This window comes from Cricetulus griseus, chromosome 4 (genome assembly GCF_003668045.3).
Source record: "Cricetulus griseus strain 17A/GY chromosome 4, alternate assembly CriGri-PICRH-1.0, whole genome shotgun sequence".
Taxonomy (NCBI): Eukaryota; Metazoa; Chordata; class Mammalia; order Rodentia; family Cricetidae; genus Cricetulus; species Cricetulus griseus.
The window spans coordinates 205,634,400-205,706,488 of NC_048597.1; the positions used below are offsets into that span (position 1 = coordinate 205,634,400).

Sequence of the window (72,089 nt, forward strand, 5' to 3'; positions counted from 1 at the left end):
AAGTTCACTCACAGCCATCAAGCTGGGTTTATTTGGTCCAGATATGCAGAGTTGGCTCAATATGCCTATCAATTAGTGTTATCCCCTTCCTGTTAAAAGTCCTAAATAAAGCTACTCAGAATAGAAAAAATATCTCAGCATCATCAAGGCTACACAACAAACCTGTATTTTATTAATATAATTCCAAAGGTGGTCTTATTCAATTGCACTAGAAGTCTTAGGTCACATAAACAGAGCAAATAAAAGGAAAACAGGAAAGGAAGAGGTCCAAGTGCAAGCACCTCTACTCGAGGATGGTATGATTCTACACAAGAGACTAAGACAACACCAGAAAACTCCCACGTAAAACCCAGCAGCCTTCCTACACACACACACACACACTTGAGGAGGCAATAAAGAAAACAGTTCCATTCACAACAGTACCTTGGAAAAAAAAAATCTAACCAAGGAGAGGAAAAATCTGCCTAATGAAAATGCTTTGAGTTTTACAAATGTGACACTAAGGCTGAGAAAGCATAAATCCAAATTCCTTTCCCTGCCTGCCATAGCTCTTGACATTTGGTAAGACATATACACCTGCACGCCCACCCTTAACATGAGACATGAACTAAATCATTTTGTCAGTCTACCTTCAGTGTGAAGAACACCACTAGCAGCACAAACTGTTCAACTACACCAGCCACAAGCCACAGAAAAGGACCAATTTGACTTGGCCTCCAAGCCTGTGTTGTGTTTGCTGCTGATTGGAACGCAGGGAAAATATGACAATTGTAATGTGGGTAGACACTGGGAGCACAATTCACTTAAAACAAGTATTATTTAGTGTGCATGTGTGTTGGAGCAAGAGTGCCATGGTGTGCATGGGGAAGTCAGAGGTAAACTTGCAGGGATTTTTTTTTTGGGGGGGAGGGGCTTCCCATCCATCATGTGAATCTCAAGGACCTAACTTGGGAGGTCAGGGTTGGCAGCAAGTACCTTCACCTGCTTAGCCATCTTGTTTGCCCATTAGCATCTATCTACTTTATCCACATCACCAAATATGTATGGATTCACCTGGTTACCTACAAGCCCTTTGGTTTGAAAACTACCAACTTTCCTGAAATCTACAATTAGAACAAAAAAAGTTAATGTAAAAATGTTATAACCTAGACAGAGTGCATCAATTTAATATCTAATCAGACTCTAATTGTTCAATGTTCTGTAAGTTGGTTTTGATATATGAAAAGCACTAGACTCAAATATCAACAGACTTGTCAGACCACACAAAAGGTTATTTTTTACCAAGCCATGAAAGAGTTACATTACCTGACCTTTTGAGACCCATAGATACTATCAGGTCTAACGGGTAGAGAGTTTGCTATATGAATAAATGAACCTAATGCCTAACTCAGAAGAGCAATGTAGTTTGTTCTACATACAGATAATGCTGGGCATTGGTGGCGCACGCCTTTAATCCCAGCACTTGGGAGACAGAGGCAGGCGGATCTATGTGAGTTCAAGACCAGCCTGGTCTACAAGAGCTAGTTCCAGGACAGCCTCCAAAGTCACAGAGAAACCCTGTCTCAAAAAAAACAAAAAAAAAAAACAAACAAAAAAAATTCAGATATATACTTTTAAAACCACATTTTCAAAAGCATTTTATTTTTTATTTTTAATTCAAGTACAAGTCAGCTAGTTAACATAAATACAGAATAAATGCACATAATCTGCAGCCATGTACAAAAATGCAATAGCAACACTCATGAATGGGCAAAAACTCATTAGCTCTTTTAAAGCTGACTAAACTATGAGTGATTGGTATAATTTAGTTCACATCCACTGGGGTACATTCAGAAAGTTTGACATAACTGAGCAGAACTAGACTTTTTAGCTTCTAAAATAGGTGGCATTAAAAACCAAGGTATGTGAGGAGGCAGAAAGCACTTTATTTTACATGGTAAAATTCTGTCCTGTTGAAATCAATCAGACATAGCTATCTTCTTCGGAATGTTAAAAGTCATGATCAATGAGGAGAAATGAGCTATGAATCAGCACTACAGGGGTCCCTATAACACTAGCAGTTTGGACAGAAGAGCATGTAAACAGAGAAGTATGAAGAAAGTCCTTAGAGAAAGGGGGAGATTGATTCCTCCACTTAAGTTCTTCAATCACTATTTTGTGGTGATTTTTTTTTAAAAGCCACTTTAGTAAATGAACATTTATTCTTTTGAACACCCCAAACTGTGCTCATCCTAACAGAGCAGACACATCCAGGTTTAACAGACAAAAAGCTGGGCTACATGACCTAACAATGCTGTCATAGCTTCAGAATTACAAGCCAGCTTGAGCCTCCTCTACTGAGTCAGGCTGGTTCTACACAGTTGCATAATGAGAGTTGGGACAGGGTGAGCATGAGGGGACTGGGGTAGGGTGGGAAGGTGTCTGTCTGTAATGCCAGCACTTAGAGGGCAGAGGCAAGAGAATCGGAGTTCATGGTCATCTTGAGCAACAAGAGAGCCTAACTATAACACAAAACAAAACAAAACACAAAGACAGAAATTTGGTAGTAGATATTCCCTGGAAATTTAAAGCACTGTATGGTATCCCATTACAGCTCGGCAATTAACCAACTGGAATATCTCAATTTCAAGCCTTTGAGACACAGCGGCAGAGTCCCTGCTGTGTGAGGTTTGCTTCCAGTAGCTATTGCTTCAGGCTGACTGAACAAGTTCAATTTTCTGAGAAGACCACAACAAAAGTATACAACAAGGTCCATAGAGCTTTCTAAGACATTTAAAAAGATTATCTGATTGAAAAGTTTTTAAAAACCCAATGCTCCAAGTATGCACAGCTTATTAAACATTACAATTAAGATAATCTTCAAAGAAATACTTTAGAGACAAATTATATATAACACATATATGGTTTTCTTTTTTGGAGTTATCTGTCATAAAGTAAACTATGGCAGACAGTACTCGGGAAAAACAAAACAGACCTCATTGCACCTTTCCAACCCTTCTTTCAAAGTCAATATTAAGACTTTAAAACCCCCCTTCCTGCAGAACACATACAGATACTACAAAAGCTGAGTGCAATGCACTAGAGGTTAATGTTAAGTTTTACTTGCAAAATACAAAATAATACATGTTCATCCTTGAAGGACACTTATTATTGATTTGCTACAACTACACAAGCTGTTCTTTAAATGCTGGTTTTGTCATTCTTCATGAGATCTGTGTAACACAGGAGAACATGTCCTACATTCAACACAACTAAGAGTTATGGATCTTCCCAGAGCAAGTGGCACTGTATTAGGCAGTATCAATGGCACCTGAAGAGGCAAACACTATAGCCTGAGACCTTCTCTACAGATTTAAGTTAAACCTTTAGGTGAGGATTTATTTTTGGTATGTTTCATGCAATAAATGTCAAAGCTGCAATTCCAAAGGTAACAATCTGAACTTGCCTTTGGTCTCCAAATAGATTGGAATAACATTAATTCCAATTGAGCACCTCAAGAACATCCAGTTACTGATTACAAGGAAGGTGAGAAATTTAAGAGGGCATTAAGCTTCACTGGTGACAGCAGAGAAAGCTTCCAATGGCATGCGGCTTTTCCATAATATTGTGACATTACACAGTACACAGCACACTTAAAATACTGTAAAATCTACAAAACATCTAAAAATCCAGAAAAATATTATGAACACTGCTTCTGCCTAACACAAACAATGTTAAAAAAAAAAAAAAAAAAAACATGAATTCTCTCCTAATTCTTACCCCCTTAAAAGGCCACAAAGTGCATTCACATAGTCATTCTGAAGAGAAAGCCCATTGCACAAAATTTAAGGTTAAGGTACACTGATGAGTACCACAGTGGAGTTTAATTGTAGAAGTTTAATATACCAGTATAACAACATCCATTGGAAAACCTATAGTATTACAGCAAACACCTTTATAATGGCCATATATAATACAACTAAGTATTAAAAGGTGTCGCTGACTCAATAGCAAAATTTAAAAACTATATCCTGTTAACACACTGAACTAAAGCCTGACTTTATGATAAAGCATTCAGGTTCTAGGACAGAATAAAATCTGCCCAATTCAGCACAGTCATTGACAGACTCTTTCCCAACTAAGATTTGCTGGATCACACAGCTGAGGACCTCTTTTTGGAACGTTTTTGCTGTCCTAAATATTAATATCACTTCAAGAAACCTATAAAGGGCAAGAGTGAAAAATTACCATTTTCTCTACCAACCAAGAATAATCTATACTGACTTGGAAGTAATTTAAAGGTTAAAATTCTTAATGTGAAAGTAAATAAAACAGATTCAAATCTCGCTAACTTTTATACTTTTAAAGTAAATAACACGTGGGTATGAGAATGTGATAATCATAGATCTATCCATGCATTATGTAATTGGAGAATGCATGGCGATATGCTCTTAGTCACTGAGTCAGTATCCACTAGCTTATTTTATAGTCCCAACACTAACCATGTGCATTTAATATTAATTTAAAGTCCACATTATAATAAATGTTAGCTGTAACCAAAACATTTTCATGCTGAAAATACATATAGTATTTAGGTACTATTTCATTGGTTGTCAAAATACAATGACTACTGATGCCAAATAACATTGTACCAGGCAGGGGCCTCGCAGGGAAATGGTATTAAGGATCTACCTACCATTATTTTACAGTATTACAGAAGATGTCAAATTAGACATTTATAATGGTCACTACTATCTTTGGATAAGTACTTAGACATAACTTGTTTTAAGATGGAAAGAATGCTCATGGAATTAACACTATATTCTGAATGTCATAAATCAATAAAAAACAAAAACAAAAAAACCATACATAGCTAGTGAACAATGGTAGAGAAAATGGCAATTTTAAGAAAGCAATACTTTTCAAAGTATTCTCTTAGAGGTGGCCCAAGGTTTCTTCACTGAAATATTAATGTAGTGTGGTACTTGACTTCCTACAACCAAACTTCCACTCAGGCATAGAGCAGTTATATGTTTCCCAACTACAGTCTTCTGTCCACCATGCTGGCCTCAAGGTTCCATGGTCCACCGTGATCTTTTTGGTCTTCCTGCTCTGTAGCATGGCAGGCCATGCTGCTATCCATTGAGTAGGTACACCACCACTTCATAGGTGGCCATCATAATGGCTGTGTTTGGAATCTGTCTCACCAGATGAGTTGTTAGACCACGGTAAAGAGACCCATAACTTTCTTCTCGAACAATCAAAGACAGTGTTTGAAAAAAAGATCTGTATTTTGTTCCTTCTTCACGTAGTCTTGTTCTTACAACTTCTGTTTAGGAAAAAAGAAAAATCACTTTATTTAAACATCACTCTTATCTTTTCCCTCTCCTCACACTGAACACACACCTGATCTGTTACTCTACAAATGCAGGACAGTGGTTCAATGTACAGCTTACAGAACCAGTCAGACTACACAAACACCAAACTAATATAGCCTAGATTATATAAACTAAAGTATCTGCTGAAGAAACAGATGAAAAGGTATACAAACAACATGATGAATAAATAACATTCATAAATATAGTAAAGATGAACACAGGGAATTTTCTTGGTGGGCATGCTTAATGTGCCAACATAAAACTGCTTGATCCTTGTTATTTGGAGACTTAAGATTCACTTCTGACGTACCCTTGGGCAAGTTACTTAATTTTTACATTTCTAATTTCTGATTTGAAAATGATGGTGGCAGGTGGATCTCTGTGAGTTCCAGGCCAGCCTGGTCTCCAGATAGAGTGCCAGAATAGGCTCCAAAGCTACACAGAGAAACCCTGTCTTGAAAAACAAAAACAAAAAAGGAATATATGAAATAAAGATGCCAGGCGTTGGTGGCACACGCCTTTAATCCCAACAGTCGGAAGACAGAGGCAGGCGGATCTCTATGAATTTAAGTCCACCCTTGTGTACATAGTGAGTTCCAGGACAGCCTCCAAAGCCACAGAGAAACCCTGTCTCGAAAAACCAAAAAAAATAGTGTTTTGTTATACGGCATTCAAGTTAAATTTTGCTACTCTCTTACCATGCGGATATGCTATGGTTGTGGCACAGGTTTTTGAGGTGGCAGCAGCTAGCATCATTCTCACAAAATCTGATGCTTCTTTCACAGACTCTTCATCACTCTCCATCATAGAAGCAGTCTTACATCCCAGTAGCTTTTGCTTTATACTTTCATAAATAACAAAATGGATAACAGTCTCAGATATGCCGGCATAGGAGGCAGACATGCCTCTATAAAATCCTCTCAGTCCATCTGTCTGATATACTCTACGAATACATTCAAAAGCACCCATTCGCTTTTCCCCACGATTCCTGAAAGGAAAAAAGGGAAAATGTTACTGACATTAAGTACTAGAAGATTATTTTTTATCAAAGTTAACTGTATATATGGATGTACGCCACTCTAAACAATGGTCTGCTGTCAACTCATTAAGAATTTCAAAGTATGCATTTATTATATTTCTCATATAATTATCTTACTACATGCTACACAGACTCTTCAGCTTCCCATGCTCCTCAACGGGAGTCAGGTGGGAGAACTCCCTCCATGCTCAAGTGTTGGCTCAAGGAAGACTCAAAGTATCAAAACCTAAACCCTTAGACTATGATCATTCCAATTCTAATTATGCTCAATTTTCTTTGCATTTAGTAACATAAAAACAATGAGGGCGGGGCATGGTGGTATACACCTTTAATTCCAACACTGAGAGGCAGAGGCTGGTGGATCTTTGTGAGTTCCAGGTCAGCCTCCTTTACATACTGACTTCCAGGCCACCCAAAGCTATATAATACAGAAACTCCGTCTCAAAAAAAAAAAAAAAAAAAAAAAACTAAACAAAACAAAAAACCAAATAGCCATAAACAAAAACAACTGAGGAAGGTATGAATTATGACACTGCATCATAAAGCAAAGAGTATGACTGAGCTTCTTTCAATTGAATCAAGGTCTACCTGAAAAATTACCAGATAATTGTAAGCCAGATACCCTATATATTGTACTCACTCATAAGTGGATATCAGACATAAAGCAAAAGATACCCAGCCTACAACCCACAACCCCACAGAAGCTAGAACCCTCTTCCAGAAACAGCTGGAAGCAGATGCAGAAATCTGGCATTACTGATACAAATTTATATTAGAAAATTGGCTAAATCTATGTTAGCTTATTTTATTTTCAAGAATAAATATACATTAAGCCATGGTGACTCACCTATGAGCATAACACTTGGGAGGCTGAGGCAAGAAGACTGTCACACATTTGAGGGCAGCCTCCGCCCCTCCTGGCTAAGCTAAAACCCTGTCTCCAAACCAAACCAAACCAAACCAAACCAAACCAAACCAAACCAAACCGATAAAGACATACCTTGCATCAAGCTGTAATCGGGTCTTTATAAGCCAAATGGGGTTTGTTGCAGTGATTGCAGTAAAACCTAAACAAACATATTTAAAATGAATGTCAGGAGAAAGGAACCACACTCTTCACACTAAGGGTCTTTACACTGTATGAATCTATAGTAATGACAATGTCTAAAAATGTTTAAACTATTAACTCAAGTAAGTGTTACACTTTGAATACCAGTTCATCTACAACAATTCTCAAGTCTGGCCTCCCTAGAAGAATCTCTCAGGAGCAGAGTCTTATCTCACTTCAAGGGTTGTCCTAACTTACATGAAACAGGGTGCTCTCTACTCTGTAAACCAAGTTAACGGAACAGAAATTTTGTGATTCAAGAGCTAAAAAGCATGCATTCTAAAACAGCTGTCTGGAGGTGAGTCACATCACCTGTCACACTACATTCAAATGGAACCCTAAATAAATAGCACTACTTACTAATATTTAGGTCTGTGGACCAGAAAAGATGTGTAAAGTCAGTATTAGCAGAGGTAAGGTTTCTGTTAGGGTTAATAGGTGGATCTACCTGTTATCCAATTAAACAAAAACTCTAAAGTCCAAAGCTACAAATTGGAATTTCCCTTTACAAATAGTGAAGAAAGTCACTAGGGTGGAAGGCAGTTCTCCTTTATTAAGGTTCAAGTATCATATAGTGACTACTACTGCAAAGCAGCAGTCTCCATGGTGGCTCAGTTTCAGTAAACTAGGGTATCTGGAGCAGTGTTTCTGGGACCATGCATTATCTTTACTTGGTGTCGTCCTACTTTTAGAAAAAACGACATAGAAAATGCAATTTATGAAGATGTTTCATCTATACAAAACAGGGCATTTATTTTGCTTTTACATTTAAGATCAATAATACAAACTTTACAGAATTACATTTACTCAACTAGCCTTTAAATTCACTAAAGACTCACACAGAGGAAATAAGGAACTTAGTTATTTTAATACCTTCTATTAAATACTATCAAGTCAAGTGGTTTGTTTTTTTAAAAGATATACTATACTTTATCACATTTAACATGGTCAAAAATGCTGTGATGTGTTTAATACAACTTTAAAAAAGATATTAGAATCAGTCATAAACTTTCCTTGGCTTTTTACCCAATTGTTTACAAAGCCAAATCTGGTTTCATAGTGCTCTTTCCCTTCTGTGATATCTTTTACTCAAATGTTACTTGTTCTCTTCCCTGTCTTAGCACTGTAGAAATAGCCACATGTCACATAAAGGGGTGTCCCAATTAAACCTATTTAGCAAGATAAATGAAGTCTGGTTTATTAACTTTTTAATAATTATGTGACTAGCACATAGTTTCTGCTTTCCTTAAGCACTTTTAATACTACATACATAAAAAGGAATGAGATCAATAACAATGGCAGCATTAGCTGGTTATAATATAATTTAAAATGTGGAGTAGATTTCAAGAAACACCTTTAAAGGAGGGGTTCTTCTCATGATTATATTCTTGGTGAAAGGAGAAAGATGACTGTCAGACTTGTTTAAATGTTTGTCTTACGAGCTAAGTCTGAGAATGAACTTACACTGTTATTTTCTTCCTTTGAACCCCGTTTTTCTAAATGAGAAAGTTAAAATTATACATTATCAGACATCAACACAGGTCAAAACACCAACTAAATGACTCCTTTTTGCTGGGGACTGAAATCAGGGTCTCACAGCTGCTAGACAAGTGATCTAACTACAAAGTCACATTCGTAACCCTGTTTCTTATTAAACAAGAATTTTATCTCCTAAATATTTATGGTAGCTAGGTATCTCACAGCAAGATTAAAAGAGTTTCTAAGTAAAATAATGTGGAAGCAGCATAAACCCACAATAAATTATTTACAAAAATAACTTGCCTTCTTATGAAACTTAATTTAGGAGGTATAAGGTAGAATTCCTTAAGCTAAAAATAAAGCTATCCAATTAAAAATTCATTCAACTTTTCTGAAGATTACCATCAATTTTAAGTTTAAAATAAAACTTTTAGTTCAAGTTTCTGCCCTTACTCTTTCCAAGTCACAAAAATCTTTCACTTTTAAGATAGAAACAACACATATAAAAATATTTTAAAATTTTACTCAGAATTCAGAAATTTGCAGACTCAAATGGTAACTTTCAAACTTCTCTGTAAACAAATAATGTCAGAAAGCAAACAACAGCTATTTCTCACTTAACTAAAATTTATTTCCAGATACAATATGTACCAGGCCGACATTAAGATTTAGGTAAGTGAGAGAATGTTATCTTGTACTTGGTATTGCTGGAAGCTATGCTTACTGTGGATGTTCTGCCTTAACTCTTCTACGAATTGGCACCAGTTTTCAGTACTGACAACCAGCCAGTCAGAAAACTACTACTGGTTTGGATAAACAATCTAGGCATCAGCTATAGGTTTTTAGCTGATGGTCCTAAAAAAAAAAAAAAAAAAAAAAAAATTGCTAACTGGTTCTTGAGTTTTACAGTACTACTTTCTCTTAAACCAAAATTAGTTTAAGTAGCGAATAGACATTATCAGACTAATTAAATCTGAAAAAATATAATCTACTAACCCAAGAAATGAAACAAATGGAATAAAACAAAATTTTACTATTAACGAAATTATGTGGTAAGGCAGTTTGTGGTTAGCCACAACTAAACATGTCTTCTTCCTACATTTACGACAAGCACACACAGATACTGGGTATGGCTGATCAAGGAGTTTAGCAATTACTTATCACTTTTTGGCATTTTAGTTTTGTTACCTTTATATAAAAGACTAATACATTCAGAACACCCAATAAAACATGAAAACCAACTGAAGAGTATAATGAAGAATCCATTTATAGACTAAGAAATCTGTATTGTTCCAGAATCAGCTAAGGCAAATTGCCAATACAGGCATTTAGTTAGTAATGTCAGTGTTTTATAAATGCAAATTTAAGTTATGCATCAAGTAAACTCCACTTGATAATGTCAATTAAAAACAAACAAATCCCACCTATAAAAACTCGCTAAAATTTTAAGTGAGTGGTATCTGTATATTTTAGTACTTATTTCAATTTAATTCTCAAAGTACAAAGCATATATACCCTAAGAGAAAAGTATCAAAAGTATTTTAAAATTTAAAACTATACTAAAACAGCTAAGACCTCATTCACTATAGCCTGCACTTCTTAGAAAGTAGAGACACCAGTCTTTTAAAAAAAAAAAAAAGACGGGCAGTAAGCAAGTAATTCAAGTATCAATAGACTGGATTGGAAAGCACTGTAGAATTTAAGCATTAGCTAAGCAAAGACAAGACAACTATTACTCTGTAATAGTTGTAGGACAGCATATTAGCAACTACAGCTCTCTCTAACATTTTAATGTATACTGTTGTCATTCTGTGGAGGTCAAGGCTATTATGGCCAAGCTGAAGACCCCAGGCTTGCATGGTAACTGAAAGTACCCTATGCTTCCTTCTAGAAGGATAACAAAGGGACCAGAGTTAAATCTTTATGAAATACTCAACAATGCATACATATCCATGTCCCACCTTCTACTCATTCCACAGCTATTATAAAATCCCAGGGTGTGTTTCTTATACTAGAGGCTGCAAGAGATGCTCAGATCAGTACTCACGAGGTTTAAGTTAGTCCATATTTCTACAGGAAGTGACCTGCGGATGGGGAGCATGAGATGACACGATCTCACTCTTTTCTCGGGAGAAATGTACAGTAAATGCCTAAAATAGACACAGGCTTTTCTGTATCATAACAACAAGCAGTGACCTCATCAGATACACGTGTACAAACTGAATCCCACTGGAAGGATTTAAGAAATATTTACTGTGAGATCTTTTTCTTTTTTAATTTTTAAGTTAGAAAAGTATCAGAATGGGCCTTGTGTTTTATTATAAAAGTGCATAGAGTACTGACAATCCCACCATCTTCAGCAGATTCAGAGTCCAAATACTTACCTAAAAAGACAATCAATTTTGTCTTAGAGAAAAAATGCTAACCTTGTCAAGGGTTGATCTAATAATACAAGTTTAGAAGGGATTCTACATTCCATTACCTACCACTGTTACCTACCATGAAAAGAGCTGCAAATACTTTCATCTGTTCTTTAATAAAAAGATTATCTAGTGATTTAAAAACCAAACAAACAAACAAACCAAAGAGCCCCAATAGAATATTAAAGTCTGGAACTTTGTATAACTAATAAAGAACACAGTGCTAACAATAGTACCTGTCACCTTTTGACTCTAGCAGTAATATTGCACATCCATACTTATGGAATATTTTGGATTATTTTGTATTAATTCTTGTGTTCTACAAAACAGAAAACAGGAAAAATGTTCACAAATAAGCATACAAAGCAGCTGTCCAACCATGCACTTGGCTGAATACTGTAAGGAAAACTTTATAGTTAAGGAGGAAAAAAACCACCTAACCTCACATTTAAATAATGAATTTAAAATCATAGAAAAAATACCTTGAAAAAATGTGTTCTTGAAAGCAAATCAAAAAATTGTATTCTGTAAGTATATACTACTCACTAGATATACGGACAACTCTAAATGTTGTATTTATTGGCAAATAGAAATTTCACACTAACCATGGATACACAGAAAAATAAAAACAGAAATTCATTTCCTTTTATGTCACAAGTAAAAAATAAGTGTCAGGTAACCTTTTAAAAATTAGTTATTACTGTAAAGAAAGAAGAAACTTAATAGATTTTTGGCATACCAACAGGCGCCATGGTACCTCAGAAGTCTATTCAAGATTACCTCAACAAAACAGACACAATAGCAACAGTATATAGTGTCATGTGTAAGGGGAAAAGGGATAGGTAAAACACAAAAACCAATCAGGATTACTTGGATTAAATACCTTTGTAACCAGAAAATGTTTCAGTAAACAAAAACATACAGTACATTTTAGGTGTAGCCACTTAAAAGTTTAATGTCTGAATTACATGTTTTAGTAGATTTGGATAGCATGCGGAATGAAACTGAAGAGAAGCTGTGTGTGCTGACTGGTGTGGTAAAATCCCCAGGCAAAATATGGCTAACTGCTTCTTCTAATACATTTTTGCTACTAAGGTGACAAGGTTAGCATTTTTTTAAATTCAATTAAAATCTTATTCACAAGACTTATCTTTGAGTACTTTGTACCTCTAAATCATTCTTTGATGTTAAAAAATATGACCCTGAAGAAAACCCAGAGCAATCTGGTGCAGATTATTTTTAATAATAAAGGGGTCAAAAAGCTACCTTAATCAATCTGTACTGGACCATTCTGTTTCACCAGCCATGTAGCTACACACAAAAACCTGCAAAGCTAGATGTTAATGCTAACAAACAGTACAGGGAAATGCTGAAGGCATAATTTTCAGGACAATGCAACTGCAAACAAATGAAAAAATATTTTCAAATTACACAGTAAGTGCACAGTGTAATAATGTCTGAATAATATGCATGCATGCTTATCAATTTACCAAAACTGAAGAAATTCAAGTTGGGAAATAGCATTAATGAAGATGTTACACATTTGAAAAAAGTCTTACTGACTTACTTTGCAAAAATAACAATAAATTTTGGTGAGCTGTCCTAATAAAATAAGATGTTCTGGTAAGAATCTAGATACTTTGAACCTCCAAATGTGAAATATTGAATCCATAATAAACACTGTCAACTTTAAAATGACTGCTTATCTAATTAATTTCTTTCTTTCTTGATTTCCATTTTTTAAAGTAACATTAACATTTCCTTTCAATTTCCTGGGCAAAGAAGCCCCCCCCCCAAAAAAAAAACCTACAAATGCTGATAACCTGGAAATATATTACTAACCTAATGTAATAGTTACTGGGTTTATAACTACTTAGCCCAACTTTCACCTATACCCAGTCAAATCTGTGAGAGGAAAATATCCACAAATAATACAATTAAAAAATTCTAGTTTCTAACTAGGTAAATACTGTTACATTAAGAACTAATTCTCAAAACCCAATCTATCCAGATCAATCCAGTTATTCCAAAGATCAGGTCACAAAAACTCCCAGGAACCAAGATTTCCAGACTGGCAAATCATACACAGTCCCCTTCCAACTTCAAAATAGCAGTCAGTGAGTCATCAACTGAAAACATACAAAATCTTGAAAACAATTTGTAAGCTATATGCTAGGTTTATTATACAGCAAAGGTTATCAATCTCTCACAAATCAGTATTTCAAACTTATACTTGGTTAAATATATGGTTTAAATTAAACTAGACAGAAAATGACTAGCAGTTTAAGGCACTTATTAAGCACATACTGGGAAGTCAATTTATTATTGATCAATAGCTGATAAAATGTTATAGTTTTCTTTAAAGTTACAGAACAATATGGAAATAAATAGATTAAGTAATAATTCTCAGAAAATTGGAAGAATTTTCTACTAAGAAAGGCTTTGTCTAACATGCCTGGCAGCAAATGATTCTAGAACCAGAATGGCAAACCAATCTCTACCACTTACCCTTAGAAGGTAGTGCAAAGCCCCATGAGGGTTGTTCTGATTGGGAATCATAATACTCCTGACATTAAGTTCCTGGAAACATTTCTACACAAGCATGTACACATAAGCCAGAGTATAAAGTTCAGGTCTAGTATGTAGTCTAGATTATTCTTACGCATACACAAATTATAGTCACTGAGTCGTAACAAATATCACAAAAGCTGTAGCATCTGAGCACAGACACATGAATACTTTACCAAGTACAAGTGCACATTTCAGACAGAAGCTGAAACATGCAGCAGGAAAGCACTAATGGAAACTGAGGTGAGCAAGTGGCAGCTTTGATTCCAGTAGGATTATGGCTGGACTCTTAAAGCATGAATGCATTAAATATTAGGTAGTACACAGCAAAATAAATATATCATCTATAGTCTGCCACTTAAACTCTTAATTATAAAGATGTAACTGATAACAGATTTTACGTATACCAAATGTTTTATTCGGATGAACAAAAAATCATTCTTTGTAGATTCTAATTATTAAAAAGCACATCTTAATTTGATAGTCATCATAAAATACTAACATCTCCAGATTTCAGAAGTTTTACTATTAAATATTCATACCTGCCATTGCAGCTGAAATCATGTGTACTTGGGTAGAATCAGGATCAAAAATACCATTCAATTTTTCTTTGCAGTTTGAATAAGCAGCAAAGTATATTGCTCTAAAAATAAAAAAAATTATTGAAGCATAAATCGTCATAATTTTAGAATAGAGAAATCTAATAAAGTCTCAGTCATATTCAATGTAATATCAGATTTACCCATTTTCTCCACAAAGCATGTTTTATACTTTAGAAAAGCCAAACTCCAGTGTATAGTTCCTGGCAACCATTCTCACAGCTCCCAAGCTGGGCTCAATAAATGACAACGATCATACTAACATCCTGGTAACTGGAGGCACTATGCACCAGTGAGGCTGTATGTTTGCACTTCTGAGTCAGTGTACTTAGATGAATATAATTTTAGAGGTAGAGGTAATCTAATCAGTCTGATGCTGGACAGTTTTGGATTCTGTGGCATATTCTACACTCTAAACATACACAAAATAGGTTTATATGTTCTACTTTTTAGTACTGGAGATCCCACCCAAGCCTTTATCCCATTGATACCTTTTTCCCACGGTAGTAAGACAAAGTAATTTTAACAAATGTGATCAGGCTCATCAGGCCAGGTTATATTTTTGCAATGTGAGTAAATACTCCCATTAAATTTGAAGTTTGTTTACTCTTTTGAAGTACTAAATTATTGGCTTGCTGAATCAAACAATGCATTATTTCTCAACAATGCTGATTTACAGACCAGTAACAAAGCAGACCAATAATTGATAATGGAGACAGTTTTATTACTCTGTCTTTTCCTCCTGATTGCACTGAGTATTCTGCCTGCATGTAAGTAAGTGTACTGGGTGCATGCAGAGCCCATGGAGACCAGAAGAGGGTGTCAGATCCTCTGACCTGGAGTTATGATTGTGAGCCTCCATGAGGGTACTGTGAACTGAATTCAGGTCCTCTCCAAGGGCAGCAAATGCTCTTTTTTTTCAGGGGTGTGGGTGGGGGTGGGGTAGGGGAAGGGGAAGGTTCAAGGCAGGGTTTCTCTGTGGTTTTGGAGGCTGTCTTGGAACTAGCTCTTGTAGACCAGGCTGGTCTCGAACTCACAGAGATCTGACTGACTATCTCCCAAGTGTTGGGATTAAAGGTGTGTGCCACCATGCCCAGCCTGCAGCATCAAATTACCAATCTCTATTTTTCAATGCATTTGCTCCCTTTATCCAGAAATCCTACTTAGGAAGTCATTCTAAAATAACGTATATATTTGTGGCACTGTTATGTATGACTGTAATCCCAGCATCCAAGATGCACAAGCAGGATTTTGAGTTTGAGGCCAGGCTGGCAATACAGTACTACTCTGTCTCAAAGAAACAAAAACAAATAAAAACTTCTTTAATTACAAAAGGTAAATTATTTGTGAATGTTTGAAAAACCAGTTAAAATAGAAACTGGATAGAGGGCCCAGATGGTTAAGAGCACTTGCTGTTTTTCTAGGTCCTGCATTTGGTTCCCAGCACCCACACCACTAGGAGTACAACTCCAGATCCAGGGAATCTAATTCCTCTTTTGGCCTCCACAGGCATCTGTATACATAGACACACATCTACATAAAAGATAAAAATATCAGCCATGGAGCTTCCAGAAGCTATATTATTTCCTATGATTCATTTATGTAAATAATATATGCACATGTCCTTAAGCATACAGCCCAGGAAAACTACTGGGATGAAGTACATGGAACTGTTTATATAATGATGGCTGAGTAAAAGAGTGACTGTGTGTGTGTGCGCGCGAGTGAGTGAGTGAGTGAGTGAGTGAGTGAGTGAGTGCGTGCGTGCGTGCGTGCGTGCGTGCGTGCGTGTAAAGTACAACCAGTGGGGCAATTTATTTGAGGTGTAAAGTGAAATTTTATGATCTTTTTTCCCCTTCATTTTTATGGCACTTAAGCGATGGCTCAGTGGTTAAGAGCATATGCCACTCTTGTAGAGGACCTCAGTTGGGTTCCCTGCACTCATGCTAGGAGGCACACAATTGCCTCTAACTTCAGCTCCAGATCTGATGCCCTCTTCTGGACTCCAAGGGTACCTGCACTCATATGTACACACACACACACTTTTCATTTATCATTGCTGTGTGTATGCTCCTGTGTGCACGTGGAGGTCAGAGAACAACTTTAGGAATTCTTTTCTTTCACTGTTGGTTCCGAGTGTTGAACAAGTCATCAGGCCTGCATCCTTTCTTTATGCACTGAGCCATCTCTCTGCTACCACCCACTCCCTATGTAGCTAAGCCCTGGTTCTGAATGCAAGACAATGTTGCTCAGCCTCCCAATTAGCTCAGCTCTGAATAATTTCTTAAAATGAAGTTAAATCCAGTAAATAACAAGATGCAAATGGGGTATGTGGTTTAAAGTACAGAACTAGGTGTCCATATACATTCTAAATATGAACTTTTTTTTGTATGGCATTCTACCATGGAAGAATCCAGTTGCAGGGGATGATTCTGTCTTCTGACTAGGTACACATGGTGTATATACATGCACACAGGAAGAACATACATACATAATAAACATTTTAAAGTACTTATGCATATGCCAGGTGAACCTCTATAATTCTAGTACTCCATTGTCTTAGACAGGAGGTTGATAAATGAGGCCAGCCAAGGCTAACTAGTGAGACTGTCTCAAAACAGAAACATGTAACACTCCCTCGCCCTGCCACACACAAATACAAACCCTTCATTTTCTTTAATATTTTTTAAATTTAAGTTACCACAGTTAAAAAAATATAACTTTCACAATTTATCATAAAACACCAGTTTATCCTTGATCTGTATACTCTGAGAGGTGGAGGCAGGTGGATCTCTGTGATTTCAAGGCCAACCTGGTTTATATACCAAAGCTAGCCAAACCAGGGCTACATTTTGAGACCTGGTCTCAAAACAGACAAACAAAAAAACAAGAACCCATTCCCATAGTTTTTGCCCTGGGTAAATTTTCAGCCCTTCCCATAAGTATAAAATTTCTCTAGTTCCTATGGTCAAAAGAGAATATAAGCATTTTCTCAGAAGGTAGCACAATAGGCAAGTCATTAGTTATGAGAAAATTCAGATTATTTTTAAACCATTACTAGTTTAATAGGTCCTATTCAATCCAACTCAAAGATGTTATTTTAATTTATAGTTTTGAATAAAGTATTCTCCCCTCAAATCTCAGATCCATTCATAGCAATTTAAAATATGAAGCTGTCTACCAATAGTTTTAAACATAGAGCTATTTTATTCTACATTTCATTTTCCAAGTGTGAGCACTAACAGTTTAAAGCAAACATTCACCTTCTCCCTTACAACATGAAACATTCCTTAGTACAATGAACTTGTTAGTCCCAAAATCAAGCTTTTCTGTGTAGATTCCTTCTAATTAGCACCAGAAGCTCTCAAACAACCTTCCCATGAATAATAAAAGTTACATTTATAAATTTAACTGTATCTACAAATTTTTATAGCCAGATACCTTGAAACAAAGACTGTCATAATTTTACTTAGCCTTTTTTTTTTTTTACCTGGAGGGGGCCACTCCCACTAAATTGGGGCCTAATCCTCTAAACAATGAGCGAGGACCCTCTTTTTCCAGGATAACTCTGAAAGAGAAAATAAAATTATTAGAAAGAAATGTTCTTAATTTTCCTTTACTAATATCCTAGAGCAAAGCCAATTTGTCTCCTGTTTATAATGCATCTTTCTGGTCCATTTTCATTACTCACAAAAACATTGGCGGGGGGCACAGGAAAAAGTACTGAAGAATTGAAATGATTTACTAAGAATAATAAAACTGTACATATTCTTTTCTAAAATGGCTGGCAACATAGCTCAGTGGGTAAAGGCATGTGTCATTCAGTCTAAGTAAGGGTCTCATTTGGACCCCTGGAACTCACCTACGGTTGGAAGGAAAACTGATCCACACAGTTGGCTTTTTCCCTCTGCATGTATACTGTGCCAAGGATAGAACCCATATACACATGCACACAATTTTTAATAGTTTTATTGAGGTATGTAGACTCATGCTGGTAATCCTAACACTGGGAAGGCTGAGGTAAGAGGATCAGCCTAAATCTGAGTGAGTTTCAAGTCAGACTGGGCTTTATGAGTCCCTGTCTCAAAGAACAGAAAAGATTAAGAAATATATAGATTGCAACACTGACTTGCTCTCTCTCTCTCTTTCATTTGTATTAGCACACTCAATCCCACAAGCAGAAGTGTAGCTTCTACCTGCTTTCAGGGTTTTGTCTGGTACTGGGCATCAGATTCTTACACAGAAGGCAAACCCTCTACCACTGAGCTGCCCAGTTCTTGAAATCTTTACTTAATACTGGAAAATACCCCAAGTGCTGAAGTATGAGGTCAGTCAACAGTTCTAGTGAGATGATATGGCAAAATCTATTAACCTAACAGCCTCTGGGTTACTAGAATGCTTGGTAAGTTTCCAATCAGTTAACAATTACTATATTAAGAACTTAATATATAAAGATCTTATGACTGGATAAAAAGATAGAAAAGAAAATAGTCCCTCACACTGAGATTTCTGTGAGTTTAAGGCTACCCTGATCTACATAGGGAGCTTCAGGACACTCGGGGCTACACAGAGAAACCTTATCTTGAAAAAACCAAAAAAGAAAAGAAAACCTTGCTGAATAGCCATGAAAAAGGTATATTAAGGTAAATAATTTAATAGGTTACAATAAGCAAATATGGTTCAGGATTATTTATCCCCAAAGGAAAAAGAAACAGTGAATCTAGACTATAAAAGGCTTTATTAGATTAAGTAGTTCAGTGAAGCTGCAGAGGTGATATGGGACAGAAATATTTTAGAATATTTCTTCTGGACAGAAGCCAGAAGTGTGGCAGATGCCTATAATTACACATTTGGGAGGCTGAGGCTGAAGTAGTTCAGGCCAGTCTAATTAAAACTGATTTGGAACAATAAACAAACAAATAAAAAGCAGAGGAAACTTTAGAGCTAAGAAACAGGTATATCAAGTGCAGTTGAATGTAATACTTAATTAAAGATATGAGCTGAAGGGAAGAATTTTCTCTGTGAAGTCCACTGGTGGAGTAAACAACTGAAAAAAGGTTTTAGGGTAAGAAAACAAAACAGTATTAATTTATCGGGTGCTTTAGTAATTAAATAAATTAATTTAAAGAGATTAAAGGAGTGCATGAAGAACAAGGAAATGGTGGTATGGTGGTGCATGCCTTTAATCCCATTACCGAGGAGGCAAAAGCAGGTGAATCTGAGTTTGAGGCCAGTCCAGTCTATATAAAATCCAAGGTCATTCAGAATTACATAATGATGCTTTGTCTTAAACAAACACCCCTAAATTTTTTAAAAAAAAAATTGAAAATTCTTATGATGAAGGAAAAGCAGAATTACTGAAAACCAGAACAAAATATATCTCAGAGGTCTAAAAGAGAATTTTAAGATCTGGTCACTGGTGATGTCACCATTATGATGTCAAGATTCATTTCCTGGGACTGGAGAGATGGCTCAGGTGTTGAGCAGACTGTTCTTCCAGAGATCCTGGAGATCCTAAGCTCAATTCCCAGCACCTACATGACTGCTCTCAACCATCTACAACTGTAGTCCCATGGTATCTGATGTCCTCTTCTAGTGTGCATGTATGTAAACAAAACACCCATATACATAAAATATATAAACAATTAGTCTTTTCAAAATATACATTTCCCACATCAATCAGTACTTTTCTGCAATTATGACATTTTAACTCAAAATTGTTGACAGTACTTTCATGTACTTAGGTACATGCTGAAAAAAGTGTGATGCAATCTTTCTGTAGCAAATGTAAATACACTGGATGAGTTCATTTGCTACTACAAAATAAATACTACTGAACTAAGTTCAAACAGATTTCAAGTGAACTGATAAGGCAGTTGAGCTCTAATACAAATCTAAACACATAGAAACTGATCTGTGTAAGTTTTGTTCTGCTTTTCTTTTTGAGACAGGGTTTCTCTATGTAGCTCTGGCTGTCCTGGGACTTGCTCTGTAGACCAGGCTAGCCTCAACCTCAAGAGATCTGCTTGCTTCTACCTCCCAAGTGCTGGGATTAAAGGTGTGCACCATAGCCAGTTTTAAATTAAGTTTGAAAGCAACTTAATTAAGCCTAGTAATATAAGCATGCCAATCTTTTTCTAATCATCAGAAAATGTCAACACACAAGATTTTAAAATTGAAATAACTGTTTCAAGCTGAAGCTGTTTTAGATTATATGTTATATATTTTGTAAAAGAAAACAGACTGTCAACAACTAGATGCAGGTACCTGTGCACATATGTGAACATTAAACACACAATAGTAGCACCAACAGTACCTTCATTTCAAAACTATATAGAACAGCCATCTGGGTACGGTAGGCCTGTTCTGGATACCGAATTCCAGACCAGTCAGGGCTACATAGTGAGACTTGCCTGAAAACAAAAGTTAATCAATTCAAAACAAAATACCTATAATATCTTTAGAAAAGAAACCCAATGGATAAATTTAGAAAAAATATTCTAAATAGATACAATTTGGAAATATTCCGTTAAATAAATGTAATCTTTATTATTGTTCGACTCCACTATGGCCTGTTACCATTAATAAGTATGACTCATAGTAACTTCTGTCATTAACTTTTCTAAAGAACCTTTTAAAAGGTGGGAGAAAAAGACTAAGCATGTGGGAAACACTAGGATAAGCAGCAGCAGCAACAAAATCCACGAATACTTTGCTCACTTTAGGCAATGCAGAGGTCCAGGGGACATTACTCGGTTGACACTGGCTCCAGCCATGGTGTTTAGCTGAACTTCAGAGACATAAAGTGTCACAGAAGATGACTGTAACCGTGTTTTGACAACTTCCAGTGGACATGTCAGAATAGCTCCCACTGTACCACCACATCTACAAAACAAACAAAAAACAAGAAGATCACAATTTAGGCATCTAATCAGCCAATGAGAAGATATATGTTCTTACCCAAGGCTCTAACCCAAAGGTGATGTGCAGCCTTACTAAAATTTAAAAATCTGAAGACTAATTTTTTCTGAAAGTTTTACTTACTTGACTGCAAATGAACACTTTTTATCACTACAAAGAACTGAGGGAACTATGGAAAGCATCCAGACCTGTTGTAACTGGTAGACTTGTCCTCACATCATATCAGAATAAAATGTGAAAAAATAAAACCAAACAAAAATTAAAACTGAGTTTATTAATTTACACACAATTGGGTAAAGGAAGATTTCCAGTGACAGCTGTTACTAAAATGATTGACAAACTGAATGAAGGCTTGAAGAGCTGATTAGCACTCCTTGCCCAGGTGTTACTTGTAGTGCTGTTGGAATCTACACCAGTGTTGGAATCATATCCCACCTTCCAATTTCTAACCCTTTAAGATCTCAGAAATAATTCTGAGCAGTAGGGCAGAGACAAATTACCTATGAATAATCATACTAATTTTAAGTACTCCCAACACTCAGAAGGATTTTACAAAAAACATAGTTTCAGTCACTATCTCTTACTTCCAAATGTGCAGGACAGGTAGAATTAGTGAAAAAATAAACAAAAGTCTTTTAATATAAAGACTGATCAGAGTAGCAATAAAAACTTTTAACAAAATATTACTTAAACTGGTTTAAAAAAAGGTTTTAACATAACCAATTATTCTCTTTAAATACAAGAGCAGGAAGGACATAGTACATAAGTACATAGTAGTTCACACCTATAATCCCAGCTCTCAAAAAGTTGAGAGAAGGCTAGGGAGATAGCAATAGCTAGATGGAAGAGAGAGGAAGAAGGAGGGAGGGAGGGGGGAGGAGAGGGAAGAAGGGGAGAGAGAAAGAGAGACACCGACTGCTGGGCAGGGAGTCTAATTCCCAGATGAGCTAGACCATCAGCTCAAGGATGCAGATACATTATTGCAATCTTTTCAACTGCAGACAAGAAAGACTTCCATGCCCAGAGAGAACAGAAGATAACACAAAAAAGGAGAAAACATCACACAGACTTCTCAATAACCACAAACAGACCTCTAGAATCCTAAACAAAGCTAACCTATCATACGATCAAAGGATACTAATGCATGAGAACGGTTTACACTTTATTTTTCTCTTGGACAGTTAACTACAATGAAGCGTTTCAGCTATAAAGAAAAAACAGTAGAAACTAGATGCAGGAACAAAATACCCCTCACACACTTTTTTTGGGGGGTGGATGGGGGAGTCACAAAAAGGTAAGGAAGTAAATTATAACCAATCCAGATGGATTATGATATGAGAACTCAGGACAAAAATCTCTAAAAGCAAACTAATAAAACTAATATATCTGACCATAGAAATTAGTGGCCAGGTGTGTGGCTTACGTCTACAACTTAAGCACTTGGGAAGCCAAGGCAACATCAGGAGTTCAAAGCTATCCTTAGCTACATAAAACCCTACCTCAAAATCATGCCAAGGAAACGAAAGAATCACATACAAGTATGAGTGCTCACATAAGTAAGGAAAAGTATATAAATGTAATATGAACTCATCGAGAGAAAGTGGCATTATTAAGAGAAGATAAGCATAAGAAACAACTACCCTTGCACATATTTACTTACATGAGGTAAACATTGAGCCAAACAAAAGAAAAAAGGTAAGCTGACTTAATTTTATTAAAAATTGTACTATAACTAACCACAATGAAAAGATAGAAATGAAGGAGGAATGGAAAGTGATACACTAAACTAAATTCCCATTTATCAGAATATCATACAGTAATTTAAAAAATCAATTAGAATTGTAAAAAAAATCTTGGGTTGGACTCAGACATCCACTACTAAGTAAGTGTGAAGTGAGCATGGGGAGGGGCTGGTTCTATTATCTTTCCTCAGCTTTGTTTTGTTCTTATCATATGCATCTATTTCCAAAAAATTGCTTTTTTGAGACACGGTCTCTCAGCCCTGGCTGGCCTGGGAGTCAGAGATCTACCTCTGCCTCCTATGTACTCAGCAACACTGTATTTTATTCTTATGACATCATCAACTTCGTGGGCAAGATTAAAGCAACTATGCTATAATGCATTTAGTTTTATGTCTAAATGAATGTGAGCACAACTAAACTATATTAAATATATAGCATTTAGCTCATTTATGCATCTAAGATGTGGATGGAACAATTATCCTCAGCTAAGAAAGTAGTTAGTGGAAAGGGCCTGAGAGTCATGGCACAGGCTTATAGTTTCAGCACTTAGGAGGCAGAAACAACTAAAAGTTCAAGGTAATTTTCAGCTACACAGTGAGTTCAAGCAAGACCAGGCAACATGAAGCCCTATCTAAAAAACAAAAAACAAAACAAAAAAAAGCCCAAATATTATTTTAGCCCTAGTCTATTCCTTCAGCATAAATTTTCATAAGACAATAATTAAATTTTTCAGAAACACCAATTTCCATAACCAATATAATCATGTTCTTTAAAATTAGCAAGTGAAGAAGCAGAATCACAAGCTCAAGGCCTGCCTAGGCTACTCCATTCTAAGACAAGGTCAACTTAGTGAGATCCCTCTCAAGATAAGAAGGTTGGAGCACAAAGCTCTTGGTTTACTTTGAAGAATAGAAAGAGAATATAAAATCAATACTAGAACTATCTCAAATCAAAACTAGCTGAAAAGCCTGTGCCCATGCAGAAAGTTCTAGAAGTAAAAAATCATCAGAAAAAAAAAAAAAGGATTCAAGGTTTTCTGACACTCAACTATCAGAAAAAACACAAGTAAAAGTGAAAACACACACCAGTCAGATGTGGTGGTACACACTAAACTTCCAAGACTTGGAAAACAGAGGCAGGTGGATTTCTGAGGCAGCCTGACCTACACAGCAAATTCCAGGCCAGCCATGGGTACATAGCGGATTTTGTCTCACAAAGCAAAGCAAACACACAAAAGATACAAAATAACAAATGAGAAAGAAAAGTCAATTACTTTCAAATTTCCCTGGCTGTATACTCTTGACTCTGCACACTCACTCCAAGTGCATTAAAGCAGGTCCTTAGGATTTCCTCTGACCCAGTGATGTAGCTGTAAGTTAGAGCAACTGTAGTGTGTCAGCCAATTAATTGGCTAATGTGAGTATTTTACTATTTAAAAGTTACAATGTAAAGTTATTTCTGTAAAACGCATTTGCTCTGTTTTCTTCACTGACAATTCCAGGGACGGAACAGCCAAGTTTGAGACCAAGGAGCATTAAAAATTCATTACAGCATCAAAAAATCTTTAAATTATGAATTTTACTAAACTATAAAATGGCATTATGTCTTTGTAAATCCAACGTAACCTCAACTGTTTTTTTCTTCTTAGTCAAACTACCTGGACCAATGGCTTAGAGGTTATGAGCACTGGTTGCTCTTCCAGAGAACAGTTCAGTACCCAGCATCCACACGGAGGTTCACAACAGTATGTAATACCTGTGGTGATAACTTGTTTGTACTCTTGACAAAGCTTGTCTGTAGATCAGAGGGCACAGCTAGGCACCGGTTAACCACAGAGGTCTGGAGGTCTGTACAGACAGCAAGTCTGAGGAGGAGGATTTCCTAGAGGCAAGAACTCTTAGGGCTGGTTGCTCTGCTTCTCTGATCTTTTAGTTTTCATCCCCTAATATCTGACTCCAGGTTTTTATTATTAAGAACAAGAACTCATGCCAGCTCTAGAGGATCCAATGCCTCCAAGGGTACCCGACATGCATAGAGTGTACAGACAGGTAACACTATACACATAATAAAGCTTATAGGCAATTATCGGGGAGTGGTGAGCACCTATAATTTAGCACTCTTGAGGCTAAGGCAAGGGGACCAAGAGCTGCAGACCTTTGTAACAAAACACTGTCATCCAGAAAGAGGAAGGCAGAAAGGGAAGGAAGGGAGAAAGGGAGGAGAAAAGAAAGGAAGAAAGAACCAGGGAGGAAAAAGGAACTAAAGGAGTAGACAACCAAGATTACTTAAGAGAAATAAGACAATCATGTATTCTATGCATTGATCTAGACTATCCATTGTTAATTTTAACAATTTTATATGACAATTAAAACTCTTCTATTTTGGTGTTTGTCTGTGTAGTAAGTTTACTCAGCTTACTTACAGTTGCTTCTGTATGCTTATGAACATGAGAGAAAAATTCAGGCATGCCAGTGGTCAACTACTTTAGTACCTTTACCAACCTCTTGAGTAAGTGGCACGTTTGAGTAAATCAAGCACAGTGTAACCAAGACACTGTTTAAAAGTACAAAATATCCCTTCCTTTTGTGGCTGGCATCAAAAGGAGGGATCCGCCATGTAGGCCCCAGGAATGGTTCGGGAGTACCAGGTGGTGGGGCGCTGCTTGCCCACCCTGAAGTTCGACAGGCAACCCCTATAGCTCATGCGCATCTTCGCGCTGAACCATGTGGTGGCCAAGTCCCGATTGTGGTCCCATATGAAGATGAAGTCATCCTCCGGGAGATAGGACACTGTGTAGAGGTGCGACCCACACAACGTGCCGAGAATACCAGGACCTGACCGCTGCTGGAGCCGTCAGACAGTGCTGCCCAGACAGGGGTGCCCGGCACTGTGCCCGGGCACACTCCATTAACATGATGAGGGTGGAAGAGATTTCAGAGGGCAACTGCTGACGGCTGGCTGTCAAGATAAAGTTCCCGCTTCCTCACTGTGAGTTGCGGCGCCAGCACAAGCCACGCTTTACCACCAAGAGGCCTAACACCTGCTTCTAGCCCGACTGAATAAAACTCAAGTGTCCTGCCTGGAAAAAAGTAAAAATAGAAGTACAAAATATCAAAAAGCTCTGCAAAAAGGCTGGGCGGTGGTGACGCACACCTTTAATCCCAGCACACGCCCGAGGCAGGCGGATCTCTGTGAGTTTGTTCCACAGAGCTAGTTCCAGGACAGCCTCCAAAAAAACAGAGAAACCCTGCCTTGAAAAACCAAAACAAAAAAACAAACAACAACAACAAAAAAAACTCCGCAACAGATCTTGTAAGAAAGCAATGTACCCACTGAGAGATTCAAATTGTTCACACATACATACATACACACACACCCAACAACCTCCAAAACAAAAGCCCCACAGGAAAAATAGGAGAGGAAATGGGAAGTCAAAAATTATGGACACAGTATAATAAAAATAAACCTCATTAAATAAGTATTCTATTTCTGGCCTGATCTTACAACAACAACAACAACAACAACAATAATAATTTCACAACAACAAAATCACAATATTACTCACTAAATGATGTAATAAACTATAGAGTAACTTGATAAAATTGTCTTTATACTACTTTATGTCTATAAACAGACAGACACACAGCATCTGAAGTATATGGAAAACTAAACCTTACTTAACATTCTCCTTTTTGCAGGCAACCAGGTCTCTGTAACTCAATTAACCCAACAAATGACCTTACAAATTCTGAATATTAACTCTGGCAAAAGCATGAGATCAAAGGGTACCTTAAAGAAAGCACGAGCCATGCACGTGAGTATATCATTCAGAACCAAGGTCCAGTGCTAGCCTGTTTCAAACATTCCTATTTAACTCCCTAGTAAAAGTCTTCTGGGATCCTGATGTACACACTTGAGTGTACAGCATTTTAGTTATCAGGAAAGGAGCTCAAAGGCTCCGGTGTTAAGAAAACCCTTGCCTAAGAATAAATGTCACTTGCCGGGCATTGGTGGAGCACGCCTTTAATCCCAGCACTTGGGAGGCAGAGGCAGGCGGATCTCTGTGAGTTCAAGGCCAGCCTGGTCTCCAGAGCGAGTGCCAGGATAGGCTCCAAAGCTACACAGAGAAACCCTGTCTTGAAAAACCAAAAAAGAAGAAAGAAAAGAAAAAGAAATGGGTTAATAATTAAGAGAGAGCTAGCCAATAGAAGTCCAAGCCATTGGCCAAACAGATTATAATATAAGCCTCTGCATGTTTATTTGGGACTAAATGGCTGCTAGGCCAGGCTGGACAGAAACTCCATCTACACTCTATCAATTTCCTAATACACTGATTCTGAGGGGTTTTGTTTTGTTTGGAAAAAAAAAGAATAAATGTCACTCTGAAAGGTTATTCTTGGTTCTTTTAAGGTATGTTGAGTGTAATCCAAAGAATACTATGTGAGGGAGCCCAAACAGTCTACAAAGACACACCTCTTTCGTGAGTAAAATAAATCTCACAACTCCTAGTGTACATATAATCCTATCACGATAAACAAACCTAGGACTAAATTACTGCAACAATAAGCAATTTCGATATATAAATTAGACATTCTCAATTAAGAACATTTCCACTATAACCTGCCTTGAAACACTACATGCTTATTACTGCCAGAATATGATTCAGAACAGAATTTATGTATTACAGAATCATCAAAACTTTCACAATTACTTGTTCCTCATTTTACATGTATGAAAATGTTTGACCTTAAGGGAATTTTTTTTTGACATCTGTATTGTTTCTATATTTTGCTATCACCCATTGTGGGATTCTTTAGGAAGGAGGGAACAAACTGGTATTTTTGGATCCCACAAAAAACCCTCCATTCCAGCTCTCAACAACAACCCAAAAACAAACAGAATGGCCTAAATTCATAAGTATTAATAAACACAAAGTGATGATCCTAGTACAAACTGGAAAAGTAATGCATTCCTGCTAACATTTTATATAAAAGTGCACTCTATCTTTAACAAAAACTGCAAAACATGAAACCTGAACACAGAATAACAAACGCTAGGAGCTACAGAAGGGCCTGCCTTAAAAGAGACGTCAACTTTGTTTTACAGGGGAAGTGATTAAGATTAAAGAGCTTTGTCTATTAAAATATCTATGGTCTTCTAACTTGCAGGTGTAGCTAGATCTAATTAGAAGCAGAAATCCAATAACAATACATCCTTACTTTCCCTTACCACTGCCGCCCCCACCCCCAACCCCCGAATACACAAGAGTTTAATAAAATGTTTTAAAGGCCTGGGGATGGAGCCCTGTCCTGTGGTGGTGAACCTGCCTAGCATGTGCAAAGTTCAGGTACAGCAGAGATTTAATTAGCCTTTTCCTGGCAGTAAACATTTCAGAAACATGAAAAGCAAATTCACAAAATTAGCAGTTGTTTTAATGCCAGAGTAGTGGAGGGTTAAAAACTAGTGAATAGCAAGTATTGAATTAAATGCGTGCAACTAAGGCAAGTACTGTCATTATTAGCAACAGAATTCCCATATATATTAACTCAAAGCAAACAACCGCCAAGAGAATGCCTATGTATTCTTTTGATACTCTTAAAGCGATTGATAAGAAATCAAACCCTGGTGGTTTGCAGCTACTACTTTATTCTGCTATATAGACTAGCAAAAGTTAATTCACTGTAGCTGTTTGTATGACTGCGTTATAATCTCACAGATAAAAAAAAAATCTTAACGTTGTTCTATGTATCTAAATAATTGGGAAGGAACATATCGGATGGAGGAACAAAGTTGGCTCAGCAAAATGGCTGTGGCGTCAGCAAACCAGACTTCAGGCTCCATCCTAATCCTGTGCACATATATAGTTAAATATTCATCCAAGTACACGACTTCTCAAAACCCACCCCTTCTCCAAAGCGACGAGTGCACGGAGGGCTGGTTTTCCTCCAAACAAATCAAAAGACTTCAAAGTCGCTTTGCAACGACGCACGCAACCGAGACAAGCTAGGGGAAGGAAAATTTTTCCAGAACTGGAAATAACCTCCAGGTACCGCGGGTGAGAGAGCACAACAACGCCTACCCTTCCCCGACGGCGGCGACAACCGCCGGCAGCAACCGCGCAGCGGCGGCCGGAAACAAGGTCGCCCGCAAACGTGGGCTACGTGAGGCCCAGGCGCGCGGGGCGAGGAGGCCGAGGCGGCTCCCATTTTGTCGCCAGGCCGAGCCTCCTACGCGAGGCCGGGGTCCGTGCGCCTCGGCTGCCGCGCAGGACCGACCGACAAGCTAGGCCGCGACTCTCGCCCAGCCCCCGCCCAGGCCCGGCGTGGCCTCCGTGGGCCCGCGGTTCCGCGCGCAGCCACCACCCCGCGCGCCCCAACGACTTACCCCCCAGCAAACAGATGCACCAGCGTGTCCCTCTGGCTCATTCTCTCTTCTGCATGTCCTCCGGGCGCACAGGCGGGACGCGGAGCCAGCAGCCCGCCGCAGGGGCGTGGGCCGGGAGGGGACGCCAGGGGAGCCGGCGGAGCCGCAGCTGCACAAGGGCCACCGGCGAGCCCTCCCGGCGGCGTTCCTGATTCAGCGACCTCCGCCAGACTGCGCAGCCTGAGTCCCCGGGAGCCGAGACGTCCCTACATAAACAGAAGCTCGGATTGGCACAGGCCTCGTGACGTCACGAGGCCCGCACGCCCCTTTCACGTGATCCCACTGGGCGCTCCTGAATGAAGAGCCGCGGGGCAGGACGGGAGCGCGTGCTGGAGGGTAGTAGGTCGACCTCGCCCTCGCACCTGATCCGCTAATCCGGAAGGCTGGCCGGCCTGCCGTCGCCACTCTACCTGCGCAGACCCGCTGGGACAGTCCGGAGTAAGAGCCCAGCGAGCCAAGGCCACAGCAGATCCACTCTGCGAATGTTGTGGATTTAGGGCTGAGCCATTCTGCATCCTGTGTCTGCCTTGGAAATCGCCGAATGCTTGGGAAGAAAGGCGTGTGCTCCGATACTCGCGTTGCATTCTCACACACTGCACAGTGCTAAACCTGCCCGTTAAACCTTGGTCTTAAATTGGGATCTGTAGGGGAGTGGCGAGATAAATCACCAAACTTTTTGTCAGGGGAGGGATGCAAGGCCCCACTGTGAAACTAACCCTGAGGCTCTCTATGAAGTTCAGGTTGGCCTTCAACTCATGCCTTAGCCTCCAAAGTGGTGGGATTAAAGGCGTTCCAGGCTCTGCGGAACATTCCTGTGATGGAATGCTAACAGAATTCCTGACAAGTATAAGGTGGAGTCATGTGTGTGTGCGGGCGGAGCGGGGGCGGGGGGGGGAATCTTCAAAGTGTCTCGAGTAACGACAAGTAGATTAATCTGAAGGTTTACTACAGGAATAAGAAAACTACTTATGCCAGGCGTTGGTGGTGCACGCCTTTAATCCCAACACTCGGGAGGCAGAGGCAGGAGGATCTCTGTGAGTTCAAGGTCAGCTTGGTCTCCAGAGTGAGTGCCAGGATAGGCTCCAAAACAATACTGAGAAACCCTGTCTCGAAAAACAAAACAAAAAGATAATTACTTATTTTATTGATCAAGACATGTTTCTTTTCTTTTTTTTTAAGATTTAATTATTATGTATACAGTATTCTGCATGCAGGTATGTCTGCAAGCCAGAAGAGAACCTCAGATCTCATTGCAGATGGTTGTGAGCCAGCCACCATGAGGGCTGGCTACAAAACGTACAGACTGCAAGTGTTCACGCCACAGTAGAGGACTGGGTGGATAAAAATATTTAAAGAACTTCAACAGTGCTGACTTAAGTGCAGTGATATTGTGTTCCTTATTATTATTATTATTAATTACTATTATTATTATTGGGGGAGGGGCACGTGCAGTCAAAGTGCTTTGCCCAGGGTTACCTAGTTTGTTCTAGAAGAGCTCGGATTTGAATCCAGGAGAGTCTGACTTCAGAGCTTTAGTTGTTAAAATAATAGCTGTTTACTAGAGCAGAGAAGAGAAGAAAAATGGGCAGAAGTAGAATAACAGACTCAAAGAGTGATAACCCTGGCCTAATGCCAAAAATTCTGGCATGACATCCAGTGGGCATTTCTTTCTATCGCATAGCAATTTTGTTGAGACACAATCCCCATAACAATGGTTGTTAAAACATGTGGTTTGATGGGTTTTAGTATATTTTCCTGGTTGTGCAACCCTCACCTGCCAAGTTCAGGAATGCTTCCTCACCCCAGTGCAACCACGGATTTGTTAGTAGTCACTCCCATTCTCCTCTCCTCCTCCTCCTCACTCCAAACCACTGATGTATTTTCTATCCCTCTGGTTTTGCCCGTGCTGCACACCACATACAAGTAAATAATACAACGTGTGGCCTTGGTGAATTGTAGCATACTGCATGGTGGGTGATTCATTCCCTTTCATGGCTGATATCTCTTGCTTGGCTCTATCACAATATGGCTTATATTTAGTTGATGGCCATTTGGGTTGTTTCCACGATGAGGCTATTCCCAAACGCTGCAGCTGTGGACAAGTTCTACCTTGGACATGTTTCTGTACAATAACAGTTACTTGGAGATGAGTGACAAGTCCAGTCTTGCCATTTCCTTTTCTGTCTCTCCTAGAGGCCACTGTGGAAGCAGACTCTGACCCTGCACGTTCTGGCTAAATCTGGGTGCCGCCCACTGGGGCACAGCTGCTGAAGTCCACAGGGACTCAGGCCTGAACTAATCGCCAAGCTACAACACTATAATAACCTTCCTTATCTCTCCAGAATAGAAAACCTCTTCAACAAATTCTTTCCACATCCCCCTTTGTGCTTTCCTGAAGTTTTGTATTAGGACTAGGTGAATGGAAACAAAATGATGCTCCCATCAGTTTACCCACTATTCCCAGTTTCTACCAAAAGGGCTTCTGGATGTTTGGTCACAATTAGATGAGTACCTCAAAACAAAGGCCTCAACTTCCTGACTAATAACGGTTTCTAATTTTAATTGCTAAAGAGTTGGAGAAAGTTCTTTCTTAGTAGCTATGGTGGTAAGGTGCAGTAGAGCCCAGCTAGAAGGATGCCACAGTGTTAATCTCTTACTTATTTTTCTCTGTTATTTTTATTTCTTGTAGGTTTAGAAATTCTTATAAACTTCAAGCCTTAGGTTGGCAACAACAATTTTAAATGTTTGTCGTGTAGGGTTTTGTTTGTTTGTTTTTTCTGTTTGTTTGTTTATTTTGGCTTTTGGATTCCAGAGGGATAAGAGTACAACATGGTAGGAAAGCTAGCAGCCAGTGTGGGCAAGATGCTGGAGCAGAAAGCTGAGAACTCAATGAACCTTGGAAGCAGAGACAGCCAACTGGAAGTGGCACGTCTTTTATTTATTTATTTACATTAAAAAATGATCTTATTTTACATACCAATCCCAGTTCCCTCTCCCTCCCATCCTATGTCCCCCACCAATCCCCCATCCCATCCCCCCATCTACTCCCCAGGGGAGGGTGAAACCTCCCATGGGGGATCATCAAAGTATGTCACAATATTTGGGGCAAGGCCTAGGCGCTCCCCCATGTATCTAGGCTGAGAGAGTAACCCTCCATAGGGAATGGGCTCCCAAATTCCATTCGTGCAGTAGGGATAAATACTAGTTCCACTGCCAGAGTTCCCATAGACTCCCCTGGGCTCCCAACTGACACCCATTCAGGAGGCCTGGTTTGGTCCTATGCCAGTTCCCCAGCTGTCAGACCCGGAATCCATGAGCTCCTACTTGCTTAGGTCAGCTGTTTCTGTGGGTTTCCCCAGCCTGGTCCTGACCCCTTTGCTCATCACTCATCCCTCTCTACAACTGGATTCCAGGTGTTTGGGTCAGTGTTAAGCTGTGGATCCCTGCTTCTGCTTGCATTAGCTACTGGGTGAAGGTTCTATGATAGCATTTAAGGTAGTCATCAATCTCATTATAGGGGAAGGGCATTTAAAGTAGCCTTTCCACTATTGCTTAGATTCTTAGTTGGGGGTCATCCTTGTGGATCCCTGGACATTTTCCTAGTGCCAGATTTCTCTTCAAACCTGTAATGGCTCCTTCTATTCAGGTGTCTCTTTTCTTGCTCTCTTTCTCTGTTTTTCCCTGGACTTGATTTTCCTGATCCCTCATGTTCTCCTCTGCCCCCCCCCCCAAACACTGTGCTCCAAGATTCCATTGTTTTTTTTTTTTCCTGCTGAGTAGTGCTCCATTGTATAAATGCACCACATTTTCTTTATCCATTCTTCAGTTAGGGGCATCTAGGTTGCTTCCAGGTTCTAGCTACTACAAATAATGCTGCCATGAACATACTTGATCAGATGTACTTGTGGTATGAATGTGCATCCTTTGGGCGTATAAGAGTAGAATTGCTGTATCTTTACGTAGATGGTTCCATTTTTCTGAGAAACTGCCATACTGATTTCCAAAGTGGTTGTACAAGTTTGCACTCCCACCAGCAATGGAAGAGTGTTCCCCTTCCTCCACATTGTCTCCAGCATAAACTATCATCGGTGTTTTTGATTTTAGCCATTTTGACAGGGCACATGTCTTTATGTCAAAGCCTGCTCCCACCGATGTATTTCTTCCAGTAAGGCTTTGCCACCTAAACCTCTCCAAACAGTGCCACCACCCGAGGACCAAGTATCCAAATGCCTGAAACTATGGGGGATATTTGTCATTCAAACCATCTCAAAGGTTAAGTAGATGCTTTTTACCAAATGTGGCATCATTTCTTCTTCCTTCCTTCCTTCCTTCCTTCCTTCCTTCCTTTCTTTCTTTCTTTCTTTCTTTCTTTCTTTCTTTCGCAATAGGTTTTTAGACATTCTGGCTGGTCTTAAACTTACTACATATCTGAGGATGATGTTGAACTTCTGATCCTGATTCCACCTCCCAAGTGCTGGGATCACAGGTATATGCCTCCATGCCTGGTTTTTCTGTAGTGCTGTGGTTTGAATAGAGTGCTGCTGCTGGACCCCAGGGCTTCCTGCATGCTAGGCAAGCACTCTGCCAACAGAGCCACATCCCTACATCCTCGTTTTACTTTTAGCAGTAAGTTCAAATGCAGAAGGATTTGAAGAAAAAAATGAAAATCTTCTTGTCAGCATCCTTTCCCAAATCCTATGTTTCCTTGTCTAAATTTGGGTGACTATCATTTTGGACAGTTTGTGCCATGGTGATGATAATCTTGAAACACTTTATATTTATACAGCACTTTCTATGGCCAGCCCTTGATTGCTTTGCTTTAAGATTTATTGAGTTATAAATGACATGCATTAAACCATACACTTTAAGTAATATAATTTGTTATATATACACACATCAGAAGCACTGCTGTGATAAAAGTGATACATACATCAACTCTCTGCCATCCCATCCCCAAATCTCCTGCCCATTTTATTTTTTCCAATTTTGTTCAACCCTTCTAGGCAACCACTATATATTTACTTACATTTGTCTGCAATTTAATCTAAATAAAAGCACAGAATGGACACATATATACATACATATCACACATGCATGTGTGTTGGTTTCCTTTTTTTTTTTTTTTGATGTTTTGTTTTATTTATTTATTTATTTTTTCAAGACAGGGTTTCTCTGTATTGCTTTGGAGGTTGTCCTGGAACTTGTTCTGTAGACCAGGCTGGCCTTGAACTCACAGAGATTCATCTGCCTCTGCCTCCCAGTGCTGAGATTAAAGGCGTGCACCACCAATGCCCTGCTTGTATGTTGGTTTCTTTTGGTGCGCATAATTATTCTGAGACTAATCCATGCAGTAGCATGAATCTGTAGCTATTTTTGGTCATGTGGCAGCCATTTAAGTTGCATGCAGTATTCAGTTATTATAAATAAAGCCATTATGAACACTCATGTTCATACATTTATATAGAAATATGCTTTTGCTCCTCTTGTGTACCAGGCAGTGTTACAAACACTCTCACTGACTGTCTCTATTATCCCCACATTCCGGAGACTTTTCTCACAGACTGATGTCTTCCAGGTTTGATCAGAACCAGCCGAACAACCCCAGGTACCACCCTGAGTGGGGGAGTGTGGATGAGGAAAAAGTTCTAAATCCTAGAGGTACTCCTTTGCTGCACATACAAGCCCTCAGGCACTCCACCCCAGCATATCTCACTAGACTTCAGGGTGGATGTAGGCTCCCCCTGGCTCCAGGCTATTGTTATTTAGAATAGGAGTCATTCTCCACCAAGACTAGGATATCTAGCAGCCTTTAGGTGACATCTAAAAGACAATAGAAATTCTGGGCTCTCCAGAACTTGTGGCCTGGTGGAATAGATTTCCAAAATACATGCCCCTCCCCCCCCACACACAAAATACTAGGCAAATATTTAAATTAATCCTCTCTATGAGCATTATAATAAAGCCCCATGTTACAGACAGGAAATTGAGATACAAAGAGATTATGGGATTTATTAAGCTGACTCAACTTGCTAGTGATGAGCTGGGCTGGAAACAAAAGTCAGGCCCTAAAGTCTGTTCTCTCATCCTCTAGTCCACAATGATAGCTCAGTAGTCCCTTCCCCGCAAGGAGTATATAAATTAAAGTTCCTACAAAAACTTAAACAGTTTTGGAAAGAGACATCAGAAGATAAGGTTCTGGAAAAGAAGTATGTACTTATATCTGAGCTCCAGATAGAAAGTCCCAGGGTAGAAGTTTCCTTATGCAGTTTAATCTCCCCGTGGGTGCCTTCCCATCAGTCACTCTGTTATGTTTTTGACATTTAATGACTTACTATGTACACTGGTCATAAACATTTAGACGGAGTACTGGAGGTAGATAAGATACTTTACTTGCAAAGATGGATTTTCCCTATGGTAAATCAACTGTTTCCTTTCAGGAAATACTGTCTCCAGGCCCCAAAGCATATCCAAGATCCCCTGAATAACCTCAATTTTTTTTTTTTATTTAACAACTTTTTTCCACACAATCTATTTTGATCATAGTCTGTTGTCTCCCCTACAAAATTATGTTTTACTCTAGAACCACTCTGGTACAACAATCTGTATTAGTCAGGGTTCTCTAGAAGAACAGAATTGATAGAATGAATCTCTATATATTTGTGATGGCTATTCTTGGTTGTCGACTTGATCTGGAATTAACTATAATCTAGAAATAGAGATCACACTTGTGATTAGGACCTTGAGGCAGGAAGACAACAAGCCTTTGATCTGGATCTTGAGCCTGAATGAAATACACCTTTAATCTAGACGTCAAGGCTGGAAGGCACACTTAATCTTTTCTGCTGGAAGCCTATGTAAGGGCAAGGGAAGAAGGAAGGGGATGTGTTCTTTCTCTGCCTGTTTGCCCTTGCCTTGTCAGCACATCCATTCCTTCACTGGTGTTGGTATCTACTTTGGGATTCCAGCATATACAGAGACCAGTTGAAACACCCAGCCTCATGGGACTGGGGCAACTCTAGATTCTAGGACTTTCTCATCATAGCTAGTCATTGTTGGACTCAGCCTGTATTGGAATTTATTCATTCCAATAAATTCCTTTAGATAGGTAGATAAATAGATAGGTAGAAGAGAAAGAGATTCATTCTATAAGTTCTGTTACCCTAGAGAACCCTGACTAATACAACATTAAAAGTAAATGTATTAGAGTGATATGCAGGCTGTGGTCTCACTAGTTCAGGAATGGCTGTCTCCTGATGCAAAGGCCAAGAATCAGGTAACTGTTTAGACCGTGAGGGTAGATGTCTCAATTGGTCTTCAGTCTATGCTAGAATTCCAGTATCAGCAAAGGAATTTCTCAGCAGCAGGATAGATAAACTTGTCAGCCCCAGAGAGGGAAAGCAGGAAAAAGCAAAAGCCTCCTTCTTTCACGTCATTTGTATGGGCTGTCACCAGAAGGTATGATTCGAATTTAGGGTGGACCTTCTGACTTCAAATGACCCAGCCTTAGGTGGACCTTCTTATCTGAAAGGATTCAGATATAGACTAGGTCTTCCCCCCTCAAATGGTCTGATCAAGGACTATCCCCCACAGGTGTACCCAGCTGCTTTGGTTTTAGCTGATTCCAGATGTAGTCAAGTTGACAACTAAGATTAACCAACCCATGTCCTTACCCACTAAGCCATTTCACGTCCCTTGTACTTGTTTTTACTCATTACTCTTTTTTTTGGGGGGGGGGAGGTGTCCAGCATCCAGTCCCTAAGTAAGTATACCGAGAGGCTTATTCTTTCTTATGAATGCCTGGCATTAGCTTGACTTATTTCTAGCCAGCTTTTCTTAAATTATCTAATCTACCTTTTGCCTCTGGGCTTTTACCTTTCTCTGTTTCTGTGTATCTTTCTTTCCTTCTTATTCTGTGTCTGGCTGTGAGGCTGGGAAGCTGATCCCTGATATTCTCCTCTCCTTCTCCTGTTGCTCTCCGATGATTTCCCCTCCTATTTATTCTCTCTGCCTGTCAGCCCTGACCATCCTTCTCCTGCTTAGCTATTGGCTGTTCAGCTCTTTATTAGACCAATTGGGTGTTTTAGAATGGCAAAGTAACACAGCTTCACAGAGTTAAATGCAACATAAAAGAACACATAAAATGCAACACATCTTTGCATCGTTAAACAAATGTCCCACAGTATAAACAAATGTTAACACATCTTCAACCAATATTCCACAACAGTCTCTAAATCTTTGTTTTAAACAGAGACAAACAAATAAACACAAAATTAATGCAGTCAAATAAACAGTCCATATCACTGTCTCCATACCCACACCTTCCCAGCTAGTCCCCAGCCCCACAGCTAGGCCCTCCTTCCAACTCCAGAAGACCTCCACCAAGCAGGCCCAGGTCATACCAGACAGAATGGATGAGTGACCTGGATAGCAGCAGAGATGTACCCCTCCCTGGATTCTGTCTACCAAGACTCTTTCCCAGGCCAATGCCATCCCAGCTCATTCCCAGCCCTGCTGCTGCTAGGCCCTCACTCCCAATCTTAGCAGGCTTATGGCACTGAGGCACAGAACACAGCAGTCAGAACTGGCCAGGCTACACAAGCCAGAACAGAATTCCAGTAGACTCCACAGACCCATGAAACAGTCCACACCATCCAAAAGAACATCCCCAGCAGCTCTACTGGAGGCCATGCTGGTCCTGGGTATCTGAGAAGACTCAAGGTTTATTGGAGGCCAGGCTGGATCTAAAGACCCAAGAAGACTTTAGCTTTACTAGAGGCCAGACTGGAACAAGGGACCCAAGGCCTCCAAAATCCCAGGAGAGATACCCTACTGGATCTGAAGATGCATCAGTCACCAGAACCCTTGGCACTTAGGCCAGAAGACCAGAGAGGAAACAAAAACCAAGAAACAAAACACCCATCCATCAAAGACAACATAGTAAGTAATCAACACCTAGACCTATAATCACCCCAAATTCAGTGCCTAAATGCCAGTGTGAGAACAGTCAATAGAAAAGGCAACGTGGCATGACCAGAGCCCAGCTATTCTACATCAGGAAGACCTGAACAACCCAACACAGCTGAAATGCAAGAGAGTGACCTTAAAAATGACTCTATGAAGATGATAGAGATCCTTAAAGAGGAAATGAAAAAAAATCCCTCAAAGAATTGGAGGAAAATACAACAACAAAAATGGAGGAAATCAACAAATCTCTTAAATGCCAAGAAAACAAAACAAAACAGCTGACATAAACAAATAAACAGTCCAGATCAAACATGAGGAAAGAATTTGAATGGCATTTATCAAAAATAAAAAAAAGAGACTTAAAATTGGGCGTCGATGGCTCATACTTTTTATTCCAGTACTTGGGAGGCAGAGACAGGCGGATCTCTGTGAGTTCAAGGCCAGCCTGGTCTACAGAGTGAGTTCCAGGATAGCCTCCAAAGCTACACAGAGAAACCCTGTCTCAAAAAAAAAAAAAAAAAAAAAGACTTAAAAATAAATGCTCAAGCCGGGCATTGGTGGCACTCGCCTTTAATCCCAGCACTCGGGAGGCAGAGGCAGGCGGATCTCTGTGAGTTCAAGGCCAGCCTGGTCTCCAGAGTGAGTGCCAGGATAGGCTCCAAAGCTACACAGAAAAACCCTGTCTCGAAAAACAAAAAAAAACAAAAACAAAAAAAATCTCAAAAGCTCATGAAAATACATTTGATGTCATTAGTCACCAAGGCTAAAAGATCAAAATCAAAATGATATTACCTCTACCCATAGGATGGCTGAACAAACTGTCACCCCCTCTCCCCCCAACCAATAACAAGTGTTGACCAGGAGTGGAGAAGTTGGAACTCTTGCTCACTGTTGGGAGGGATGGCTGGGCGGAACTTCATGGTGCTTCCTCGAAATGGCAAGCAGAATTTCCATAGCCTCCAGCAGTTCCACTCCTGGGCATACCCCTCAAGATATGAAAGCAGGCCCTCAAAGAGATGAGTGGATACTCATAACAGTATCATCCATGTAGCTGAAGGGGTTTCCCCAGCACAAGTAAACTGAATCGGATGAACCTCACAAGGCATATGCATGCAAAAGAATGTTACTCTTCTTTAAAGGACATGTGCTGCAGCATGGAGAAACCTCAAGTGAAATGGCCTGACATAAAAAGGCGGATGTTTTATGTTCTCACTAATATGGAGTACCTAGTATGTAGTCAAGTCACAGAAAAAGAAAGTAGGAAAATGATCACCGAGGGTAGGGGAAGAGCGGAGACAAGAGTAGGGGGTGTTGCTTGATGTGTACAGAATTTCAGTTTAAGATGGAAAAGTTTTAGGCATTGATAGTGATGATGGCCATACGATAATGTGAATGTACACAATTTTTTCTCTGTCTGTCTGTCTGTCTGTCTGTCTGTCTGTCTGTCTGTCTCTCTCTCTCTCTCTCTCTCTCTCTGTGTGTGTGTGTGTGTGTGTGTGTGTGAGAGAGAGAGAGAGAGAGAGAGAGAGAGAGAGAGAGAGAGAGAGAGAGAGAGAGAGAAACGTTGCTGAGTATTTGACCCATGGTCTTGCATAGGCTAGCCAAGCTCTGCACCACAGAATTCCATGCTGAGCTCTTGAATTTTTCAGACAGAGTCTTACTAAGTATATTATGCTCACCTTGAACTTGCTATATGCATCATAGTCTGGCCTGAAACTTAAGATCCCCCTCCCTCCCTTACCTTTTTGAGTGCTGGAACTTCAGGCATGCACCAGCACATCTAGCTCACGTAAGTGTTTTAACACCAAAAAAATTTATGTTCCATAGTGGTTGATGTGTAAAATTTTATGTTATAGATTTTTAACCACGATAAAAGTATGTAGGCAGTGCACATGCTCATAAATATATACTACTAGGAAAGTTACAAGGAAAAACAACCTTCCTAGCTCCACATTTTTGTCTCTTTGAGTAGCTATTTATAAGGTCTTGCTTCTTTTAGTTCCATATTTCTTCCTCTTTTCTTAAAAAGAGAGAGAAAGGCAAATTCATGGAGACAGAAAGAGAATAGAAGCTCCTGGGAGAGAGGGGTTGTAGGAAGTTTAATATTTAATGAGGACAAACTCAGTTTTGGATAAAGGGAAAATCTGGAAATGGTCATGGTTATACATGGTTATCATATGAGTTCATATGACGGCACTGACTGAAAAGGGTCAAGGTGGAAGCCAGGCTTGGGTGTGGGCCTGGAGTCTCAGCTGCTCTGTGTGTGTGTGTGTGTGTGTGTGTGTGTGTGTGTGTGTTCTAAATAATAAACATTCAGGTTCAGTTGACAGATGTGCTTAGACAGATTTCAGGTGATTGGGTCCTTCTTAAGGCCAACTATCCACAACTGGGGGATCTGGAATAGGAGACTCATTGACAACACATGCAGAACAAAGGCAGTTTCTCATATGTATAGACTTTAGAGGGTAGTGGTCTCTGAGCTTTGAGAGAGGGAGGGCTCACTGAGTTTAGAGGGGAAAGCCTCTGAGTTTAACAGATTAGTGAAGGTCCTAGGACAGGATACAAGGCAGTGACTTAGGAAGATAATGCTATGGAACTGTCATAAGTGAGGAGTTTAGAAATGCAGGGGAAGTACTATAAGGTGTGGCTGATGCCCTGTATCGGGAGTAGCCTTAGTAATTTAACATTTCAGCATTTGTGTGTGGGTGGTCAGGGTGGTATCCAAGTGTGGTGGCACTCGCCTTTAATCTCAGCACTGTGGAGACAGGCAGGAAGATTTCTGGGAGTTTGAGACCATCCTGGTCTACATGGTGAGTTCCAGGGCAACCAGAGTTACATGATGAGACTGTGTCTTAATATATACATGCATGCATGCATATTCACATATATACACGCAGGCTGGAGAGATAACTTAGTGGTTAAGAGTGCTTGATTGCTTTTCCAGAGGACCTGGGTTTGTTTCCCAGCACCTATATGTCTGGTATACAATTCCTGGGGATCTGTCACCCTCTTCTGGTCTTCTCAGGCACTGCATACACATGGTGCACTTACAAACAGGCAGGCACACATACACACATAAAATAACAAAATACACATCTTAAAAAATAGAAAATTTAAAACAAAAAAGAGGGCAGGTGAGGCAGCTCAGCAGGTAAAGGTGTTTGCCACCAAGCCTGACAACATGAGTTTGATCCCTGGAACTCAAATAGTGGAAGGAAAGAGCTCACTTCTGACTTCTATACACACCCTGTGGAGAGTGTGTGCCCCAACTTTGTTAGGGTTTCTGTTGCTGTGATGAAACACTATGTCTTAAAGCAAGTTGGGAGGAAAAGGTTTATTTGGCTTATATTTCCACATCATAGTCCATCATTGAAGGAAGTCAGGACAGGTACTCAAACAGAGCAGGGACTTAGATGCAGGAGCTAGCTCTAAATTTTTCTTTAATTCCCTTTCACAAGTTGGAAATTTAGCTGAGTAGGATCTTGTCCTGAGGTCACCACTCCCTTTATTCCATTTCTTAATCTGTTTATCTCCTGGAACACAGAATTTAGCTCCATTTCATTTCCTGGTGCCTTTCTCCTTAAATTTTACATTTTGAAATTTATCCTGCTCAACTTGCTCCTTTTCATTATAAATCTTCATCAGAGTTAATAAAAAACTCTTCACTTTAGTCTTAGGCAGACTCTTCAAACAAGGGCAAAAAGCAGCCACATTCTCACCACATTTTTCTTAATTTTAAATTTGATTTAAGATTTCATTTTTCCCCTCTCTCTTCAGTCACACCATATGATTCTCTCCGGGTTGGGACTAGAGGGGTACTGAGATGGATTTTAGGTGATCAGGTATTGAAAAGGTATTAATATCAACCTCTCACAGCAGGGGATGGTGGTATAGGAGATCTGACAGTAATTCACCATACTTATTAATAATAGTTTATAGTGTTTTACTGATTTATTATTTTCCATTTTTTTATTTGTGTGTGTGTGTGTGTGTGTGTGTGTGTGTGTGTGTGTGTGTGTGTGTGTGTGTGTGTATATTAAAGTCCTCAGAGGCCAGAAGAAGACATCAAATCCCTTAGAACTGGAGTTCAAATCCCTTCGACCTGGAGTTACAAGTTGTTGTGAGTTGCCTGATGTGGATACTAGGAACCCAACTCCAGTCTCTTGGAAGAAGAGCTAATGTTAACCATTGAGCCATCTCTCCATCCCACCCATCCTACCGAATTTTCTGGTTCAATTTAATTAATTAATCAATTGTTTATTTATTTATTTATTTATTGGGGGTATTTAATGTATATGAATATGTTGCCTGAATGTCTGTGTGTGCCTGGTGCCCCCAGAGGCCAGAAGAGGGTGACTGATCCCCTGGAACTGAACTTAAAGATGTTTGTGAACTGTCATGTTGGTTCTGGGAATCGAACTTGGGTCCTCTAGAAGAGCAGGAAGTGCTCTTAAAACCTGAAGCCTTCTCCTTTAAAGAAAGGTATTGTTGTGTCTATTGGCAATGTTTGCTTGTTTTTTTTTTTTTTTTTTGGAGACAGGGTTTCTCTGTATTGCTTTGGAGGTTGTCCTGGAACTTGCTCCATAGACCAGGCTGGCCTGGAACTCACAGAGATCTGCCTGCCTCTGCCTCCCGAGTGCTGGGATTAAAGGCGTGCACAACCACCGCCCGGCAAGAACTTTATCTTTATTTCCCCATTTTGGGAAGTTCCCTGACAAAGTACCATGATGCTGGTGGGTTCACTTTACTCTCTGTGGTTGTTGGGTCCCCAGTGGACTTTTACAGTGAAAGAGTGGAACGCTGGGAATGTCCTTAGACTGTCTTCAATGGTTTCTCAGTACCAGCTTACCTTTCAGCTCCCAAAAACAAAATTATGTTTAGTGCTTTCCTTCTCCTACAATACCTGGCACAATGTCAGCCCTGAGTCAGCCACCTCCGTCAAGGGTTATTGGTTAGAGGCTTGGCTTCTGGTTTGGCAGTGGTGCTCTAAGAAGCAGCATGGACAAATTCTTGATAAACAATGCTTGGCGAAGAGTGTGATGGCTGCTGCATTTTTAGGAGGCTGCTTCCCTCTAGGGCTGGGTTTTGGAAAAACAGGTTCCACAGCTTTTCTTCTTTAGCCTTCACCCTAGACCATCACCTCTTAGCAGGCTTAATAGTTGGGCAAATAGATAGGTGATGGAGAATTATATTGTATTTGGGGTGAAGATAAAAGATTAATGTCTTTTCACCATAAGGTAAGATGGAAAATCTCACAAATCAGGCAAAATTGGGTGGAGTCCACAGAAAACTATTTCATCACTACCAACTGTGCGATACAGTTAATACTAGGCTGTTTTGACATCTCCTCTGCTAACGTCATTAATCTAAACTCTTCAATTTAGCCTCAGACAGATTTTTGGACATTTTTGGACTGCATAAAGCAGTCATATTTTTTGACAAAATATCACACAAATGGTCTCCAGGCCATTTACTAATATTCTCCTCTGAAACCTCTTGAGCTGGGCCATTATTCTCATTATTCTCATTATTCTCATTGTTCTCATTGTTCTCAGCACCACTGTCTTCCCTGCTCCTACTAATATGGCCCATTAAGCCCCACTTAAAGCATTCAACTGTTTTCCTTAAACAAAGTCTGAAAATCCACATTTTGTCAAGAAGTATAGTCAGGCCTGTCACAGCAATATCCCACTCAAGGTACCAGTTTCTATCTTACTCAGTGTCCTATGGTTTCTTATAAAGGAAACCATCTAATTGGGGCTTGCTTACAATTCAGAGATTTAGTCCATTATCACCTTGATGGGGAGCATGGCAGCACGTAGGCAGACACGGTGCTGGAGGGTAGCAAGAGGTCTACATCCAGATCAACAGGAACCAGGAAGAGAGACACTGGGTCTGGCTTGAGCATTTGAAGACTCAAAGCCCACTTCCAGTGACACACTTCATCCCTGTGAGCCATGGGGGCCATTTTCATTCAAACCTCCACATATTCCAAGTTAACAGTAGTTAAAGCTATCTTGGATGGATAGTTCAAATGAAATGAAATGGACTTCATAGCAAAGAATATCAGTAAGATCCTCTTGAAAGTCATTTCATTGTGGTTCAGTTCAGTTAGAAAAAAAAAGTTGGACTATATAGGAAAAATAGACAAATTTAAATTTATAGTCAGATAATTAGCACTCTTATTTGAATGATTGATAGAACAAGTAGGCAGAAATTGGTAAGCATATATGAGCTTTGAATAACACTATGAATCACTTGTCCTGACATTTATAGCACTTTTTTTCTTTGTTGTGTTGTTATTGTTTTTTAAAATTCCTTTTCATTTATTTTATTTGTGTGTAGGGCATGGGGAGTAAGTTTACATGCCATGGCATTCATATAGAGGTCAATGGACAACTTATAGGGGGTCATTTCTTTCTTTTCACCATGTGAGTTCTGGGAATTGGACCCTTATTTGCTAACCCTGTTGTCATTTTGAAGGCAGGTCTCTTATAACCCAGGTTGGTTTTGAACTTACTTTGTAGCTGAGATTGGCCTTGAACTCCTTCTACTTCCACCTCCAAAGTGCTGAGATGACAGGTGTGTTCCCATATATCCAGAAGAATTCATATTCTTTACACATGGAACATTTACCATGCAGATCATATCAGAGCTACAAAACACTAAGTTTAATAGGACTGAGGTCACAGACTATGTCCTTTGAGCACAAAGAAATTCAAATTGGCAATTAGTCTTTCTAGTTGAACTGTAGGATTGTTTCAGGCTTGAGTGAATCTATAGCTGATAGAATTTGTTTCCTATAAAATGTCTGTGCAACTCTACTTTGAGATGTGCAAACAGGTCATGCCAAAGACATGAAGTTACGAGGTATGTACATGTAAGGGTTGGGTAGCTGAAGAATCTCAAACTAGCCCAACTGTGAATGTGGCTGAGAAACTGCAGAATCTACCTGGGTCAAAGTCTGAAACAAAACTTGTGTACACAGGTATGCAACTAATTCATTTAGTTAATTTTTATCAGCAAGCTATGAGTTGTACTTTCCCCCCGACTTATAAGACCGAAGAATGAGTGGGATGAGACAGAAGAAAGCTCAAGTAACCGACTCTGGCACTCAGCCTTTCACATTGAAGTGCCCACTTGCCTCTCCCTCTTACCCTCCCATTCTTCCTGTAAATACAGGTTACTCCAGGATGGAGTACTGGGGAAATACTGGGCAGTGCCCACTATCACACAGTTGTTTCATTCCTCTGGGCTTGCAGACATTCCTCTGGAACAACTCCTTCCCCCTCTGTGCTTGCACAGTTCTCTGACCTCTCCAGACCATGCTCTATGTATAACATCAACTCAGGCACCCTTTGGGTGCCAGGATTCCTGGCACATAGCAGGCAGCACGCTTTTCCAGGCTTGCAGCGTCTTATATATGTAGCCTCTTGTGTACTTGCCAATGTGGACATTCAATGCGTATTTTCCAGTCACCCTCTCTGTGTTCTCCCTAGTTAAAGGGGCAGATTAAGATAGCCATCTCTTATCAAGGTTGGATTCTAGTGGAAAACCAGCAACTTGAAGGTCACCAGACAAGACACATACCATGAAGAAAACGAAAAAACAGAAGAAGGGTGTTATTTAGAATGCATGGGTAGGGACATCCATCCTCTTTGAGGACATGCCATTTGTGCTCAGAACTGAGAATGAAAGGGGAGCAACCATGTGAAGATATGGGTTGAGGTGGTAGTTTGTCAGAGCTGTCCAGATGAAGTGCCACAGACTAGGGGCTTCAACACAGAACTTCAGTCAAAATGTCGGCAGGTTTAATTTTTTCCTGAGGCCTCTCCTTGGCTTGCAGATTGGTGCCTTCTGTGACCTCACATAGTTGTTTCTGACTGTGTCTGTGTCAAGATCTCTCCTCTGATAAGTTATTTTGCATTAGATGCCACATGAATAATTTAATTTTTACCTTAACTACCTCTATAAAGGCCCTATCTGCAAAGAAGTCACATTGCTCACATTTCTGCAGGGATTGGAGGTTAGTACTTCAACATGAGGTCTTTTTTTGTTTGTTTGTTTGTTTTTGTTTTTTAATTCACAATGAGAGGTCAAGTGCGCTGGATGGTGGTGGCTCACACCTTTAATCCCAACACTCAGGAGGCAGAGGCAGATGGATCCTTGTCAGTTTGAGGCTAGTCTAGTCTACAGAGTGAGTTTCAGGACAGGCTCCAAAGCTACACAGAGAAACCCTGTTTTGAAAAACCAAATGAGAGAGAGAGAGAGAGAGAGAGAGAGAGAGGTCAAGTGCATTATCCAAGCGTAGAAAGCAAGCATAAAGGCCCTGAACTGGGCCAAATACTGGGTAGATACTGGGGCCAAAACAGAGAAAGCAGGAAGGGCCAGGCAGGGCCAGCTCATGCTGTAGGTCACTGCAAGGATTTTATTGTTGTTTTGTTCTTTTAAGATGTATTTTTACTTTTGAGACAGGCTTTCTCTGTGTAGCTTTGGAGCCTGTCCTGGAACTTGCTCTGTAGACCAGGCTGGCTTCAAACTCAGAGATCCACCTGTCCCTCTCTCCCGAGTGCTGGGATTAAAGGCCTACGCCACCAAAGCCCGGCTCACTGGAAGGATTTTAAGTGACCTGGTAAACAACTGGAGGCTTTACATCAGGTGAACGAGGGCCTAGCTTTCACATTCCAAAAATCATTCTGGTAACGTGGAAGTTGGGTACAGGGAGGACAGGAAAGGAGGTAGGAGATCTGTCAGGAGACTACAGCCAGTGGCAGCTTAGACAGTGGTCTCAGGGGAAAGAACATTTTCTGTTGGGCGATGGGGGTGAGAGTGAGAGCGGAGTGAGTGGATGGAATAAGGAAGAAAATGCGCAGCACCTCTTTTTTGTTTGTTTTTGTTTTTTTGAGACAGGGTTTCTCTGTGTAGCTTTGGAGCCTATCCTGGCACTCGCTCTGGAGACCAGGCTGGCCTTGAACTCACAGAGAACCGCCTCTTCTGCCTCCCTAGTGCTGGGATTAAAGGCGTGTGCCACCAACGCCTGGCAGGCAGCACCTCTTATAAAAATATTGCTTAACCTGAATTAATTCATCACCATAGAGATGCTAGCCTATGAAGCTTCATGACCCGGACAAGGGCACTTTAGTTGGTCTTGGATGATTTGACTAGAATTGGTTTCCATTAATCAAATCTCTACAATTATAGCATGTGCCACATGCTAACTATATGTAGGATACTTTGTATCATCCTGACTATCTCGGAGCTAACTGAGTGATGCCACCATCACTGTAAGGAAGAGGAGCTGTAGGCTCCTGTAACCCGAGGCCATGACAGCTCAGTGCCCTGTGCTGTCTTTTGCCCCAGGTATTATTTCTTAAGGCTGCAGGCCATATTAATATGGAGTTGCTAAAAAGGACCATTTATTTGTACAGTGTATTAATTTGTTCTCTATGGTAGATTAATCATGAGTTCTGGCAGACATCAAGTCTGGTCAGCGCTAAGTAACATTAATTTGTGTCATTTTCTGACTCATTGCTAGATGTATCATGTATTGCACCACTGGCTCAGCTGATTTATTTCATTATTGAGAGTCCCTAACTCCCATTTTCCACGTTGGATTCTATGTCACTAACCTCTCTTTCTGTTCCCAGAACGTCCCAACATCCCTAGGACTCTGCCTAGTTCTGTCCTTTGCCCTTCTGACTAAAGCTGCAAACTATTATTATTATTATTATTATTATTATTATTATTATCATTTATTGCTATTACTATTATTATTTTGTGAGAAGGAAAACAAGATGATGAGAAAGAAAGGATGAAAGAAAGAAGAAAAGAGCAGCTGGTAAAGGTGGAAAAAGCAAGGCTATCCAGAAAAAGATGAGGACTGCAGCAGGCAGAGCCAAGCTGAAGACGCACTTTCCCCACCCAGATTCAGCAGGAGCATCAACAGGAGGCATTATTAACCTTCTGAGAGGGTTGGCTGTGGGGATGAGGCTGTTCTATCCCTGAATGTTTTCCTGCTGGCCAGGAGGAATGTAAGCACTGGACCAAACATAAGGGGTCATTATTTCTCTTGGCCCATGGCACACACTGTTACAGGGAACCTCAGTACCAGAAGCAATTTTAATAGGGAGAGAGAGCCAATAGGGGGGAGGGGGTGGACAATATTCCAGGCAGGTAGCCAGTGCAGACCGCCCTAGAGGATAGCTAACTTCACGGGAGCTCTTTTGACTGATGAGAAAGACCGTCTGTTTCTGAGATGTGATAATATCCCTGACCTTAGGGGATGCTCATTTTGAGAAGGAAGAGAAGTACCCAGAGCTTCCAAGTTAATGGTCTCTGCTTTCTGGGATGCTCTAGTTACCCTTGGGAAAGTTCTGCCCAGTGTGGTTCCACAACAGTTTAATATACACTCCAAGATATGGTGAGCTCATGCATGGAAATGATTTGGGTACCTCACCATGTCTGAATATTCTCAGCTACCCTTTATTTCAACCTACTACCAGGTAATGACTTTGACCAAAATATACATGAGGATTTAGTTTTTAAAAGCACTTTACATCAGCAGGGGAGAGGTGAATTTCTTTCTTTAAACATGTTTTTATTAGAGTTACTTATATGCTTAATTTTATGTGTATCAGCGTTTTGCCTATATGTATGGATGTACACCTGTGCATGCCAGTGGATGGTTGTGAACCACCATGTGGGTGCTGGGAATTAAACCCAGGTCATCTGCAAGAATAGTCAATTTTTTTTTTTAAACTGCTGAAGTAACTCTCTAGACCAAGGTGAATTTAGATATCTCACCTTCAAAACCTATAGTACAGTCACTTATCACTTAACGTTGTAGATGTATTTGGAGAAGTTTGTCTTTAGGCAATTTGATAGTTGTACAAACTTCACAGAGTATACTTAAACTGAAAGACCTCAGAAGAGACCTGCACCCAGGAATCAGCGAAACCACGAACTCTGGATGCAAGAACAAGAGGATTTATTGATGGCGCCGGGCACCCGGGGACTTAGCTTTTTGTTAGGCTAAGCCCTGAGCCCCGGAAGGGGAGTCCTTTTATAGGGGAAAAAGGCACCGTAATAGTCAGGCGAAATGGCCTTTATCTTTTGCCGGTCCAGATGGCTGACCTTGGGACGGAGCGGTCCGGCGGGGGCCAGGGCCGGCCTTGCGCGGCGGCGGGGAAGTGCCGGCAGCTGTGGGGATCAAGGGTCAGGGGGTGCAGGGGAGGATGTATTCGCCAGCTGCATGCGGGAAAACTTAAAAGAGAAAGCTAAGGGCGGGGGTCTTTCAAAACAAAATGAGGTGGCTGTTGTGACACTGGTGGATACAGTGTTAGGCGCTCATCATTATTATCATCAACCTTTGTTGTCTGAAATGCTATTACACGATGAATAATTATACTTAGTTTCCCCATCTCACTCTTTTGGATCTAAATAGATGGATCATGACTTTAAATATGGAAGTCAAATCAAGAGAATTGGAAGGCAAGTCACAGAATGCAAGAAAATATTTGTAAAACAGTATCAGGCAAGAATCGTGTTGTGGTATGGATATAAAATGTGCCCTTCCCCATAGGCTCATGTGTTTGAACTCTTGGTCCCAGCTGGTGATACTGTTTGAGAAGGCCATGGAGCCTTTAGGAGGTGGAGTCTTGCCATAGTGTGCCACTGGGGGCAGACCTTGAAGTTTTACAGCCTGGCTGAACTTCCTGTGTGCTTCCTGCTTCCTGACTGTAGATTAAGTGTGACCTTCTGCTACAGCTGTCATGCCTTCCTGAGGTGATGGACTGTATTTCTCTGAACTGTAAGCCCAAATGAACACTTCTTCCTGTAAGTTGTTTCTTGTCAGGTATTTGGTCTCAGCAACAAGAAAATGTAAGACTATTATCCAAGATGTGTAGGGAGCCGTCCCTGCATTCTCCATTACAATGATGGCGCCTGAAGGCACTGAATGTAAATTATTGCGCAGGCGCTGGGTAATTTTCCATTCCTTGATCTCTGCCTATTCCGTGGCGTCATATGGCCTGATGAGCTGAAGCCAATCATAGGGTGACACGTCCCAGGCGGCGGCTGCCAGCCTTTATTAGGGGACGGGATTCTTGGCTCGGAGTCTCCGCTCTGGTAAGCTTATGCTCTCCTCTCAAGATGCATTAAAGCTTTCCTGCAGAAGGATCCGAATGTCCTGTGTGGTTCTTGCTGGCGAGGCCATAGCGCGGGACAAAGATGTTTTAGTTTAGATATGAAGGATCTCTTCAAAAGAGCCATGTGTTATAGGCTTGGTCCCCACCGGTAGATCTTTCTTTTTTATGTCATTCTTTCTATGATAGTGTCTAACTATGTATCCCTGGTGGGCCTAGAACTCACTATATAACTTAGGCTGGTCTCAAACTCAGAATTCTCTTGCTTCAGAGTCCCCATTGCTGGGATTACAGGTATGTGCCATCATATGTGGCTTGGATCCATTTGACAGTTTATTGAATTGTGAGGTCTCTAACCTAATCAGTGGATGAATCCACTGATGGGCTCATAATTTGATAGCACTATCTGAAGATAGTGTAAGTAGGAGGTAGGGAGGGCTGGAGGAAATATGTTACTGGGGATGTGTCTTTGAGGGCTGTGTGGACCCTGGTCCTTCACATCTCCCCACCCTGCCTATTTCCCCATCCCTTATCCTCTTTCCCTTTTCTCTTCTCCATCCCCATACTCCTTTCTCACCCTCCTCCTCTCCCTTCCCCCTGCTCTTTCTTTTCTCTCTCTCTCAGTTTCCTGACTACCTTAAGGTGAGTAGCTTTTCCTACCACACGCTCCTAACTTTCCAATAGTTTGCCAACATCATGCCTAAAGCCATAGATCCAGCTGACCTTGGACTGAAACCTCTGAAATGAAAATCTATAATAAATTCTTCATCATTTACATTGCTTCTTTCTGGGTATTCGTCACAGCCATGAAACACTAACACAAAAGTATATGAAGAACTCTTAAAACTCAACTAAACAAAAAAAAAATCTATTCAATTCACTTTATAAAGTGAGTATAAGACATGACACCCCCAACCAAAGAAGATGTACAGATGGAAGCTAAGAACATAAACAGATATTCTAGAAAAAAACAAAACTAGGCCCAGGCAGTAAGAAGATCAGTTACCAGTGGTCAGGGTTTAGAAAAGTATAAACAGGCAGAGCAAAGGATTTGTGCCCACTCTATATGACGCTATAATGAGGGATAAGTGACAGTATGCATCATTCAAATCCATTCAATATACAGTAGCATGAGTGAATTTCAGTGTCAACTTTGAATGTTGGTCCATGATAATGTGTTGTTTGTTTTAATGAATGTGCCGCTGTGGGGTAGGAAGCTGATAGTGGGCTAGGCTGACTGTATGTAGAATAGGTGTTATATGTGAACTTTGTGCTTTTATTGTTCTGACTTAAAAACAGTTATTAAAAATTAACCCAAGAGAGAAAACTGTAAAGCCAAGAAGAATTATGAATAAAAACAAAACAAAACAAAACAAAAAACCCTGGGAAATGCCCAACTGGTGGGTAGATAAGCAAATTCTAGTTTATCCAGAAAGTGAAATTATACTCAACAATAAAACAAAAGCAAGGAAGAAAACCTGGGCATGGTGGCATAGCCTGTGATCCTAGCTACTCTGGAGGCTGATGTAGGAAGATGGACATTTTTAGGCCTGTCTGGGTTAGAGTGAGTTCAACACCAGCTGAACTTAGTGAGACCCTATCTCAAAATAAAATGTGGGGGGCTGGGTGGTGGTAGCACACACCTTTAATCCCAGCACTTGGGAAGCAGAGGCAGAGGGATCTCTGTGAGTTTGAGGCCAGACTGGTCTACAAAGAAAGTTCCAGGACTGTTACACAGAGAAACTCTGCCTTGAAAAAACCAAAAAAAAAAAAAAAAAAAAAAAATGTGGGAAGGGCTGTCAGTGCTTGGCTGTGGTGGGGGGAAGGGAATTGTCTGAAAAGGGCTACAGATTCAGTGGGTGGTGGAAATGCTAACAGTGGTGTTGAATACTTAATTGTATGTATTTACTCAAAATTCATTGAAGTGTATCCTTGAAACGGCTATATTTTATTGTATATGATTTATATAAAATTTGATTAAAATTAGATAATGAAAGTTTACAATACAACTTGAAAGATTAAAAAATAGATGCATAATAGTGTGATATGGAATCTCACCTACTCATAGCCTAAAGTCATAAAAAAAAAGAAAGGTAAATTCAATTATAGTAAAGAGGGTTTTCTCTTTTGGGAAAAATGTTTGCAAAGTAGAAAAACAAACAAGCTGGAAAAAGGATTGGCAGCTTGGTTTCTTTGTCCCTGAAAGAATCTACCTGAAACAAGGCATTAGAAGGAAGCTACCTTGGCCCAAATGGAGCCTGGGAGGGCAATAAGGGCCGTTGAGTTCTGAGAACTGTGATGGCAGCCAGGGCTGGGCTAACCAAGAACAACATGGCTTCCTGGAGAAATAGTTTGGCAATCACAGAGTGCTTTATTTGTATAATCCCTCAGAGGGACTGAATGATAACAACTGTATTAAACTTTGGTTCTTTCTTTTTGATGGGGTCTTGTCTTGTAGTGTACACTGGCCCCTGATACACAATCCTCTTACCTTAGTATCCTCAATGTCTGGCTCTCACACTCCCCTGCAGACTACTGTTATGATGCCAATGCAGTCATTGCTGCTGCTGCTGCTGCTGCTGCTGCTAACAAGCAAACATGCCTGGGTTTAGGGTGTGTGTGTGCAGGTCAAGACTGAAGAAGGAAACTCTGGAATGCACGAGGGTTTTGTTTCTTTCTTCTTCTGGGTCATGATCAAGATGAAGGAAAACATCACTTGAGTTTGATTTCTCAAATCAAATCACAGAAGGGAAAGAAATGGAAAACTCCACTGTGCTAGTGCCCTCTTCCCTTGCCTTAGCCTGGTGTCTTCTAGAAACCCAGTTTCTGATTAACCCAGAGCCTGGTCCCAGATTAGACTTGATGACTCGACAGATCACTGGGCTCCTTCCTTCATGGCAGCTCTTCCTGCTTTCTAAATAAAGATAGCTTAGCTTCTAGATCAAGGTCGATTGGTTGCAATAACACTGAGGCCTGGGTGGATGCTGGGTCCTGTCCAGAGCTGGCTTCCTAGTCTCAGGCCAGCCTGTGGCCCTCAGTTCACTTGGCATTGTGTTTCAGCTGAGGGCAGATAGCCTGGTGGCCTGGATTTTGGCTTCTCTTGGCTGGGAGTCCCTTGTCCTTGTAACCCAAAGGTTCTCCTCTAGCTCTTGAGGCCAGGCAGTTCCTTTGCAGCTGCTTCCCTTCCCCAGAACTAGCAATGGCTCTGAGTTCCTGGAGTCCTTGAAACTTGGAAGTCCTTCTTAACTTTCTGGGTAGCTGTGATGTGACAAGCACTTAGCTAAGTGTTGGGGTGAGCCCTGCCTGCCCAGTTCTATGAAGTGGACAGACAAGCAGGCAGGCCTAAGGAGTCAAGGCTGTGAAAAAGGAGGCAAGTGGAGTGTGGGGGTAGGCATTTTAGGACAAAGTCCAAGACCACCTGTCTTCAATATGCCAAATACAGAGACAAGTCCTAGTAGAGAAAGGACAGCAAAACAAGGCTGTCCAGCCACTCCAAGTCCACTTTCAGGATTGTGACATGAGATTTAGGTTCAAATAGAGGGCAAGAGGTGTGCATAGTTAAGTTGTCCCGGTCAAGGTGTGGTCTCAGCTATCACGGACCCATCATTGTTGGGGCTCTAGTCTCTACTCCAAGGTGGTAGCAAGATGTCAGAAGTGACTGAAATCTCTTCCTGGGAAGCAAGCACCAGGACTCTGGATTCCTGGGGAAGTTCTGATTCCATGTGGTTTATTGTATCAAGAACATGATAGTCAAAGGGAGAGACATGCATCTCTCATTAGAATAACCTTTGATCCTGCCACGATGGTTATAGAGGACCAAGGAAGTGCCCAGTGGAGGAGATGAGAGAAGGCTCCTGAAGGAGGAGACAGGCAGTCAGTTGAGGATGATGGTACAGCTGAAGGAATAGCCTGTGTGGAAGCAGGAAGCAGAGTGAGTTTTGCACCCACAGTCAGGAGAATCCCAAGGCTCCCCCTTCCTTCTGCATCTGTCAGGAGCAGCTCCTGTGCCGGATTGGCAAGCTCACCCACACACCTATACTGGCCCTTTGAGGCCTAATGCAAAAAGGAGCAGTCAACACAACTTAGAAATCTCAGTGGATACCCCTTTGACTCTGACTGACTTGCACCTATAAAAATAAGGCTGGTTCAATAGAGCAGGAGACTACACAAATGTGAAGTCATCTTGGAGACTGGGTACCACATAGCCTATGCTAGATTGGATTCCATCACCCATGATGCTAGGTGTAACAGCACACAGATGTGGTTCTTAGACATCCATTCCTCTTCTCGTCATGGAGTCCATTAGCATTGTCATTTTGGGGGCCAGAGGGCTGTCTGAGCAGGTAAAGCACTTTCTGCCAACTATGAAAAACTGAGTTCATTCCCTGGAACCCAGTTCCAGGGAAGGAGAAAACAGGCTCTCACAAGTTGTCCTCCAAACCTCTGCATGTGTGCAGTGGTACATACATGCACGCACAGGCAAACACACACTAAAGGAATGTAAGAAAATAACAAATATATTTTTAAAGTTAGTCATTCACCCCTCTCCTTCCCATTGAGTGAGGGCTTTTGTTTTGGTCTCTCACCTTTTGTTTCTTCTTTATAGAAGTTCCTACTTCTCATTTCCCTTGGAGGAGGATTTGGGACCCATTCAGAACAAACAAATGACGAGCTAGTCTCCAAGTCAGTTGACAAAGCATGACTACCTTTCTTTTGGAGGCCTAGGTTGAGCCAGGGGCTCTTGAATCACACTACTTGAGTTTTACAGCTTGCCAACATCAAGATAGTTTGCAACAACAAAGACTGTTCTTGTCTACCACTAGGGGAGGGGCACATCTGACATGCCAGGAAGGATGCCTGCTTAGACTGCTGATAAACCCGATTCCCTTACTGGCCAAGGTCCTTTGCCTCTCTGAGCTTTGGATTCCTTATCTGTGAAATAAGTTGTTCTGAAGATTAAACAAGACAATCCATGCAAACTCTTGTGTTTTTCCTCCCAATTGCATTGGTTTTTAGTACTATTAATATCTTATTTCAAGGTCCAACTTAATAGTTCTATTTCAAATATCTTTCTTTGTGTGTATGGATGTGTGTGGGTTGGAGTATGTGCATGCCCATGTGTGCGTGCGTGTGTGTGTGCGTGCGTGCGTGCGTGCGTGCGTGCGTGCGTGCGTGCGTGCGTGGTGCGTGTGTGTGTGTGTGTGTGTGTGTGTGTGTGTAGGTCAGTGGTGATGCTGGGTACTCTCCTCTATCGCTCTCCACTTTACTTTGTGAAACAGGGTCTCTTGTTGAACCTGCAGCTCACTTGGTTCAGCGAGATGGCTAGCCAGTGAGTTCCAGGGATCCACCTGTTTCCACCTGACCCAGCACTGGGGTGACAGATACCCAATATAGTGTCTGGCTTTTTAAGTAGGTACTGGGGATGTGAGTTCAGGTCCTCATACCATCTCTCCACCCTCCTCTCTACTTGAAATCTATTCTGTTCTCTAAAGAAATAGCTTGTGAGTCAGCACTTCACAATTTAGTATTTATTGGCTATTGCCTTGCATTTCTATTTATTTCATGTGTATCATGTCTCTCCTCACAACCAGATTTTCAATTCATCGTCTTTTATTAAAATGTCTCTAATAAAGGCCAGTGTGGTCCAGGGGATACAGGAGTCAATAATTGGCTAGCTTTTTTTTTTTTTTCCCCCATGGTGGTAGGCATTCTTGGGAAGCTGGCTGGGAAACGATTCCTTGTTCTGAGCTCAGAAAACTATTGGGGACATCAGGATAGGTAAGAGAAGTATGAAACTTGTAACCACAGTCAACCATACATTTCTCTGCATTCAGTTTTACTTGTTATTTTACTTTGGTTTTGTTGGGATTTCTAACTGCTAAGACCATGAAACCAGATTGGATGTATTTCTTTTTCTTTTTCTCTTTCTCTTTCTTTTTCTTTCTTTCTTTCTTTCTTTCTTTCTTTCTTTCTTTCTTTCTTTCTTTCTTTCTTTCTTTTTTATTTTGGTTTTACAAAACAGAGTTTCTCTGTGTAGCTTTGTAGACCAGGCTGGCCTCGAACTCACAGAGATCCACCTGCCTCTGCCTCCCAAGTGCTGGGATTAAAGGCATGCACCACTACCACTTGGCTTGGATATATTTCTTTAAGACACTTGAATTAATCTTATTTCTGTGGAAGAAAGTAAGTTGTCACTCTTCAAAAATTCTGCTTAAAATATGCCAGTCTAATATTAATCTGAAAGTATGAACAGTTTTTCCTGCAAGACAGCAATGTTATTATTTTAAAAAAAGCCAACCAAACAAATCCCCAAACTTAAGTGTTCATTGCTCTGCCACAGTTGACAACATGTTTATCAATGTGGAGACATTTTCCAATATGGGGAGAATGGTTTCATTAAACATCAGCATTGTGGAATCCAGTGGCTGCCCTCAAGTGCTATTTTTAGGGACTTTGTGACATGTATAAATGTGTTGACAGCTCTAGTGTCTAGTTACCAAATGTGAATAAAACCAGTCCTCATTTAAAAACTGAACTCATTATAAAGTTGACTTCCAGGGCTGGGCTGTTTGAGTTCCTTATATAGCGCCAGCCAGTGCAAGCTGGAAAGGTTTCCATTCCATTCCACCAAGTATGCTGTTGGAACTCTGTAGTAGGATATTGCAAAACCATTCTGGGATTGACCTTAGCAGTGAGTCACTTTGTGGGTAATTGATGAGGCCTAGGAAGGGGCTGTCTTCTAGAAAAACTCCTAGTCATGAATAAAAATGGCAAGGGTTCTGTTGACTATTTCCAAGGGTCAGTAGATTCCCAGGGAAAGAACTTTACCTGGGCTCAAGCTGATCCAAGAAGTTGGCACCTCGGGAAGAGACTAGGGCTGGCCGCTCATTGGGCTACTGGAGCTAGGGAATCAGTGATGGCCAGGAAGGTTTTGTTCCTGAAGCCAACACGGAGTGCTAAGGGAACAGGATGGATGGCTAAAGAAAGACACGGACTGATGTTTCTCCAAAAGCAGGGCAAAGTCAGATATTCAATCACACTGTGTACCTGAAAGTAGTCATAGAGAGTCATAGGGAGTCTGGAAGGCGAATAGAGAGACATACAGGAAGTAGTAGGGAGAGACTCTGAGTGTGGTGGCCTTTTTTGGTTTGGCAGAGTGGAAGGACACTCTCTTTCTGTAACTCTAGTGAAGATGGAAGGTCAGCTAGTTGCTCCTTAACCCCTCTGAGCTAGCAGGTTTTCACCCCAGCCTCTGACTCCTGAGTCTTATAAATAAATAGATCAATAGAGAATTAGTTAAAAACTACATTTGGTGGCAATGGCAGGAGGCCAATCAGGTGGGACATAAAAGTCCTGCTTCCTGCAAAGTGGGCCAGTAACTGTAGAACTGTAATCACTGGCTGAAACAGCCATAGATTTAGCCACTGTGTGGATAGAAAAACAACAGTTGGTGGCTTTGAGGAATAACAGTATTGTAAGTGACAATCATACATATGATCTCTTTGGCTCTTCTTCATGGCTGCTGGTAGCTGAGCACAGTGGCCATAGGAATATACAAAAAGAAGAGTAGCACATGCCAGCATCCAAATTATGCTTTTTTTTTTTTCAGGAAAAGACTCCAAACAGTCAGAAGGCAATCTCACTGGCTTTGTAGGACTCTTGGAATGGCCCTGTTCGAAGGTGCTCAGCCCCCATTAGGGTCCCACTGGCAAGCCTTCCCTGTCCATGCACAGCTGCTATGCCTTCCTTTGCTTTTATAGCAAGATCCCATCTCCCTAGGCCTGTGAGCTGATAGTAACCCAATGACAGAATTCAAATCTGCAATCTGCCACTATTGAGCTTTGTTACTCAGAGGGATGGCTGTTCAGGGGCCATCATTTGATCACTGGAATAGGTTGAGGGGTGGCATTTGTGAGGGAGGTAGCCCTGTTCAGGTTGTTGACACCTGCCGCTCCTAATAAGCGATCTTGATTTATGTCCTGATACCCATGCCCTAGCCATGGCATTTTAGCCGAGTGTTGTTAATCTCACAGCTTTGGTCTTCTCTCAATTGGGGCAGTAACTCCTCAACCTCAGAGAGTAGTTGGCTGGAAGAACATGTGTGTGTACCAATGTGAAGGAAGTCCTTGAGAATTCGGCACTGGAGGTCAAACCTTGGGCCTTTCACATGCTAGGCAAGCACTGTACCACTGGGCTACACACAAACCTTCAGGGAATATTGTAGTATCATAAATTTGAGGTTGGAAGTTGGGGTGTTATGGAAACAAACCCAAATAATCCATTGCTATCTAGGGGTCAGATAGAGATAAATGGCAGCTAACATCAGTACTTGCAGTGTTCCTCTCCTCTGGAGGCTTGTGCTCTCCCAAGGGCTCTAGAGCCTTCCCCACGTGCATTGGAGACCTCTGGGAGATGCTCTTCAGACAGGCATCTTCTGAGGTCAGAGCCAAAGGTGGAGTTCAGTGACAGACATAGTGAGGTGTTCATGTAGACCTGTTCTGAGGGCAGCTAGACAGCCTCACCAAGGGAGACAGAACAGCTAAAAGCCACAGCCAGGAAGAACATGCAAAGCTGTGATTGTCAAAATCCAGAAGGAAGCTAAGAGGAGGAGGGTTTCCAGAAACACAGGACTATGGGAGCTGTCATCCCAGGAGAAGTGAGTGGCACATTGTTTGCAGATAACTTTAAAAAGTAGTAAAATTAAAGGTCTGCCTGCCCTCTACCATCATTAGGACAGTTTATTCTAAAGTGTCACAGATAAAGACTCCTGTCTGTTGGCAAGATGCTTCTGTCCTTGATAGGTTGTCATCTGTCTTCTTGTATGGTCCACCTCTGGTTTGGAAAATGACTTCCTGGGCAGATCCTTTCTCTCTTTAGGTGTGCTTCAGCCAGGTATTGACCCTGTGCTCATCTGAAGTGCTTGAAATGAGACACAGTCACTTGGAAAATTAAAGGAAGGGCTTCTAAGATAGGGAGAGATTGCCCCTCAAACCAGCCACATACCTGGAACCCGAAGTTTTCCCTAAATCTTTAGTTAGAGGAGCAATACATTCCCCTTTGTGTGTAAACCAGTTTGATTTGGATTTTCTGTGCCTGGAAACAGAAAGTTCCAGCTATATAAATACCTTTGAATGGCCCCAGAACAGTGAACTCCAAAAGCATTTGGCTGCGTATGAGGTGTGGCTGAGTATGAGGTGTGTGCTGATTTTCGCCTGATGACTGGATTGGAGGCTGTGGTTTCTAAGGTTTTGGACTTTGGTGACCTCTGTCATCACTAAGCAAATATGCACTGGCAGGTCACAGAGACACCTTCTGTATGCAACAGGACTCAGTCAAAAGTTGCTTGGACCCCCTCCAAGGTGAGTGTTTGCAGAAGTTACCCAAAGCATATCAATAGAGGGCCGCAGGTCAGGGAGGGCAGCTTTTGGGTGAGAGTCTAGAACATGAGACAAAGCAATGCCTGAACCAATTGCATCTGTGTTTAGGGAGAAAACAAATCTCTTCTGCATAAACTTAGAAAAGTGGTTCTCAACCTTCCTAACGCTGCAGCCCTTTAATGCAGTTCCTCATGTTGTGCTGACCCCTAACCAGAAAATTGTTTTCTGCTGCTTCATAACTGTATTTTTGCTACTGTTACAAATTGGACTGTAAATATCTTTGTTTTCTGATGGCCTCAGGAGACCACTGTGAAAGAGTTGTTCCACCCACAAAAGGGGTTGCAACCCACAAAGGGGTCAAGAACCACTGGCTTAGAGGGAGGAGACCCAGGTCAACAGCATTTCACTTTGGACAACACTTTGGAAATAAAGCTTTAGAGGACAGTAGTTGTTTTGTTGTGGGTCATCCACCAGCGAAGATTGCGCTGATATGGGTTTAAGGCAATCCCCTACAGTGTAGCCCCCAGCCTTTCTTAGGGTGAGTCTTTAGAGCACAAAATCCTTGTTCTGGGTTGACAAGAACAGTTAGCCAGAAGCAGAGCTACAGAAGCCAAAAAGCAAGAGAGATGGTCCCAGAGCTATGGACTTTGATGGATTAGGCCTTTCTTTAGTAGTACTGTCTGTTCTAAGTTTTCCAGCCTGAATGGTACTTCCATCATGGAATCAGTTGTGCTAAGGTCTTGGGGTCTACTGAGGTCTGGGACTCTGTTACAGTTTTAGTTTTTATTTTGTCCTATGCCAACTCTAGGCAGTAGTTGACACAGTTCCTAGCAACTTCCTAGTGGATGATTTTTTTAAGACTCATGATTTTTTTTTTTTTTGAGACAAAGTTTCTCTGTGTAGCCCTGACTGCCCTGAAATCTGCTCTGCAAACCAGGCTGGACTTGAACTCACAGAGAACTGCCTGCCTCTGCCTCCTGAGTATGGGATTAAAGGCATGTGTTGCCACAGGCCTGCTTAACTGCATTATTTTTATTTAATTTATCAATACATTTATTCTCCCTTTCTCTCTGTGTGTGCACATGCCACGTCACACATCAAAGGACAGGTAATGGGAGTAGGTTCTCTCCTTCCACCATGTGGGTCAAGGAGATTGGACTCTAGTCATCAGGCTTGGTGACAAACGCTCTTAACCACTGAGCCAACTTGCCAAGGCTGATTTCTTTTCTTTTCTTTTCTTTTCTTTTCTCTTCTTTTCTTTTCTTTTCCTTTCTTTCTTTCTTTCTTTCTTTCTTTCTTTCTTTCTTTCTTTCTTTCTTCCTTCCTTCCTTCCTTCCTTCCTTCCTTCCTTCCTTCCTTTCTTTTTTTTTTTTTTTTTTCGAGACAGGGTTTCTCTGTGTAGCTTTGGAGCCTATCCTGGCACTCGCTCTGGAGACCAGGCTGGCCTGGAACTCACAGAGATCCACCTGCCTCTGCCTCTGCCTCCTGAGTTCTGGGATTAAAGGCTGGGATTAAAGGCATGAGCTACCAACGCCCCGGCCAAGGCTGATTTCTTAATGTGAAGGATGACTTTGTCCCTCAAAGTCACTGTGGTCTGTTGGGATCACATACTTATCCCTGAACTAGCCAATGGTCTGGAAGACAGGGATTGATTTGTTTGGGCCATTGGTCTACCTTCTGAGTTTCAAAACTTGAGTTTTCTCTCACACAGCTGCTCACTCAGTTCTGGTGTTTAAAGACTTTGTCCTTACTTTTCTCCCTTTTCTTTCACTGCAGGTTATACACAAATTATGGCATCTGGCATCATTCACAGCCTCCTGAACCATGGGTGGTGAGCCTAATGGAATCTTGTAACTAAATATAGAGGTCATGTAAAATTCACCAACAGTGTGAGGTTTCTGAATGTGCAATGACCAAAAGCTAACTCAAGCTCAAACAGGTAATGGGTCTGAACAGTTTGTGGTCGTGCTCTCCCGTTTTGTGTTGCATCTTGCAACTTCACCACTGCATTGGTTCTGAACACATAAAGTGTGCATTTTGCTCTGTGAATGCCAGCACGTCACTGGCCAATGAATGGACACGCACTGTCTGACACCCCTCTGCTCAGCTCTGAGACTGTTCCATGAGCTGCAGTGTTTTTACTGTATGTAAAACTTTCTCTGCCCTTATAGAAACATAATGGCTTAATTACAGAAAACAAGGGCTTATAATACTTCCCCACTACCATTCCTAAGCTTGTAAGAATCAATTACTGTATCTTTGGATTGTTTTATGTTAGAATGTTTAGTTTTAAAAACTGCTCTTTGGACATTTCCCTAGTAACTGATTTCTCCTTAAACCTATAATGGCTCCCTCTATTATGGTATCTCTTTTCTTGCTCTCCTCTATTCTTCCCCCAACTCAACCTTCCTGTTCCCTCACGTCCTCCTCATCGCTCCTCTTCTCCCCTTCTCATTCTCCTAGCTCCCTCTCCCCTCCCCCATGTTCCCAATTTGCTCTTGTCCCTTTCCCCTTTTCTGGGGGACCATGTGTGTCTCTCTCTTAGAGACCTCCTTGTTTCCTAGCTTCTCTGGCAGTGTGGATTGTAGGCTGGTGATCTTTTGCTCTATGCCTAAAATCCATATATGAGTGAGTACATACCATGTTTTTCTTTTGGGGACTGGGTTACCTAGCTCAGAATGATTTCTTCTAGTTCCATCCATTTGGATGACACCAACTAACAATCTAAGCAACAAAGGAGAGGCTACCTTAAATGCTCTCCCCTGATAATGAGGTTGATGACTAATATAAAGTCTTAAAGCCTTCATCCAGCAGCTGATGGAAATAGAAGCAGACACCCACAGCTAAACAATGAGCTGAACTGGAATCCAGTTGCAGAAAAGGAGGAGTGATGAGCAAAGGGGTCAAGACTAGGCTGGTGAAACCCACAGAAACAGCTGACCTGAACAACGGGGAGCTCTTGGTCCCCAGACTAATAGCTGGAAAAACCAGCATGGGACTGATCCAGACCCCATGAACGTGGGTGTCAGTGAGGAGGTCTCGGAAATCTATGGGGCCCGTTGTAGTAGATCAGTACTTATCCCTAGCATAGGAATGGACTTTGGGAGCCCATTCCACATAGAGGGATACTCCCTGAGCCTAGACACACGGGGGAGAGCCTAGGCCCTATCCCAAAGTATATGACAGACTCTGAAGACCCCCATAGAAGGCCTCACTCTCCCTAGGGAGCAGAAAGGGTTTAGGATAGGTAGGGTGTTAGTGGGGGGCAGGGGAGGTGGGAAGGGAGAAGGAACTGGGATTGACATGTAAAACAATCTTGTTTCTAATTTAAATAGAAAAATTGAAAAAAAAAAGAAAAACAAAACAACCCTGCTCTTTGCAGTGCCCACTTAAATTTAGGATTAGGACAAAATTTCCAGCAATTTCTGAAATGGAGCCTAATATACTTCTGCCACTTTTTACTATGCACTTATGCAAAGAATATCTCAGCATCCATGATCATAGAGTCAAAATACACACAATCGAAAATGTAGTAAGGTATTTATTTCTGGAACATTCCTGTGTGGTTTTAAGGGTTTATTGGGCAACCCAAAAACCTGCAGGATGGCCTCCAGGAAAAATACCTTCTGGGGACAGAGGGGAATGCTGTCCACAATTGGAATTTCTTCTTTTTTAGCGAAATGTCAGTTCTGTTCATGAAGTCTTGGAATGGATTGAATCAGGCTCCCAGAATATGTAGGGGAAACCCCCTTACTTAACTGGTTCTGAACTTCAGTCACATTATATAAAATATGTTAACAGCATTATCTAGATTAATAGGGACACTAAGATAGACAAGATGACCTACTGAAATCCTGCATTGCCACCTCCCAACTCTAGCTTCGCAGCATAGCCATTAGTGCGCTCGGTCTGGCCGTTCTCTAAACTTCTGATACCCTCTGCTCACAGTCTATCTCCTCTAACTTCCCTACCACTGGCTCAGATAAAACACCCTCAGTTGTGTCTGCTTCTCTGTCTCTCACTTGCACACCTGTAAGCAAATGCTGTCTTGATGTTCCACTATCTCCAGTGTCTCCCCTCAGCCAAGGCTCTGCTCCACTATGTCTTCTCTGTCATGATTGACAGATACCTCTGAAACCCCGAGCCAAAATAAATTCTCCTACAAGTTGTTCTCTTTGGTATTTCAGTCAGAACAACATAAAAGTAACTATCACAGGTGTGACTTCTGGGTAGGAGGGGGTGGAGCAGTTATGGCAGTTGCTGCCAGGCTGTCCACCCAGGCAACACATCCTGTGCATGCTGTCACTGTTCCCATCTGTCTGTTTGAGAGTGTATGAATCAAATGCTCCTAGGACTCTTTTCTGCAGCACTCGGTTGAGGGTCCTGTGATCTTCCTCAACCCAGTGCAGGAGGTGGTTACACATAGAAGAAAGTTTGAACTAAACATAAACTACCCTAAGCTTTCTTAGGGTAGGGACACTGTTAGTGAGGAAGGCAGAAGGATACCAGTGTGTTGGTCAAGTCACCGCCTGGGTCATCAGGAAGGAGAATGGCTTCAGAGCTCCTGAGGGACAGAAGGACTAATCAAAGCAGGAGAGAGAGAGAGCGCGAGCGAGAGAGAGAGAGAGAGAGAGAGAGAGAGAGAGAGAGAGAGAGAGAGAGAGAGAGAGCGAACACTTGGACATGATTTAGCCCTCCCTGGCTCCTGGGACAGCCACCTACCAAACTGGTTGTTCTTTTTATCAATTTCACTTGCGTCTGGGAGTTGTTGTTTGTGAATCTTCTAAGAATCTTCTAAGTTTTAGGGTTAGCCCAGATTCAGGAGGGATTTATGAAAAGTTAATGACAGTGGTTAGTGATTTTGTTCACAAACAGAAAATGGAATGTAATTAAAATTTCCCATCTCTTGAGCTTTTTACACCCAGTTTTCAGGATCACTGGTTTAAAAGAATTATCTCACCTCAAAGCTGGCGGCAGAGACTATAAGAAGAGAAACAGTCCTAGAGATACTGTTTCATCATTCGCTTAGGTAAAACCACCACCATTGACGCCAGTGCCACTGCTGCCACTGCCACCACCACCACCACCACCAGCACCAGCAGCACCACCTCTAGAACCACCAGCAGCACCACCAGCATCACCAACACCAGCATCACCAGCACCAGCATCACCACCACCAGCACCAGCACCATCACCAGCACCAGCACCAGCACCATCACCAGCACCACCACCACCAGCAGCAGCACCACTGATAACAATGATGACTGCCTTATAGTACTATGCCCCAAGCCAAACTGCCACTATCTTTGGAAGTTTTGCTGGATCTGCTCACAAAAGATCCTCATGGCCTTGCCTGTTGACTATTTTGCATTTTTTTTTTTCACAGAAGGAGGTGACAGGCTGGGTCATGGGGCCCTTACCTGAGTATCTAGATGCCCCTCCTAACCAGGTGTATGCAATTCTGCCATAATTGCATGTGATCTTGTGGGAGAGGCTAGAGGCCATTGGTAGAGAATAATGAGGGAGGAGATTTTATCTATGCAGCCACAGGGAGCCATCATCTCTGCTGGCCTTCCAGTGTGGCTACTTTAAGGTCACCCCTGTACCTGTCCATAATCCTTCATTCATTGCTCTGTGCCTAAGCCCAATAAACTCATTGCTTCTCCTGGATGAACTTGGTGGAATTGTGACTTGACATTGGGGCTTTAGGAGAGGGGTAGACATTGTTTATGTTTTTCCCAGGGAAGGAATTTGGCAACAGCTACAAAACTGTCAAATTCTAAGGACAAACAGCCATGCACTAGTCAGGAAAGGCCTCCTAGAAATCTCCAGAAAAGGCTGGAAATGGAAGAGGTAAAAAATGGGAAGGCTTTTCTCATATGTAAGTCTCAGCACTTTTTAACAGTTGAAATGGAGACCTCGGGGCATCAGGGCATGGTGGCTTATTTTCTAAATAGAGTTGAGAGGATTGTAGTTTCTTTTAAGCCTCCGAGCAAAGTGTTATGTATTCTGGCATTCAAGACTCAATTCAGAGAAGCTACAGTGCAGAAAATATTTGAATGAGAATGAGAAACCCTCCTCACCCAGCTGCTGGAAAATGACAAGCGAGGGAAGGGTTGGAAGGGTTTCTGGTCATTTTCATTCTTTACATCTTAGATTCATTCTCTTCCCTGTTTGCTTCTGGGACCAGACCTCCATGGGCTCCTCCTCCCTGGATCCCTTGTTCTTTAGGATCAGGTTAGGTCCAGCCGATGGGAAAAACGAATTGGGAGGGATTGACAGATAGAAGAAAAAGGAAAGTGTTTTACAGGGCTGTCCTCCTCCACCATGGTCTTCAGACTATGGCCTATCTGCATCATCCATGTGCTTGCTTAAAATATAAATTCTGGGCTGGAGAGATGGCTCGATGGTGGAGAGCGCACACTGCTCTTGCCGAGGATCTCAGATGTTTTACAACTGCCTGTAACTTCAGCCCTAGCTCTGGGTGGATCTTATACTTTGGCATCTGACAGTACTTGTATTTATATGTACATATACATATTCACCATACACATATACATAATTAAAACAAATATTAAAAATAAAGCGCAAATTCTTGGCTGACCCTTTGTTAAAGAGCATGCTACACATGCTCACACAGGTTCAACCACATACATTTCTTTTGAGACTGGGTCACAAGGCCCAGTCTGCCCTTTGAGCTCATGGCACTCCTTCTGCTTCAGGCTCCTGAGTGCTGGAATGGCAAGCATGCTGTGCTGGATAGTTGTATGTCACCTTGTCACAAGCTAAAGTCATCTGAGAGGAAGGAACCTCAATTAAGGAAATGCTTCCATAAGATGGGGCTGCAGATAAGTCTACAGGGCATTTTCTTAGTGATTGATGGGGGGGGGGCAGCCCACTGTGGGTGGTGCCATCCCTGGGCTTGTCCTGGGTTCTATAAGAAAGCAGTTTGAGCAAGCCATGAGAAGAAAGCCAGTAAGCAGCACCATTCCATGCCTCCTGGTTCCTGCCATATTTGAGTTCCTGTCTTGACTTCCTTCGATGATGAACAACAGTACTGTGGATGAAAGTGTAAGCCTAATAAACCCTTTCTTCCCCAAATTGTTTTGGTCGTGTTGTTTTATCACGGCGCTAGTGACCCTAGCTAACACACATGAACCGTCTGCCCAGCATCAGTGTTCATCTTAACATGCCTTCCAGGTTTTTTGATGCACTCTGCATTGTGAAACCCATTTCTGGCAGACAAGCCTTTCCCTAGCAGAAAAAGCTTTCACGGGCATCTAGTAACTTTCCACCCTTTGCCCTTTCATGTCTAGAGGTGGAAAAGCTTCAGAGCCCTGCCAGCAAGTGGGCATCTCACAAGCCCTTGCTAGTTGCCTTGTTCCTGCTCGCTAAGGTCTGTCTCCTGCTAGCAGCCTATCTCCTAGGCCAGTTGTGGGCCATTCCTGGAAACCACAATATCCAGGACAATGGTGGCATGGTCAGAAAGGACAGAGAAACAGGGGACACATAGACAGTGAGTCCCTACTCTGCCTTTCCTGGTGGGCACCTCCAGTGCTTTGCTGACAACCAGCTCACCTACTCTCTGGCTGCAGTCTGCCTTTGTCAAGGGTGGACTCATGCTTTCTCTTGGTCAGGGAGACTTATAAATCCTGCTCCTGATGTCACTCGCAGATGACCACCCCCTTTCAGGCCATGGTGAGAAGGCAGCTTGGAGGAAGCCCCGGATGTGAGGGAACTGTGATGCCATTTATCAGCTGTGTGATATGGGCAAAACTGCATGGCCTTTCCAAGCCTTAGAGTTCTTTTCCGTACCTGTGGACACTGTCATCTCCTGGGTTGTGCTTTGGGAGGATTACACAACAACAGGCATGTGGTGTATCTAGAAGCATCTTGTTCATGGATCTGGGATACTCGACCTTTAAAATGAGCAGTTGTTGTATGGGCTTAGGGGCAGAGTTCAGTTGGTAGAATGCTTGCCTGGCATTCTGGAAACTCTGGGTTCAAGAGCACTGCACAATACAAGTCCGATGGCATGTGCCTGTAATTCTAGCACTTGGAAGACAGAGGCTGGAGGCTAGGAAGTTCAAGGTCATTGTTGGCTAGTTTGAAGCTAGCCTGGGACACATGAGACTCTGCCTTAAAAAATAGTCATTTGGAGGAGCATCATATTCAAGGGTTAAACTTGGCTGACGTATATACAGCTTGCTTGTCTCTAAGGGATGTTTTAAGAGATGGGGATATTGTTTGGTGCTAGAGTGCTTGCACAACAGTGAAACTAATAAAACTAGATTACACTTCATGACTCGGTCCCAATTTGTCTCCGAGTGCTCTCCTGTCTCTCCACTGTCCTGTGGCCAGAGGGAAGTAAGGCCTGAGACTCATCTGGGGGAGAAATGAGCTGCCCCATGCTAATTCCTAGTTCTTTCTGCATGGAACAGTATCCATCTCGACCCAGGCTGACACCTCTCAGACACTGACAGGTTTGTTCCTTGGATTCAAGGGTCAGGCAGGGTTCCTTGTTCTCCTATGCCACCAGTACCCCATACAACCCTCTAGGTAACACAGTTGCTGCCGGTGTGGGGTCTGTTTCCTTTGGATGAAAACATGACAAGGCCTGAGACCACCAGAGGGGAGTAGTGACTTCAGGAGAAGCTCTGATGGATGACCTGCCTGGTGTAATGGTGTACAAAGGTACCTCCCTGACTCCAGGTTGGTGGAGACCGAAAGGGGGTCAGCTGATGTTCTCTTGGAGCTGAAGTGATTGGGGGAGAAGGAGCTGCTGGCCAAGTCAGGACAAGGTCAGAGATGCTGAACATCCTACGAGTCTCCGGACTGCCTGGCTCAAAGAGGAATTGTCTTCCATGCCATGCCTGACATTCAAGAAGGAGAAAAACCTATTTATAGATACCTAGACCTAAAACCCAATTCTATTTAATGTGTAAATACAGAAGTATTTTCTGCCTGATTTTAGTAAACATGGACTTTTCCGGCAGTGCAATTTTTGTGCCAATCAAAGAAGAATGTGTTTTATTGGCATTGGAACCTGGCCATGTCACCAATGGAACACTGTTTGTCTGGACACCCAACTCCCCTTTCCTTCATCTGTTTGCAGACACAGCAGCAACATTCACACTTATGTAACCCTCATTTAAAATGTCAGACGTGAGTACAAAGAGCCTGTGGTTGGTATGATTTAGAGTAAACACAACAGAGAGCACAGCAAGGTCAAGGGGACAGTGATGGGACACTGAAGACACTGAGAACAGGGGCCCTTTTGGAAGCAATGTCAAGGAAGGCTTTATGGTAGGTGAAGGGAGGAAGGTGAGAGCTGAAAGCTGACAGAGCTTAGTCAAGGCGAGAGGCTGCAATATATGGGGTGTTCCTGGTAGCATCAGAACAGGGCTGTAACTGGAGTATAAGTGATGAGTATGGCGGGGTGGGGGTGGGTGGCTGGGTACTGAAGTTTGGGACCTAAGAAAACTCTTGAGGCCACAGGAAGGATGTTAGTTCCTTCCAGTTTGGGATGTCACTGAAGAGCAGTACTTGTCACTATAGGAGTGTTTGTTGGTTGAGTCCCATGGGCTGAGGTGATTTTTTAAAAGATGGGAAGCTATGTGACTTCACAGTAAAGGTTATTACTACCTAGAATGCTAACTTGATTTCTGGGACCTACGTGGTAGAAGGGGAGCAGCAGCTTCTGAGACTGTCCTCTGACTTCTACACCTATGTGCTGTAGAAGCTGCACCCTGCCGCTCAATCAACAAGCACTTGTAACAAAAATAGGTGATGTCCATGATGAAGCACTCCAGAGGGGGGAGGAGACCAGTGTGAGATGCGTTACGAGGCTGGAAAGCAAAAATGATTAAAAAATGGAGTCGAAAGAACTCTCAGTGACCACATGTGGGACAATTTGAGCAACAGTAACATCACCAACAAACACAGGAAGAAGCAGCAGCAGCAGAAGATGGAGAAGGAGGAGGAAGAGGAGGAAGAGGAGTTGCGTAGGGAGGCCATGCCTGTGGAAATTCCCTGATGAGTACTCATTCTTCACTTCTGATCTCTTAAAGGCCTTCCCTCCACATGTACTTGCCCCCTGCATCTCAGCTTTTAAAAAGTCCAGTGATTTCCCAAGTGATGGGACCATTAAAGGCAACAGGGACCTGTTTTCTTTTGTGCCCCTTTCAACCACCCTGAGTAACAAAAGTTACCCTGAGGTAACTTTTGGAAAGTCCCTTTATATGGTTTGCTTATCCAACTAGCCTTACCATCTTGGGATTGTTACTTTCAGCTCCATCCTCTCTATCTGGGGTGGAGTGGGGGGGGCAAAGAAGCCAAAATCTGAGCGGATTACCAATGGACAAGGATCTGACTGGCCAAAGAAAGCATGAAAGTTCTGTGCCACCTGTGGTCTCCTTTCTTTCTTTCTTTCTTTCTTTCTTTCTTTCTTTCTTTCTTTCTTTCTTTCTTTCTTTCTTTCTGTCCTTCCCCTCTTTCTTTCTTTCTTTTTGTCCTTCCCACAGACTTTCTGGATTACTCTTTATAAAACACAGGCAAGTGTTAGTAAAGCATTTCCTTGAGTTTAGTGAGATATCATAGCAAATTATCAAGCTTGAGGAGTGGGTATCATTGCATAGGCTGGTCAGTTAGGGAAGCTGGAGCTTTTGATTGGCATCTAAGTTAGAACTGAATCCTTCAATGGATTGGGGTTCTAATACAAACTCCAAGTGAAAGAAGTGTGTTGCAGTCAACAAAGCTGAGAGGAATTGGAGATCTGAAGGGCATTTTGATATCAGATATGGAGATATAGAGAATGAAGCTTGCCCAGCTGGTTTTCAGTCTTGCTTTGGTCTAGTATTTCCTCACTATCCCCCTTTCCTCCATATATCCCGTGTCATTATATGTTGGAAGTATGTGATCTGTTTTTGTTTGTTTGTTTTGATTTTATAGGAGATTGCAGTTAGGATATTGCATGAATCTCAGAAGAGACATTGAATTTTGGACTTTTAAATATTGTTGAGACTGCGGTAGACAATGGAGACTTTTGAAATTGGACTGGATGCATTTTGCATTACGGTATGGCTATAAGCCTTTGGGGGCCAGAGAGTGGAATGTAGTGGTTTGAATAGGTATGACCCCCATAAGCTCATGTGTTTGAATGCTTGGTCCATCGGGCATGGCACTATTAGGAAATGTGGCCTTGTTGGAGGAAGTGTGTCACTGTGTGGGGGTGGGCTATGCTCAGTGTGTCACACAGTCCCCTTCTACAGCTTGTGGATCAAGATGTAGAACTCCCAGCTCCTTCTCAGCACCATGTCTGCCTGCATGTTTCCACGTTGCTAGCCATGCTAATAATCTGAACTGTAAGACAGCCCCAATGAAATGTTTCCTTTATAAGAGTTGTCATGGTCATGGTGTCTCATCACAGCAATAAAACAATAACTAAGACAATAATTACCATGATTATGCTTGAAATGATAATATTTTGGATACACTGAAGTAAATAAGTGATTTCATTAACAACCTTGTCAATTTCTCTCTGTCTTCACCTGTCTGTCTCTCTGTCTTTGTCTACTAGAAAGTTCTAAGTAATGTTTCTGACTCTCATTACTGTTCCACTAGATGGAGTTGCTCTAGATGTTTCCTGATGAGCCACCAAGGACATTTGAGCAAAGAAACTTTAGCAACTCCTACAACTGAGATTTAAGCTTCCAATTATGTGGAGGCTGTGTATGAGATTAATGGGGAGAACAGAGGCAAAGCTATGCAGCAAGTTGACCAAGTGTTAAAGGGTCCTGTAGTGATATATTATTTACTATTTATTAAAGCATGACTGAATGTGAGGAAAGCAATGTGGCTGGCCACTATCTTCTTACCTCTACCTCAGACTGAAAGGGTTGATCCTGTCTCCATGAGCTCTCTCCAGGCCTCATACTGTAACCTCTCCTC

General features: G+C 41.3%; 1 protein-coding gene and 1 pseudogene across 1 annotated transcript; one reads left to right on the forward strand and one right to left on the reverse strand.

The window, feature by feature from the left end:
* Positions 1-1,608: 1,608 nt before the first annotated feature.
* Positions 1,609-29,845, reverse strand: Slc25a36 (solute carrier family 25 member 36). The gene is made up of 7 exons (XM_027410900.2): positions 29,618-29,845; positions 21,291-21,455; positions 18,061-18,138; positions 14,514-14,614; positions 7,397-7,463; positions 6,056-6,345; positions 1,609-5,308 (listed from the first exon to the last, which is right to left on the reverse strand). Exons 1-7 carry the CDS (start codon positions 29,656-29,658, stop codon positions 5,115-5,117), a joined length of 936 nt encoding a protein of 311 aa, XP_027266701.1. The 5' UTR covers positions 29,659-29,845; the 3' UTR covers positions 1,609-5,114.
* On the forward strand, positions 25,848-26,283 carry LOC113835177 (annotated as a pseudogene).
* Positions 29,846-72,089: the final 42,244 nt, after the last annotated feature.

What these genes read in the sequence shown, in the direction of transcription:
- Slc25a36 (XM_027410900.2), bottom strand. Translation starts at nt 29,658, where the DNA reads ATGAGCCAGAGGGACACGCTGGTGCATCTGTTTGCTGGGGG. An exon ending in GTGGGAGTGGCCCCCTCCAG is followed by an intron (nt 14,615 to 18,060) that starts GTAAAAAAAAAA and finishes TTTTATTTTTAG; the next exon opens with AGCAATATACTTTGCTGCTT. An exon ending in GATTTCAGCTGCAATGGCAG is followed by an intron (nt 7,464 to 14,513) that starts GTATGAATATTT and finishes ATGTTTGTTTAG; the next exon opens with GTTTTACTGCAATCACTGCA.